At 42.7% G+C, this 70,804-nt stretch overlaps 6 protein-coding genes and 1 long non-coding RNA gene across 12 annotated transcripts; 4 read left to right on the forward strand and 3 right to left on the reverse strand.

Annotated features, from left to right (window-relative positions):
- The first annotated feature begins 10,731 nt into the window (after positions 1-10,731).
- On the forward strand, positions 10,732-14,131 carry LOC307079054. Its single transcript, XR_013812023.1, has 4 exons — positions 10,732-10,804; positions 12,446-12,770; positions 12,852-12,926; positions 13,013-14,131. It is a non-coding gene; the product is annotated as an uncharacterized lncRNA (long non-coding RNA).
- A 49-nt stretch (positions 14,132-14,180) lies between these two features.
- On the reverse strand, positions 14,181-16,396 carry LOC307079053 (THAP domain-containing protein 2-like). The gene is made up of 5 exons (XM_079741123.1): positions 16,023-16,396; positions 15,645-15,840; positions 15,326-15,445; positions 15,045-15,229; positions 14,181-14,953 (listed from the first exon to the last, which is right to left on the reverse strand). The coding sequence occupies exons 1-4, from the start codon at positions 16,100-16,102 to the stop codon at positions 15,071-15,073; spliced, it is 555 nt and encodes a 184-aa protein (XP_079597249.1). The 5' UTR covers positions 16,103-16,396; the 3' UTR covers positions 14,181-14,953; positions 15,045-15,070.
- A 6-nt stretch (positions 16,397-16,402) lies between these two features.
- znf740b (zinc finger protein 740b) lies at positions 16,403-20,481 on the forward strand. 2 transcript variants are annotated; one of them, XM_079741121.1, is made up of 7 exons: positions 16,403-16,577; positions 17,984-18,144; positions 18,301-18,525; positions 18,874-19,008; positions 19,099-19,225; positions 19,559-19,677; positions 20,109-20,481. In XM_079741121.1, exons 2-7 carry the CDS (start codon positions 18,100-18,102, stop codon positions 20,286-20,288), a joined length of 831 nt encoding a protein of 276 aa, XP_079597247.1. In that variant the 5' UTR covers positions 16,403-16,577; positions 17,984-18,099; the 3' UTR covers positions 20,289-20,481. The 2 variants fall into 2 exon arrangements, with proteins under 2 accessions (XP_079597247.1, XP_079597248.1); XM_079741122.1 differs by lacking the exon at positions 17,984-18,144.
- Positions 20,482-31,867: 11,386 nt separating this feature from the next.
- Positions 31,868-41,102, reverse strand: copz1 (COPI coat complex subunit zeta 1). Its single transcript, XM_079740982.1, has 9 exons — positions 40,804-41,102; positions 40,140-40,208; positions 39,936-40,017; positions 39,760-39,851; positions 39,270-39,325; positions 38,978-39,055; positions 33,275-33,326; positions 33,033-33,071; positions 31,868-32,425 (listed from the first exon to the last, which is right to left on the reverse strand). The coding sequence occupies exons 1-9, from the start codon at positions 40,819-40,821 to the stop codon at positions 32,378-32,380; spliced, it is 534 nt and encodes a 177-aa protein (XP_079597108.1). The 5' UTR covers positions 40,822-41,102; the 3' UTR covers positions 31,868-32,377.
- Positions 41,103-44,660: 3,558 nt separating this feature from the next.
- Positions 44,661-49,041, forward strand: nfe2 (nuclear factor, erythroid 2). 2 transcript variants are annotated; one of them, XM_079741699.1, is made up of 4 exons: positions 44,661-44,797; positions 45,931-46,006; positions 46,097-46,240; positions 46,962-49,041. In XM_079741699.1, exons 2-4 carry the CDS (start codon positions 45,959-45,961, stop codon positions 48,171-48,173), a joined length of 1,404 nt encoding a protein of 467 aa, XP_079597825.1. In that variant the 5' UTR covers positions 44,661-44,797; positions 45,931-45,958; the 3' UTR covers positions 48,174-49,041. The 2 variants fall into 2 exon arrangements, with proteins under 2 accessions (XP_079597825.1, XP_079597826.1); XM_079741700.1 differs by lacking the exon at positions 44,661-44,797 and having other exon boundaries at positions 45,928-46,006; positions 46,120-46,240.
- Positions 49,042-49,186: 145 nt separating this feature from the next.
- hnrnpa1b (heterogeneous nuclear ribonucleoprotein A1b) lies at positions 49,187-52,158 on the reverse strand. Of its 4 annotated transcripts, none has more exons than XM_079741703.1 (11): positions 52,079-52,158; positions 51,455-51,586; positions 51,211-51,357; positions 50,884-51,094; positions 50,702-50,785; positions 50,531-50,608; positions 50,357-50,428; positions 50,071-50,238; positions 49,812-50,006; positions 49,644-49,733; positions 49,187-49,456 (listed from the first exon to the last, which is right to left on the reverse strand). In XM_079741703.1, the coding sequence occupies exons 1-10, from the start codon at positions 52,088-52,090 to the stop codon at positions 49,654-49,656; spliced, it is 1,179 nt and encodes a 392-aa protein (XP_079597829.1). In that variant the 5' UTR covers positions 52,091-52,158; the 3' UTR covers positions 49,187-49,456; positions 49,644-49,653. The 4 variants fall into 4 exon arrangements, with proteins under 4 accessions (XP_079597829.1, XP_079597830.1, XP_079597828.1 ...); XM_079741704.1 differs by having other exon boundaries at positions 50,107-50,271; XM_079741702.1 differs by having other exon boundaries at positions 49,812-49,994; positions 50,071-50,271.
- An 808-nt stretch (positions 52,159-52,966) lies between these two features.
- Positions 52,967-59,529, forward strand: cbx5 (chromobox homolog 5 (HP1 alpha homolog, Drosophila)). Its single transcript, XM_079740699.1, has 5 exons — positions 52,967-53,076; positions 53,557-53,747; positions 53,842-54,070; positions 54,355-54,455; positions 57,469-59,529. Exons 2-5 carry the CDS (start codon positions 53,617-53,619, stop codon positions 57,608-57,610), a joined length of 603 nt encoding a protein of 200 aa, XP_079596825.1. The 5' UTR covers positions 52,967-53,076; positions 53,557-53,616; the 3' UTR covers positions 57,611-59,529.
- Positions 59,530-70,804: the final 11,275 nt, after the last annotated feature.

The following is a 70,804-nucleotide window of genomic DNA, read 5'->3' on the forward strand; positions in this document are numbered from 1 at the left end:
GACCATACTGAACCTTCAAGAGCTCCCTCCTCCTTAACGTCCCTAACCTTAACCCTTATCCTAACCCTAACCCTATCCCTTACCCTTACCATAACCCTAGCCCTAACCCTAACTCTCAGGCCCATGGTGGTTCCCCTACACACACATCAATTCACAATTGACAATGCATCCTGTACACAAATATAAACACTACACTTGGCATGAAATCCATTCAAGACACATTCAACAATAACCCAGACCAACTCAGACCAGACAACCACCACTAATGTCCTTCACCAACGATAACTTCACCTTTGACAAAAAATAATACTTACAAATACAGGGAACCGCCATGGGCCAAATTCTCACCCTCTTATGCACACATTTCCATGAGCGTGTGGGAGCAAGGAGCAGTCCCATAATGCACCCACCAACCACTCTTCTATTTCCACTTTCCTGACGACATCATAGGGGCCTGGACTCATGACATCTCACTCTTTTCAGAATGCATCCACAAACAAAAAATCATCACAAGACAATGAAGGTTAAATACACTCTATACACAACACCTTTTAGACACCTCAGCAAAACGAAGCTCAGGCAGCCTTAGCTCCACCCTACAATCAAGCCCATTGTTCGCATATGGTGATCGAAACTAGCTTGAACGACCATGGGCTAACAATAACAACAACAACAAAGTAGCACAACCAACTACAATGCTAAACACAAAAGTTCCTTATTTCTGTACTCACCAACAGCAGGATAACATGCATCAACCTTCTTAAAAACACAAAACCACAAAATAACTTCGCACACCATTGCAACACTACAAACTCATCAGTGCATTCAGGAAGAATAAAAATCTCAAAGAATTTCAAGTCATTTCCACATTTTCCCGCAAACCTTCACAACCGCCACCAACCATCAGGCTCCACTATCAACTACACAAATCCATCACCACTCCCCACACTCACACAACCTTACCCACCTTCTTTCCTCCTGGCCTTGACTCCCCTAACGTAGTGTACCTAATCACCTGTGCCTACTGGCACAAACGTCAGGGGAAACTAAACACACTATGCTCCGACATAAACAGCATCTCCGGAACATCATCCACCAGCACCTACAGACAGAACTAGACAGACCCTTTGCACTCCACTCCACCACCCACCTCACAACCACGGGACTGGAATCCAACCACAGATTGTCTTCATTACAACATAAACACACAGAGCACACATGGATCACTCGCTTGCAAAAATTCACACCAACTGGCCTTAACCACACCATGCACCCCATGCACACCCTTAATTACTACCACACCTACCTTTACAGACATATTCAATATACCTTCACTAAACATACCTCTTCATTACATACACCTTCATTAAACAGACTGCCTTTCTGTTTAACACACACCCCTTCTACCTAAACCTTATAAAACAGATCACCTTATCATACATACATTACACACACCTTTATTACACACATTTACTAGACATTTACATGTATTACACATATTAACTACACACTTTTATTACACACATATACACCCTTATTACACATACATTACACACACCTTTATTAGACACCCCTATTAAACAGACCACTTCATTACATACACCTTTATTTAACAGACCTCCTGATTTCATACACCTCTTCACATTTATTACCCACCAATACATGGACATCAGTCCAGGGCACCTGGGAAAACCTAGTCCACCCCCACCTTGACCCATCTCACCTTGACCCATCTCACCTCACCCTAACCCTAGCCCTTCTCTTGCCTCCCTGTGTCCACAGCCAAATACACCAGGTCAGGTGCCGTCTGCGAGGCTCGGTTTGCTCTCTGAGAGAAACAGCTCTCTGCTTTCAGGTCCAGTGTTATGGCGAGAGGAGGGGCTTTTTAGGCATCGCTGTGATACGGTTTAAAGTGCCGTTTGGAAAGCGTTACTATCTCCCATTTCTCCTATTTGGCAGCCTAAAGAACGGAACTAGAGCAGGCCAGAGCACACCGTGTTCCATTTGACAGTTAAAATAAAAATAAATACTTTCGCTTCCTCATTGAACCTTCACTTTCTGAAACTGCGTGTGTGTGTGTTTGTGTGTTTCTGTGTGTGTGATAACATATGTGTGTGTCTGGGTGAGTATATGTATTAGTGTGTGTCTGTGTCTGAGTCTGTGTGCATGTGTGTGTGTCTCTCCACTTGGCACAGCACACAGCAGCTTCAATATGCCTCTAGTTAGGAAGCTTCTACAGTTTGTACCAGAAGTGTGCGTAGAAAGTTCTGCCTCAAAGTGGGAACGAAAGAAAGGTATTTTAGATACTTTGTGGAGCGCTGAGCTGAAGAGCGAGCAAGAAGATGCACGCCTGCTGCACCGTTGCGATGCCAGAGAGAGTCTTATTATATATATATTAGTTTTCAACTCTGTCTCAAACATACTCAATGAGGTGATGTCCGCTGGGTACTTCGATTAAGGCCAAAGAAGGGAGCATGGGGAATGGGGGTACTTACTATACCTCCATGGGTGCTACCCGAGGCTGTGTGTCAACATGTGTGTTGGCGTGTGCACGGGGAAACACACACACTCTTACGGAGGCGTATCCAGGGGCAAAGGCGAGTTCAGAGCATTTTCATCTCCTCTGTAACTTCATTAGCGAAACACAAAATAGCAGCCATTAGGGCGAACACCTCCACCAGCCTCTCATTGAGAGATGCTTTTAGAACAATCAAAGTTTATGGCACTCTATCCACCCACGTGTTTACACACACGTACACACACACACACGCACACATACACACAAATACACACATACACACACAAACACACATACACACACACAAACCCAGGCATGTACATACAGGCACTCACACACACACACACACACACACAATATCAAATCAAATTTGGCTGTATGGGCACAGTGAGGATGTGCTGGCAGGAGATGAAAGTCATATGGGGGGGGGGGGGGGGGGAGCACACTTCCACTGTGATTGAGTGGCACCTCAAACATGGCCGTCTGTTCCCCCTGCCCTCTAATTAAACACTGAAAGGAGGGGGGGGGGGGGTTGACAGAGGGGAGAGACGGACAGAGAGACAGACAGAGAGAGAATGAGTCCAGATCAACAATTTTCCATCCGGTTTCACACGTCTGATTTCGACACATGAGATGGAGACCACCCACCACACACACTCACACACACATACGCCCACACACGCAGGCACAGCTCGATCTTTGCCCACTCCCTCCCTCTGTGTGTAAATGACTGGAGATTGGAGGATGAGAGGGAGGAATAGGAAGTCTTTCTCCATGTGTGCTTATTATTAGTATTGATCGGTGAGCCACTCAGCTGTTTCAATCTGATTTCCCCGTGTTTCCTCACCCCATCTCCCTTTCTCACTTTATTTCATTTATGACCCCCATCACGCAAACACACACACACACACACCCACAACACACACACACACACACACACACACACACACACACACACACACACACACACACACACACACACACACACACACAGACTTCTATCACCCATGCTTCTGAACCGCTGCTTAAGAGGGAATATTTTAAATAGTGATCTGTCTTCTGTATCTGATTGATTTACTGAACATGATGGCCCTAATGGCTATACACACACACACACACACACACACACACACACACACACACAAATCAGAGTTACTGAGTTACACTCATTTGTGATCTGACAGGAGAAATGAAGCCTGCGTTTTATTTACCAATATTTACTATCATTCATACATGCCAACACACACACACACACACACACACTCGGCCACATGGACGTACACACACACACACACACACACACACACACACACACACACACACACACACTCGGCCACACGGACGTCCACACACACACACACACACACATACACACACACACACACACACACACACACACACACACACACACACACACACACACACATACACAAAGGATAGCCCATTCTTATCTATTATGGATAAAAATACTACAGTTGTTTGTGCCGTTGACTGCGGTGCTGTCGTCTTCCCTCAGCAACTCCTCGTGACGGAGCTAAATGCTGCTTAGCGGCCGCGTGCGGTAAATAGACCAATGCTTCTGAAGAGGATGAGGCTGAGAAAGGAGTCAGTGGATTGGTTAATTGCTTGTTTTCATTTCAGAGACACATGAATAATAGGGTGAATAGTGTGGTGTAAACACAACAACAACAACAGTGTGTCAACACATGAAGACACGTACAGACACCGAAGATCCACACAGGCCAATATTGCATATTCATGTTGGTACAAGCTCCAAGGCATGCTCTGCGTTAGCTGCACAGTTCAATAATACAGGTAGACATAGTCATATATTATTCATAGTATTATGTCACTTCATTCCCAACAATGTACCTTGTCAACATTATTGTAACGCAAACCTGGGAGTCCATGCATGAGATAGTGTGTGTGCATGTGTGTGTGTGTGTACGCATATGTATGTTAGCTGTATTCCATAGACTGGCCCTGGATAATAGTGACCAGCACTCTACTAGTTGTATTTATGCCAGTGTGGCATTAATACAATTAATTTTGGTGACTTACTCCTGATTTAAAGGGCAAAGCAAGTATTGTCATCGTTTTGGCTAACTTCCTGTCCGTTTTGGCTAACTTCCTGTCCGTTCGCAGTTAGGTATATTCTTCTTCCTCCTCACGACACCAAATAAACAAGGGTCCTCGTGACTCCTGTCTCTCTTTCCTGGCAGATTTAATTTCTTTCTTTATTTATTCAAACCCTTTTTTCCCTTGGTGTGTTTAGTTGGCAGCTCCCTTAGTCCCAAACGTTCCTGGGAACGCTGTAATCTGTGACGTTGCCTGGTCTGCAGTCGTCAGCCAGCCCTGAAGTCGCTTACTGTCCGTGAACCAGCAGTGAAGACCCCCTCTTTGTGGACTTCCCTCTCCTAATTTGATCTAGTGGAAACGGGAAAGTGTTTTCTGTTGACTGCCGTGCGGAGGGACCAGGAGACCTATGATACCGACCAGTCACGCTATGTCAGTGATGGCTGTCAGAACATAGAGCTTTTAAAAATCGAAACAAATAAATATAGCTAACAGCGCCTTCAACCAAATTTACTATCCCACTCTCACCATATGTCTCCATCATTGCCATGTTAAGTCACAACACCCTTTAGTCCTAACTATGACCCTGCATCCTAAAAGAGACGGCTCATTAGCCACCAACAGACTTAAAACGTGGCTTGTGTGTGTGTGTCTGTCTGTCTGTCTGTCTGTCTGTCTGTCTGTCTGTCTGTCTGTCTGTCTGTGTGTGTGTGTGTGTGTGTGTGTGTGTGTGTGTGTGTGTGTGTGTGTGTGCGTGCGTGCGTGCGTTTGTGTGTCCCAGTTGCTCTCAGCTAATAGAGCCGGTGAAGAAGGCATGGTTTGGGTGGGTATCGGCTGTGGGGTATGGTGTGCAGAAGGTCAGGCAGCACAGCACAAGGAGAACAACAAGTAGAGTATGGATTCAATTAGCGGCACAGATCTTACGTTTGAATAATATGCATAAAGACATACTATTTGTCCATATATACATTGGTATACAGAGAATTTTCAGACAACATGAGAGTTAGAACCAGCTCATGTACTTACAGCTCAATACCCACACAATACCCCCCTCCACACACACAAACACACACTTATACACAAGGCCCAGAGTCCAATGTAATTATCAATATGCAGAGACACACAGCTACAAATCCACAAGCACCATCATGGTGGCTATATTTAGAGCATGTAAAACAGGGCCCGTGCATGCCATTATCTCTGCCACAGTTTCCTTCCAGTTTCGCCCAAGGAGTGATCACACCGACTAGGGGAACAGCCCCGCCTTCACAACACACACCCAGACACACAGCTCTTACCTGGTTCCCTTCTCCTGCCTCACGCACGCTTTCTTCCACTTATTGAATCAAGTGCCTCTCACTCACACACACACATACAAGTTCTTTCCCCATCTTATCCTCCATCTCTCTGTCTGCCGCCCTCCCTCTCCCTCTCTCCTTCAACCTCTGTGCCTCTCTCCCGCTCTCTCTCTGTCTCTCCTACGGTGGGCTGAATGATATTCAGCAGGGCGTTAATCCTCCCTGAATATTAATTACAGCCTCCATTAACTATTAATAAACTCTTCCCAGGTGGGCCGAGCCCGGTGTGAACCCAGAGCCTTATCAAATATTAGGTCTTTAATTGGCCCTTTTCCTCCAATGAATGGCTTTTTAATTAGAGTGCAGTTATCGTCGTCCACCAACCACAGCGCTGGTTTCCCCGTTCAGCGCACAGACACACTCACACATCGGACACACACACATTCACACTCACACTCACACACAAACACACATTCACACAGAGATCCTGTGCCAGCCTTGCTGAATTAGGGCATTTTAACGACCTGAGATGGCTACTCATTGGCTAGCACATCAATCCCCAGGACATCACGAGGAGCGGAGCCGCCGTCTGCTTTACACCACAGTGCTGTATTCCCTTCAAACGGAGCACAGAACACACTACGGCCAGAAATAGAGGGGGACAACTGATTTGCTGCCATATCTTTGCCATCACCAATCATTGAGAATGTACACACACACACACACACACATGCACACACGCACACACTAAGCTAAGCTAAGCTAAGCTATAGACAGGAAAAGAGTGAGGGATGTCACCACCACTTAAAATCCCAGAGAACAACAACAAATCATGATTCATTCCATCATTCCCCTCTGCTTTAATTAGTTAGTGTGCAGAATGCTGTTAAAATAAAATAAGATGGCAGTCACATACTGCACATCCTAAGGCGTCTCCTCCTCCTGTACCAATGTAGAGTGGGTTCAGTCAGGATGTTTAGAAGGTGTTTTTAATGAACCGTTCAGTCAAGTGCTGCAGAGCTGGCTACTGATTGTCTGCATTAGTCGTACAGCTCTGAAGCAAGGAAATTTGCTTGACACCAAAACAACTCAACCGGAAGTAAGATATACTTTCAAAGTATCATAGCTACTGTTGCTGTTTCTGAGTCTATATTTGTCTAAAGAGAACAGACATTATAATAAGGATTCCTTAACAATATGAGACAAAGATAAATGTTTTTGCTTCTCATTTTGTTCCACCTTGTGGGGCCTGTCTGTCAAAATTGCTACGTCAATGTGTTCCCTGTCTAATACTTAATATCATATATATATATATATATATATATATATATATATATATATATATATATATAATATATGCTTCCTGGAGACAAGGTCAGACAGGAAAGCTTTTTGTCTTTATACTCCTATATATGTTTTATATATATTATGTGGATATTATTATGTCTCCAAAATAGGAAATCTAATTATGATGTATACACATAGAATGAAGTGTGTGTGTTTGTGTGTGTGTGTGTGTGTGTGTGTGTGTGTGTGTGTGTGTGTGTGTGTGTGTGTGTGTGTGTGTGTGTGTGTGTGTGTGTGTGTGTATGAATCGTATTTATATAGCATCATGTGCATCATCAACAAGTACACACCATTGATATGTTTGGATAATGCAAGAACAATATTTGGAATTACATATACATGCATATATGTAATACATATTCATAATTGTGATTAATAAATGAGGGTGAGAGCTATCGTTTCGTGAGAGCCATCAAATCAGACTGACTTATGCATGAGAACATCTCCCTCTAGAGGCCAACTTCAGCCACAACGGACACAGTGGCCTCTGACCAGTTCACCCTCTTTCTCTCTCAGTCACAGTACAACAAATAGTTTGATGACCTCAAACTATGCTAGTGGTTATCAAATCCTGACATCAGATGACACCTAACCCTCGTGATGATGACATGATGATAATGATGAGGATGATGATGATGATGATGATGATGATGATGATGATGATGATGAGGATGAGGATGATGAGTGGCTGGGATAGGGGTAACCTATGGCTCCTCTACAGTCTTCTCTCTTGGCAACCATGTTGTCCATCTTCCCCTGACTTTGTGCCCTCTCTGCATGCCATGACTGCTCCACCACACCTTGCATCCATCAACCCTCACCCACACACCTTACTGTCGTGTTTGTATCCTTTTATATGGATCGAATAGAAAACAATCCATGTAAAGCTTTTTTGGTAAGAAAAATGGTTTGTCAGTGCATAAAGTTTGCACAAAGAAGTGTGCATGTTTTATAATGTGTAATATCACAGAAAATGTGCTTTTGGTCTGGGTAACATCCTCCGATTGACATCATAAAAATGTGATGATACATGTGAATATACATGCATAAGCTGTCCTCAAAAGTAAACATGTTCAAAAGTTAATAACCCTTGGCATTTCCGCTTGGACATTCACAAAGCCCCAGCCACACGCACATTGGGGAGACCCTGTAGCAGGTATGCTCTGCCAGGCTGATAAGCTACAGCCGGTGGCCGACCTCCCTGCCCTCCCTGTTACCAACCAGGTAACGAACCCAACGGGTCTCCCCTCACCACTCGGTCTTTCAAGTGTCTCTCTCTCGCTCTATGCTCTCTTTGTCATTATGTCTTTCACTCTACTGCCTAACCCCATATATTCTCTTTTCTCTCGCTCTCTACTCATTCACTTACTCTCTCTCTCTCTCTCTCTCTCTCTCTCTCTCTCTCTCTCTCTCTCTCTCTCTCTCTCTCTCTCTCTCTCTCTCTCTCTCTCCCTCTCACTCAGTCCTCTCGAGGCTCTTTGTCTGTTCGGGTCCCATTGCCACTCCTCAGTTACGTTCTTTCATATATAATGGATGCTTAACAAACAGAATGTCAGAGTCACTCAGGCATGATGTGTGTATATATACATATATACCTAATATATATATATATATATATATATATATATATATATATATATATATATATATATATATATATATATATATATATATATATATATATATATATATATATATATACATATATATATATATATATAGATATGTGTAAATAAATGATCTATAAAATAATAATGCATTGTAACATAAGCAAACACACACACAAACACCCACACTTGTATTCACCCCATTTGGTGGTTTAGGGTGAACACATGCTTTATATGTCAATCTTACAACAGCTGTCATATCACAGTTCAGGTCCAAGATCCCAATTTTCCAAGTGTGTCCAAAGGTATGTGGTTAAAAAGCCAGATCGTAGCTTTAGATCATAACAACAACTTGGTCATACACTTCAACACTCCATGAACCAGCTGGCTCCCCAAGGAGCTCCGTGACTAGTCGGATTCACTTATTACATTTGCATAAACCCTAATTAAAAGATCTTAATCAGATTAAAGCAATCATTCAAATAATAAATGTATGTAAACACTTTAGTTCGATTTGGTGACTTGAATCAGTCCCGTGAAGAACCGTCATGTGCTGAAGAACCGTCATGTGCATCATTCTGTTTAACAGTCTAGATAGTATGTTACTGTACATCTTCGTTATAGGTAATCAGTATGCCTTACTGAGAGTACAAGCTTTATTTGATGATTCAGTCTTTCAAATTCAAATAAGGTGTACACGTTAACGTACGTCTCATGGCTCTTCTATTGTTTTAATCGCAAAGCAATAGCACACATTAAAGAAGAGAGGGGGAAAGGGATGGAGAGAGAGAGCCAGAGAGAGAGAGAGAGAGAGGGGAGAGACAGAGATTGAGCGAGAGAGAGAGAGAGATAGTCATAGACAGAGACAGAACACGCAGTGCCTCAGAGCATCTACTGTTATTATGGATAAAACAGACTCAAGAGGCTTTTCCTTTCACTCAAAGCAAATATCCATCCTACAAAAGCTATTGATTTATAATTTCCCATAGATGGCATCAGTGTAAACAGGCCGTGTCTGCCATGTTGTAAGAGCAGTCTTTGATACTGGTTAGCTGGTATCAGACGTATAGCCCCTCCCTGAAAGAAACCACTTCACTTAGACACGATGTGTGAATATTTTGTAATGTGAAGCCTGCGCACCAATACTCATGCATGTACACACATGCAGAAGGAGCGCATGCACACACACGTCGCACACACAGGGAGATCTGCTATTTGGTATGCATGCGATGGCTCTGTTTGAACTCAAACCAAATGATCAAATATTCATTCTGGTGTTTACAGCATTCCTGCATGAACCCCATCTTTCATCAGCCTGGGTATGTTCTTGTTGGGAGGATGAGGGGGCCCTCTGGGCACAGAGGTTCATTTTACAGATGAGCTGTTTAAATGACTCAATGTTGAATTGACTATCGGGAGCAATGTTTGTCTCCAGGTTGAGTATGTGAAGCATCTCACTCACCGCATTACCAGGAACAGCATTCAATGTTGTGGAAGAGTTAGATATCATCACATCATTGAATGTTCTGGAAATGTAACTATTCTCTTGTCTTATTTCTTGGTAGACATTGCATAACAACACAAAACAAAAGTATAAGCCTACTGCCTTTAGGCTGGAATTGGTAATACAACTTTGTAATAACAGAGAATTTTTTAAAGTACACACACTTTGTATTATTAATTGTTAAGAGCAAATTTGTTTTCTTTGCCTCAAACAAATGTGTCAGTCGAAACATTTTAGTCGCTTAATAAATGTATCTTTTAACAATCCTTTTTTTATAAATAATGCCACAAGGTGTCACAGTTGCACAATGTGGAACTAAAATAATAACCAATTTCTCCACTATGTGGCAGTATACGTCTAAGATGTATCCTCCGCGAAGAAGAGCATACTCTGCCCTGGTTCGAAACTGAAACCTAAAGAAGATACATCGTTTGTCCCTGGATCAACAACATTAGTAAGAGCAACGATCAAAAAATACTAAAACGCATTTCAACCTAATTTGAATGAAGATGAGGGCACACAGTTTGTTAGTCTCCACTTGCTTTTATTAATGGATAATGTTTACTACGTGCTTTATTAATGTGATAGGCCACCTATCTTAGAGCACATCTTATGACCAAGTTGTTCTGCCCTTGGATTGATTTGAGTAAGCTAAAACTATAACTATATTGATAGAGAATATAGGGCAATATACATCAATATAGAGACTCACAATATGAGTTTACATTGAAGTCATCATTTACTTTTACTTTGTTTCCAATATGCGTGGCGCACAGAGCTCTGGTCTCTGTATGTGTAACATTTCCTCAATGGCTCGAAAGCAATGGCTTTATTTTGTTGTTGGTGTTATTTCGTAGTTTTTTACCTAGTTTTTTTTAATGGCAAATTGTTTACCAATGTTAACCTGTAATGGTTATTGATAAAATATTGTCCTTTGTAATCTGTTCTGTGTTATGCCATATATCCCCTAGTATGGGATTCATTCCAGCCCGTTTCATGTTCTAATACAGATGAAAAGCCGGAATAGCCGGAAAATCTAGGGAAGCCACCTCCTTCATTACATGTTCACACTTTACCGATGAACCTCGGGTCTCAATGAGAAGGTTCCCAGCATAATTTAGAGCCTGTATTCACTTTGGGCCACCCAATGTTCACACATATTGACCAGCTCACATGATGTCCCCCAGTATCAGAATCAATCCTGCCAGAATGGGTTTTTGTCCCACTCAGAACCGTTCTCGCAAAGATTTTTTGGGTAAAAACCCATCGGGCCAGATTGAATCCTATACTGAGGGATATATAGCATAACTCATAAAATATTACAAATTACAATGCACTGTTTTCGATCAAGAAACATGTCACAATACTATTGACATTCAGGGCATTTAGCAGACACTTTTATCTAAAGAGACCTAACCCTACATTTATCAGGAGAAAGTACCAGAGGTAACCAGTTGGCCATTAAAAACCTATTTGAAATAAACAACTTGTTTACTGGTCGCACATCACTAGCCTCGAATCGAGAGCACCTTCAGCTTTGCGTTAGTTTTTTCTCTGAAAGTTTATATAGTTATTTTTAAATTTTCATTAAATGCTAATACAGTAATTGTCAGCAAGCAATGCTGTAGCAGCATAATGCAGTAACTGCGTTGAGGTGTTCTGAGTATTTGTCATTCTTGTTTGTTAATTTTACTCTCAAGTTTTTCAGCTGTCATCTTAGACAATAAACCTGGCTCGTTAATTCAAGTTACTGTTAATACGTTAATGTATATAACGTAACAGTTAGCAAGAACAGTAAATATGCTATTAGACCTACTAAACACAAGACAATGTGATGGGACTGTGGATGGTCATTTGGATGGACTGTGCTGAATCAGTCCAGTACATTTTTGATAAATTAATATTAAAATGGTTAATTTGACCAACTTTCCACAAGTTGCCACTACCCCAAAAAAGTTATTAGATCCGGAAATACACATGAACCATCATTTGTATAACATTAGCTGTTGCATACAATGTTGAACAGATTTATACCATGACATGTGTCTTAAATTGCTACCAACAAAGTAAAACATTTTACGTTTCTACATTTCAGATGCCAGAGTAACATTCTGGCATGGATAAAGAATCAGAAACATCAAACCATCAGCTGCTGAGGTGCTTGAAACCAAAGTTGATTGACATCTTGAGTGCTGATCCCGAATTACTTCTGCAGCATGCATACTCTCGCAAGCTTGTGACAGAAAATGGGTACAAGAAGGTCAGAGCCCAACAGATTTCAACTGAGAAGGTGACAACTCTACTGGATCTGATATACGACGGCGGGCCTAAGGCCTCACACGGACTGCTGGAACTGCTGAAGGAAGATACCTTTCAAGAGAACTTCCCAAGACTGTCTATCCTGGTGAACCCAGATCCAGGTATAAATGTTTATATGTGTTGTTACATGTAGGTTACATACAGTATGTACTTTCATTGAGTGTAATCTATTTTTGCTATAGAAGAAGCATCAAGGAGGACCACTGAAGATTCAGCAGAAGAATCAAGATCTACAAATCAACCATGCATGAGTGGTGGTGGGTGATTGCACTTATATTCATGTCCAGTCAAAATCATCCCCATATTTCCCACTGACTGTCTTCTTCCCCGTTTTCATGCACAGTCTCTGAAATAGTGACACCGAAACAGCTGCTGAAGGTGGCTGGTGCGATGTCACGCACCTGGAAGGAAGTTGGAATAATGGTGCTGGATATTAGCAGCGAGAAGTTGGATGCGATTGAAGTGGAAAATAACACCCAAAAGATGCGAGCTTTTCGCATGTTGCAAACTTGGCGTTCTCGTAAAAAGGAAAATGCCACAGCAGCCAAGCTGCATTTCCTCCTCAGCCATGATGATTTGGGCCTTGACCCTGAGGTGTTAGAATCTCTACGTGAGAGCAGTTGAGTCAAGCACTATTCCTTTCATTATGTTTACATGCACACCGTACTACCACTATGTCTTATTCATCAGATTTGTAGACTAATCATGGCATTCACATGTTACAGGGCCCATCACGTGCCCTCAAAATGTTTTATTTCCCTCATTTGATCCAACATAAAAGATGCCTCCTCGTAAACGTTAAATACATCTTCGAAATGTATGGCAAAAACAAAGCACAACTCTTATTAGTAATTGTATACAATGCAATATTCTATACTACTTTCAAGTTGAATCATTTTTAATTTTATATAAAGCCTATATTTTACATTGCTGTGTAGCATTGATTTTAGGGGGAGCTAAAAGGGTCTAAAGAAATACAGGTATTTTCTATTTTGTTTTCTACAAGCATAACCACTTTTTTATCAATAAAAAGAAAGCAGACAGTTGTTGATGGCAGAAACTGACTTTACAAATGACTCAATAACTAATTAATAAAGAGGTGCTCTAGGTCTGATTTTGGAGCTAGGTTTTCAGTATAAAAAAAGTGAGATGTCATAGCCATTCATCCACTGTAAGTGATTGAAATGCTCTGAAATATCTGTTCCTCATCCGGCTCCATTCTGACCAATCAGGACATCTCTTCCTTGATTAGTTCAGGGAATCCATCATGCTTGTTTATCACAGGTGTTATTGCAACATTGCAGTTCTATTTATCACTGACATTGTGAACACAGAACCTTTAAGTTTGCCCTCTGGTCTTTACACCCAGAAGTGATGAGTTGGCCACCAAATCATTACTTTCTTCTCATAAAATGATAAGCATATTTTATTATTCTTTCAATAAAGAATGCCTGAACACTCATGGACATGAATAAGAGATATTTATGAATGCTACAGGTGTGAATAGTAAAAACATGTCAGAAGTTCCCATTTATTCCATCGGAGTCCTCTAGCATATATTGAACTTAAGCATATCTCATCTCTATTGGCCAGTTATTATACATTTACAATTACGTTTTTGTAAATTGCAAAATCAACTTTAAATCAGCTCAAACAGCTGCATATCACTGAAGTCTCAAAGTGAAGACAAAAATAAACAAACATTTTGATCCTGATTGACAGAGAGCTTCTACTTAAAAAAGAAAACGCGTACTATTAAAAGACAATTAAGACATTTTTAATGTCCCAAAGGATACATGGTTTGGACACAGCATCTACTGTATTGGACCTTCCATTCCAGACAAGACCAATTCCTCTTGGTAATGAAAATAACCGTCTGATGAAGCAATGGTTCCTCTATATTGTCCAAGTTTGAATATCCTTCAAATGTTTGTCAGACTGAACCATCCCACTTACCAACCAATGGATAAACTGCACTGATAGGCTGCTGATGCAGAACCGATACCTCCCCCCCATCTATTCGGCCACTCATTGACCTTCTAGACGTTAAACCCAGTCATACCCCCCACTCCTCCGAAGGGAGGGAGCAGTGGCCATCGCTCCGTTAGACGTCTTTGTGTTGAGGGGGCGTTTCGATGGCTCATGAGATTACATTAGGACGGGTGAGGGTCCTCCGGGTGTGTGTCGTCCATGTTGGGGATGTAACATCGTTAGCCTGCCGTTTGCTGAAGAAACCCAAGGACTGATCTCACCAGACAACAGGAAGACCAAGATGCCATTCAATCTGAATTGTAAAGATGAAGAAATATGTAAAGTTATGTGATGGATAAACAAATGACCACAATGGAAGTCAGTTGTGTATGTTTAAGTCTTACCCGATGGATGGAGTCATAGGGGCCCTCTACTCGATCTGGTTTGAAATCAGTGACTTCACGGTGAGTTTCAACCTTCTCTCGCGATCCTTCGCATTTCTAAGCTGCTTTTCCAGTTCATCTATCCTCTTTTGAGCCTTGATGACTTTGGATTTTACTTGAATGTGGTCAAGTGCATAGTGGTGATCCTGTAAAATAGTTCATTTTAAAATTCCTTTCCCTTCTTGTCGATGTGATGCTACAACACAAAACAACACAACGCTGTTGTACATTGCAATATTTACCGGGATACACTTAACAGCGGTTAATGGAGTGGTGCGTGTCACTCCAGGAACCACTACCGGAACAACACGCTCTTCAGCAGCTTTCATGGAGGTCCTGGTCAGTCTGGCTTTATGAGGCACCTGTGATGAATAAACAAGAGGAGAATTAACAAATACACAAAACATTTTCAAATAAACAAGACATAGCCAACAAGTGAGGTTATTTCCCATTCCAGGTTCATTATGAAAAGAGACTTTGGCTCCTTGGTGCAGCCCAAATAATGCACTCATCTTTTCAGAAAAATAACGCAGCAGCTTTAAATATAAAACAAGCACACACTTTTTTCAGATGTTCTCGGGTGGATGTAAAGACCGAAGGACTGACACAATCCTTCAAACGAATAGTTTGTCCAGTTCGGTCAAAATCATCTGTAGTGAAGTGGCTGCTGCAGAGTACTGTTGTGTTGTTAGGTTGAAAGTCCTTGCGCCTCATGGCAATAGTCCAGTCCTTTCTTCTGACTGGATCCTTGGGAAACCTGTGATAAATATATGCATGCATCCATTATGGCTGAATGAGTAGTCAAACTGGTAACTTTGTTTAATTTCCAGGTAAGTTTGCACTAAAGGCCTTCTATGAATTGATTCTTAAGTATTGGTGCAGCAGTAGGATGTTAAAACAACATTTTTGGAAAGTACACAAACCAAAATGACCACTTACTTGTGAAAGGTTATACCACGACACTTACTTGTGTCATTCCTCCGGTTGGAGCACCCAAATGCTGCACATGTTTGTGGCATTTGTTTTTTATTTTGTTTACCAACTTTAAGTTCCAAACAGGCACCCTAAGCAGAAGACGGTTACCGCCTCAAGATGGCGACCACGCAAGCGTATCAGTTACTGATTTTGCGCTTTCTCTTCTAATGGTCACCAACCTCGATACAATAACGGCATGGCTAAATGTCACGATGAATTTGGAAATGTGGCAATTTATGTTATTCCTCACAACCTGTAGTTCCTCCTAAATGCAGGCCCGACGGCGCAATTAAGTGGACGTCTTCTTGATGCTCCACGGGACCGAGGGAAGTTTATTACCTCACAACAATGGCCGCCGAATCGAGTCACTCAGGCTACGTCACATGACCACGAACCCGACCAATCGTGTCTTCCCTGCGGGAGCACTTCCGGTAGCGTTTCCTGTCAGTGTTTGTAAACTGAGGAAAAATTGGAAGTGCGACAAGATAAATTGGTCTCAGAAACTCTTAAGATCCAAAGGTAAGCGGCATTTACTTGCAGTGTTGTGTACACGATACATTTTTCATCTCATTGCGGTCCGAGTTCGGTTAAATTCTTGCCCGTATCCGTCCTGAGAGTACTGTTATTCGTAGTCGGCGCTCAAACTGCACGCCCTGCCTCGCTGTTGTGTTGTCTGGCGGGGGCTGGGGGGATGGGGGGCTGTGGGGGGTTGGGGGTTCGCAGACTCAGAGTTGTGGTACAGCTTTAGCTTAGCAAGCTAGCTAGCCTTTTCAATCTTGGTCAACATTTCCCCCCCAGTATTAACCCTCATCGGTTAATGTGGGTCACTTTGCTTGCCGTGGAAGTCGAACGAATTAACACGTCCCGATCGTTTTCTGCTGATGGTTGATGACTCGTCTGGTCGCTGTGTTAATGCTGAATTACGGCGATATAAAATAGATATCGTGGTTGAAAATTGTGAACGCATTTGACTCTCCTGATCGCATGTATAATGCACCTCGTACTGAAGACTCATTCACTAGAAATTAGTAGAGAACCTTAACCTGAACATTACCAATAACATTTTACAACTCCAACGGGAAGCAGCCAGACACATTTTACCCCCCATTTCACAAGTTTGAAAATAGTTTCAATCATTTTTAGCTTGAACGATTCGTTTAAGCATCACACCACTATTGGGCCGACAAAGTATCCTACTGTAAAGCTAGAAATGATTGACTCATTGAAAACATAGAGCCATGCGCCTTACAGGTAAATAGCCCACAGCTCGCATCCCCATGCCCTCATTTCTCCATGTTACAATTGGGAAGACGAGCAGGGTTAAATGGACAAATCAAGGCTGATAACATTATTAAACAATAGACTTGTATTTGAAGCAAAGTTTGATGGTTAAATAAATTCTTTAAATTGTTTGTCTTGCATTAAATTAGCATTGCTTTGATTGAAAATACAAAACATGTACGCAATCTCTTGGAAACACCATCGGATTTTTGCCCCTGTGGTCTTTTTAAATGTTATTGAGGTTATTTTATGTATTGCCTAAAATATGGACAGTGTCTTGGGCTGAAGTTATTTATGCTTTACTTCAAAACAGAAGCGCACACAAAAAATCGCTTTCTCTAAGTGTTTTGGCTTGTTATTGTTTATACTGGGCTAGAGTGATTACTTTTGTATCATCTGCATGTCAGCTCTCAAACATCGGCTTTCATTTTTGTTTTGTTTTTTCCACGTCCTTCTTGTACGACACTTGGCATGCACCAAACCATTGGGGGCTTGTTAAAGCCTGTCAAAACACTATCCTAAATTCTGCTCGTATCCAAAACAGTCTATGGATTTAATCGAAATTGAGGCCTGGCGTTCCAGGTTCTGATTTGACCATACGTGTAAATTCATAGCCTTCCTGTTTGTCGTACCTCTACTTGCAGGCTTGTGCCCCTGATGATTTTGGTGGGTGCGGTGTCTTCCGTCTCCCCTCACCCTGAGTGACGTCCTCTCTGTCCCTCCCCATCCCCTACTCCCCACACACATTCAAACTGCCAAGATGACACACCATTCCAACACTTCTGTTCGAGATCATATGAAATGGGTCAGTGTAAGAAAGCCTCATAAAAGCACATTGTTTTTGTTTTTGTCTGTGTTTCTACTCCTGTGAAGTCTGCATATTCACACATTCCCCTAGCCTGCCTACTTCATGGGGATTCCGCTCTCTGTATTGATAACCTAGCCCTCACTTGTCTGCTAGGCTGGACTTCTCGGCTGTGAGGCAGTGCTGTCCAGCATGGCACTGATGCAGGCAAACAGCATTCCAGGTCAGAAGAAGATGATGTCACCACTAGGCCAGGGCCAGAGGGACAACCCTGAGGGTCACCATTCCCATCACAGCCACGGGCATCAGCCTCACCACCACAGCCACCAGCTACATCACGGTCACATGGGCCATCCCTCTAATGGAAGCTGCCCGCCACTGGTGAGAGACACTGCAAAAAGCTGTCAGTGGACAGGCTGTCTCATTGTTAAACATTCATACGCAAATGTGGCCTCTAGAAATAATATTTTGCATTACTGAACAACATAAATATATTCTGGATAATCCCAAGAAAAATAGGTAAATAGGCAAAAAAAAATAGGCATGTGTGTACATAAATACATGGCTTTAGCTCCCGTTTAAGAAGAAGTAAAGGCCATATTAATAAACAAATAGTAATCTCTTTGAATGAGTGTGAATATCTAAAACAACCGAAAAACAACAGCCTAATTTCAAATTTAGTGTTCATGGTCATAAATCAAATACATATTATCCATTGTTTCCTCAAAGTTGATCAGAAAGGATGGTGATTATCATGCATCAAGAATGATGGATGAAAAGGGCATCCAGGCAAACCAGAATATGCAGCCCAAGAAAAAGCATAAAAAATCAGGGAACCCCAACAAAATGAAAGAGAAGATGGAGGTAAGGACCCCTACACTGACTCACTTTAGGGCTTTAATGGGTGTGCCGACGTTGGGTTAGGCCAGTAATGAACGTGTGATCCTTTGGTAGCCCATCATGCCGCCCATGGTCATGGAGGACGACTCACTGAAGGTGCAGAAGAACTTCATCTGTGACCACTGCTACGGGGCGTACCGGAGCAGCTACCACCTCAAGCGGCACATGCTCACTCACACAGGTTAGTTCCCCCTCTGCTGCGGTGCACCAACGGCTGGACATCCCTTTACTGATGAGCTTGCATGTACTTTGTGAATCCAAAGGGAAGTGTACATGGTAATGGGAATTCAAAAAATATATGCATTTTTTATTATAGTTAACAATGTATATGTAAAGCATATAGTTATACACAATGAATACAATCATTGTAAATAATAATAATGATTGTATAAAAAATAAATCACTTGAGGTTGAGAAGTAAGTGAAAGAGTTTGAGAAAGCCAAAGCCAAAACAGTGGTGGAAGTCAGAAAAGAAACCTGTCTCTTTTCTCTCTGTGCCTGGCACGGTTTCCAGGGGAGAAGCCGTATGCATGCGACTCGTGTGAAATGCGGTTCATCCAGCGCTACCACCTGGACAGACATAAGCGTGTGCACAGCGGAGAGAAACCATACCAGTGCGACCGGTGCCATCAGGTGAGAGGGACAGCTCGTCATGCCGCCGCACATAAGAAAACCAGACATGCATGCACACAAAATATAGTCTGTGCCTCATCACGTTCCCCAATATCACTGAAGAAGTCAAATAATTGATTTGAAATCATCCTATCTACAGCCAATTATGAAGATACAGTGAAATGTCACTAACTCATGAGATAAGTCAGAAACAGGCAGAAGTGTAATTTATGGCAATTAGATTCTGGTTGCGGAGGTTAGGTCTCCGCTGACCAACTCCTGACACAAGTTTACATGTAGGCTTTGTTCAATGGCTAGCATAACGATTCGGGCGATGATGGATGTCGTTCCGACTGAAAACACACGCCTGGTTAACCCCACATTATTTTTACACCCTGCAATGGATTGTATGTCTGACGACGGCCTCCTTCCATCTCTCTGTCTGTGTCCAGAACTTCTCGCGGACAGACCGGCTCCTAAGGCACCGGCGCCTGTGCACGGCGGGCGGCGTCAGCAAGGAGGAGATCCAGGCGTGTTGCGACAGCCGAGCGTCCGCCTACCCCCAGGACCCCCCCGGCCACACCGCCACCTGGAGCCCCCTACAGCCCTCCAACAACCGCCTGACTGTCTGACCCCTGCCCCCCGCTGAAGGGTGGAGGGAGAGGATGGAGAGGCCAGCCCTGTGGATGGTAGTGTAGCGATCCACAGCCCCGTAACACCACACCACGGAGCTAGGTGGTGCTGCAGTCTCAAGGCGGTTTGGCCCACGGCAACCCAACCTGCCTGGATTGCTCTCGCAAGCGGATGCTAAGCGCTGGGTGTACATTGTTCTCAACTTGTCTTTTTTTAATTTTTATTTTTGTGGGGGGGGGGGGGGGGGGGGGGGGTAGATACCTACTCTCATGGTATATGACTAATACAGGGTCAGTCGGTCTTGGTTAACGTCACTATGGCAATAATCAAACAACGCACACAGAGTAAGGCCTGTGCCAGGATGCAAGGGAAGACTATATTTTACTACATGTGCTGTGGAAAAGATCTTTTTTTTTTTTGTTCCATTTTATCTTTTTGTTCCTGTTTTAGTGGTACCACCACCAGGTAGAACCAGACACACTACTGAACTCGGTGCATCACCACATGTGCCAGACACCCGAGACAAGACTTTGTTTATAAAAAGTGGTGTTGGACAGTCTTTTCCTCCTGCTAATTGTGATTTACTTACCTCCCTGATTAGTTAGAGCTGCTTGGTTGAATTGTGTCCTTAACTGTACTGCCTTTGGGCAGTAGTAATCATATCTAACCAGTAGATGTACTTCTTTCCTTTTGCAACAAAAAGGGTTAACTTTTCAGTTTCTGCAATAGGGGGGGTTTGTGTTCTAGAATCAAGCTGGCTATCTTACATCCAGTTTGAATATAAACCTAAGTTAAATCAATCTTTCATTACGGATACAAGTCTTGTATTCAACTCACTATAACTTCACTCTTACTATGCAGGCTTGCCTTTGACCTAGCAGAGAAAATGCTTTTTAAAATGAATAATTAGCAGTTTAACCCCATCGAATTTCCAAAAAAAAAGTCACAGTTTACTAGACGAGGGCGTAATATTAGTTGAGAATATGTTTTTTCCATAGTAACCATTTGGCCTTAATTGGACTTGGTTAACAAACTTTGGCATAATATTGATATTCTCACATTTCTCACCATCATTTTCTGTACCGACGATGAATGATATAACTGTTACAGAGCACAGTTCACAAGAAAACTTCTGGTTGGAGTTTTGGTAAACTATTTACTAAAACAAGTATGATTATCTACATCTAGGGATGTCCAGCAAAAGTCCTAACGTGTGTATGATTCTGTTTTTGTTCAGAAAGGAGACTTGTGTAATAACAGTGAAACCCATTCAAATCATCTCATCTGTACGTCTTCCCTGTTTGAATCTGTTTCATTGCTATGATGGGCTGTCTCTCTGCGTTTCCACATGAAAAGCTGGCTCAACATGTTAGTGATTCACCTGAGATACAGAGAATTTGATTACCCGTAGCAGGGCCTCTTGAATGGTACCCGACTTCTAGTCTAGATGTTTTCAATCACAAAAAAAATATTATAGACAGATGGAAAATATATTTTCATTGAGATAGGCCGGCCATCAAAATCTCTGGGTTTTTATTGTATTGTATTTTTTTTCCCACACATGATTTATTTAAAGAAACTTCCAATATCCTTGTGTGTCTTATCTGTTTGGACTGTGAGCCAAAAGGTTTATAGACTGGCATGATCTGTGGGGTCTCCTGCAGCCTCTGGCCTCTTCAGTGAAGATGAGTAGATCATGAGTACATCACCTTCACGATCGTCTCGATGCCATGTGCCAATCTTTATAGCGCCACGATGACAACAGATCTGTACAAACTGGATTCTTACGGACGCTCAAAATGTGGTCAAAACATGACTCAACAGTTAAAAGAACTACAGACATTTAGTTTGCTACCTACCTATTATGGTAGGTAGTTTCATTGCTTTCGTGCTAATAGATGATGTGAAAGGCAAAGTTTTTTTCTTTTTTACTGCGTATGAAGTTAATATATATTATAAATTGTATTAGGAGCTGCCACTCGCGCCCCCCCCCCCCCCCCCATACTATTTTTAGTGTACTCATGGTTAGTCTGTTAATTTTCTTATAGGTGTTTTGTGATTCCCTTAATTAACAGCATTTCAAGGATTTTGTAAAGAGTAGGGGGGTAAGGAAAATGTTTTTTTTTATAAAATAAATGTTATTTGTCATCGTTGTCATTTCACATTTCAGCTAAGATCCATTTTGAACATAGAAAGACAAAATGTAAATCAGGGCCTCAAACTTGAATAAATGTGTACATTTTAAGCACCCTCTTCTTCTCCAACTATTACAAACATGTTTTCTTTGGTGGCTTGTAATGTTACTATTAAAAGTTATATCAGTACGATATTTACACCGGAACTTGTAACGTTCCTGTTGCACTGTGCGTCCGGTACGCAGTAAACGCTAGCCTTTCTGGCAGTAATTAAACCGGTACCGAGAAGCCAGTTATGGTAGATATTGTAATTTGCTCGTTGTTCCACCAGATGGCCCTCCAGAACATGTCTCCGTTATTAGTGATCGGAAGAGCATGTTTTAGTTGATTTCATTAGCGTTCAATTTATCAAATACATTACCAATAAGGTTACAGGTTATAAAGTTGTATTATATATTGTTTTTTTTTGTGTCTTACCTTAGCTCTTATATTTCTTACCACAAGGGACGGCTAATGGCTTCATACATTAGTCGATCATAAGTAAACAACTGCATACTTTTTCTGCTGTTTACGGATTTGAACAGCAAACAAAGCAACTGTAGCAATTGCTAAGGTAGAGGAATGCAATATACCTCCAGTACAGTACTTACCACCATGAAACAATCTATATTTGACTAGGTACTAGTGCTAGCCCTGCCTTATAGTGTGTGTGGTGAGCGTCATACAGCCGTACAACACCAGGTGTGGCCTAATATATGCTGATAGTGGATGAGGTGTGATATCCTCCAACACAAACGCACACACTCAAAGCAGTGTAAAGGGCTATTCAAATTAAAGGAATTATTAATTACCTATTCACATTTACACCTTTGCTGAGATTAGCGTAGGGTGCATCAATACAAGGTGAAGACATGTGAATAATGATTCCTATGTTGACAGATGTAAAATCAGCCAATTTTTGAGAAAACGTGACCATGTCCAGATATTTTGAAGAAAAAGTGGACCTACAACACAATGAATGCAACGCGCAACCCTCGCCCCCCTTATAATCCAGCTCCGTGTGTATCGGCACATCCGCCTGAACAGACAACGGATCACACCCTTAGCATCTCCCCTTTTCTCTCACTATTGACCAGTTCTTTAATTAAAGTGTCTGGATGAGCTCAGCCTGCAGGGTGCTGGCAGTGTGCGCCTCGCCCCATGGGACCCATCCTCTCTCTCTCCAGCCTGATTTACAGGACCCAGCGCCCCGTAGCACTTAACGCCGGAGCGCCTTAAGTGAGGGAGATGGGGAGCAGATCAGAGAGGGGAGACCACTCCATCTTTATGCATATAGGGCATATAGCATTTCACCTCCCGCCTCCAGATCTGGGCCACAGAGAGGAGGTCCGGAGCAAGAGACACAGAGGGAGAGAGGCACATATATATACCTTTAGTATATACCTACCTATATATTTATTTATATATACTTATTTTGTGCTCTAGCAATGTTACCGTATGTATTCCAAGCCAATACTCCCACACCTTTGAACCTGAATCCAAGAGAGAGAGAGAGAGAGAGAGAGAGAGAGAGAGAGAGAGAGAGAGAGAGAGAGAGAGAGAGAGAGAGAGAGAGAGAGAGAGAGAGAGAGAGAGAGAGAGAGAGAGAGGAGAGGCAGAGAGAGAGGGGGTGGGGTACTGACTTCTCCAATCTCTCCCACCCTTCATCAGGAGTGTGGGGGGGCAGGGGACACAGCTCTGCTCTCTATGAAGGCAGAAACCAACAGGACATCCAACCACAGATTCCCCCTGTGGCTACTAAATCTCAGACTGTAAAAATAAATAAAAATGAATGCCGCCCAAAATAAAAAACAACGGCAGAGCTGTCAGCAAACGACCGGGACGGAGGTTTACAAAAACAAAAGCCCTAGTCGGCAAAGCCCCCAGTCTCTCTACGAAGTGTTTGGATCGTCTCCCCCCCCACCCCCAACTCTGATCAAATACCTCTCAGGGTCAGGAGGATGATTGAAACCATCTCCACAACAATGGGTTCCTGCTATCTCCTCACTCCCGAAGTGTGGGAGTGCCGTTTCATCTGAGGCTTTTGATTAATAAAGGAACGGTCGACTGGCCTAGAGCGCCGCTGTGCCCCCCCCTAACATCCATCACGTGTGTGACAGCCCACCTCTCCGCGTTAATTAGCGGTGATATTTAAGCTGTCTGAGGTGGTCTTTGGCCGTCAGCACAGTGGCAGCGCTGCTCATCATTATGAATTCAATTCTGCCACCCCGGATACTCCTACCTCTACCCCCTTGCTGCACCACTGCACAGAGCACACACACTCATGTGCAAACACACACACACACACACACACACACACACACACACACACACACACACCCACAATTCAACCCAATATTATCAGCGGTCTTGCCAGCCCATGAGTATAATAGGTCAAATACAACCTTTCAAATATCAGGAATTCAAACATGTTACGACAGTCAAATCAATTCTGCGAGCAGTTACCCACTCCAATCATCAATCTGTCATCTTCTCAGTCGCTGGCAAGATGATTCTGTGTTTCAATAAAGCATGGGACATATATCTGTTGTTTCTTTTTCAGAACAGTCGGTTCTCGTGGTAACATTTGATGATTGCCAAATATTGCAAAACTCTACTATAGTATAAACCATTTTTATGAAATAAAGGATGGGTGGGAAGATGCAATGTAGATTAAGTTTCTAGGAGGGACACATGGGGGCCTCCATAGGAACGGCAGCCATCTTAATGATAGCTTGGAGCACAAACAAAATGGCCGCCAAATGAAATGAAGTGGAATTCTGTAGAGATGTGTGTGTGCCATTGAGACACCTTAGTCTCATCAGCCATGAAGAGAGCACAGGTATGGGAGGCGGGCGGGGGCTGCCCACCACATGACGCATAAAAACCTCAATATGAGGGGCCCCATTTCAATGTGACACATTCAGTTAACTGACACTAATTTCCTAATTAACTTATACTCAAGCAGATGAATTAATTTCAGCATTTCAGCCTCACGTCATGAACACATTCGTTTCATCATAAATTAGTTGGTTAAATGTAGTTATCGATGAGCCATTTACCAGCAACCACTGAGAGGGAGAGTTGATGTTATCTTAATGGTTTATCAGATTTATTGGTTATTTTTTATTAAGTGTGTGTTTGTGTGTTCATGCATGTGTATGACTCGTTGAAACGTTGCATATGTCATTGAATAGTACTACATGTGTATAGTACTATTTTTATTGTCACATTTTCTCTTGCATAAGAAGAGGTTAAAGTACAGCTACCAATAAAAATGGTGTCCAGAGAGATGGAAAATGTTTGGTTGTTGCTCTTGTTATGGAAGTTTGCTCACATGTAGAGTGCACTGCAGACCATTCAAGTATGGTAGCATGCAGTGTGTATGCACTGCAGACTAATCAAGTATGGTAGCATAAGTTGGAAGTTGTTGGCTTTACAATATTGGCAAAAACTATGTGGGAAAAGTCTTCTTAGCTATTTAGATTAGAATTGCTATGACGTCTTATCAGCACTATGAACCATTGATCATTTCTATTGGGAAAAATATCTTTGATTTGTAGAATATCTCCTTCCAACAAAACATAGCAGGGCAGGTGGGCATTGACAACCGAGGAGCATTTGACAGGGGAAGAAAAGAATGCAATCTTACCTGTGTCATTACCAATCATCAATTTTAGACCTACTAGTCTATGCAGATTCAATACTCTCGATGTAGATCCAAAGAAGCATTGCAGTACCTTATTTGTGGAGATTTATTTGACCCCAGAGTAGTCTCCATTCCATTGGACAGGAGGGATTCTCTGGCGCGGCGCCGGTTTAAAGATCCCTTTCCAATGGGGGCGCGTTCAGCCTGAGCAGATGCATTAACACGCCATGGCATTATGCCACCACATTAATCAATGGCTCTCTCCCACCGACACAGGGAGTCTCAACAACCTCTCCCGGGAACCCGTCACTTCAGACATGGACCTATGAGTAAGTGCCACTCTAGGTCTTAATTTTAAGGGCCTGTTTACCTGTGTAAAAAAAAAAAACTGATGGTGTTAATAGATATCAAACGGTTGGTGAAAGGAAATAGGTGGCCTCACATCAAAGCCCTGCCTCCGAACCCTCGCACACATTTGTAATACTTGAGTCGTTTGATTGTGGAAGGAGAGACTGCACTTGAAGCTTAGTTTAGCCGGGGCCAGTCCATAAGCGTAAACTGTGGGATAACATATAGGAGGCTGACGACATGACAGAGTAATAGTTGTGGGGGGCTCTTGACTGTGAGTGTACCGAGAGTGAACATTTCAGTCCAATAGGAACAATGTGTCAACCTGTGACCTGCTGCTGCATTGCTGTCAATACTCTTGAAAGCAGCCGATTGACAACAGCAAAGTGCCTGTCAGAAGCCAATTCCTCATGAGAAAATACTTAGGACATAGAGATGTAGTACATAGAAAGGGGCGTGTCTGACCCAGTGCATTCCCTGTACAGATATTCGTGAACTCAACTAGAAAACCACCAAGACATTCCATCATTCCTCAGAGAGGGGTCATAACTTCTACACACGGAAAGCCTGTTTTCTTTCTCATCAGTGACACATTGTCAGTAGGCGCTCTGTGTAACCCCATCCCCCATCTCAAAAGTTATCAAGCTCATGAGTCGGCGCCTCACGGAATTATGCAATCCAGCTTTGCAAGGATAGACCGGGGCCTGCCTCTGTCTCTTTATTCTCCAGCAATTTTCCACTTGAGCAGACGGCCCTAAGTGTAAAGTGAACGAGTAAGGAGAGGGATTTGATATAGACGGGAAATGGCGCATGAATTCAGGGGGTTGATAGGCGGCACAGGGGCAGCCTTGCCATTTACCCTTCTACAGCTCCATGGGTCATGGCCGTTACAGGGCCACATTCCTGCTCTTCCTGATCTCGGCAGGATAAATTGCCTGGCTGATGAAGAGATAGGCAGCAGATAGATGATGGTGCTGCACGAACAGTGCGCTGAACTAAGCAGATACACTAGGCAGATGTCAAAGTGACTTTGGCAGTTTGCTGCTGTTGATCAGCTATGCAATAGTGATTTACTCCCTGTCACTTAAGGTCCTCTAAACCATTTTGAGAGCCCACTGATCACAAGAGGAATGAGCCGATGGGAGCAGGGAAGATGGCTGCCGCGTTAAAAGGGGCAGGGTTATGGGGACAAGACAAAACAAGCATTGCAGACACAGACAGGCAGAACAACTCTGTGGTGAAGAGCTGATGCATATATAGTAAATAAATAAATACCATACCTCTGAAAAATAAAAGTAAAACATTAGCCTTGCTCGAGTTTTATTTAGTAAGCAGTTTAGCACTTGGTTTTGTCATCTCTTTCTGACAGACATCCAGCCATAGGTTTTCCTTTTTGTCTGATATTTGTTATTTTTCGGTCTCTGCTCTCCGGAAGGTCTCTCCTACTCTTATGACGTCAGGACAATTATACACCAGCACCACCTCCCTTCGGGGATAAGATTTTACGATTGCAACCTGACACCCTTTCTGTGTCCTATAAGCGACAGAGCTGTAACTCACTTCAAAGGCACCCGGCATCAAATCACAGAGCACCCATAAATTAACCTGTCATGGCTCGGCCAATGAGAAGTCGGCATTAAATCTGGGCTGTCACGCTCGCGGCCAATGGAAAGAAGATGGCAGTAAATCTGTCAGGGGTGCGCCTGTTAACGGCATTGTGGTGTGGTTGGGGAATCCATGGAGAGGGAGGGAAGGTGGGAGGGAGGAGAGAAAGTGAAGAGAGAGAAAAGGGAGAGATGGAAGATGGAGGAGGGGAAGACAGGGAGGTTTCTGAGGCATGCCACAGAATAAATACTGCTTCACCTTATTTTTGGGGGGTTTCTGGAGAGGATGGGATGTCGGGGTGGGGGGAGGTGAGGCAGAGACGCATGTACACACAATTTAGTAAAACCGTGGATACCATGTGAGCAATTTTGTTTAGGAACCCAATAACACTGAACACTGGCCGCAACAGAAGAGGAACAAGTGGTCCCCCGGGGGGCTGCGGCAGGAATCCAAACAACAGCGGGAAAAGCGCTCATAAAGCTTAACAGCCTGCGCGACTGTGCCTGATGTGGACGGTCTACAGTAAGAATGGCAGATTATTTTTAATTTAGCACCCTCTCGCATCCACACTCACAGTCCAACCATTCTTCAGCCTTGTCGGTTTGATACCGGCGGGTCCTCGGACCCAGCCCACGTTGGTGCTCAGCTCAGCGGGACTCAAACCTGCACATGCACATGTATTCAATTGTGAGGGCTCCTAGGAGGAACAAGGTTGACAGTGCTGCACAGTAGGACCCGGCTTTGGTTCAGGAAGGAGTGGATTGCTTAGATCACAGGGAAGACAGTTTAATTCCCACATATGGATTACATCAGGAACTGTGCTATAAAGCATTCTCTCTGTGGCAGCAGGGATGTAGGCTGCAGCACAGCTAGTTTTGCAGAGGATAGCATCATAACATGAGGAAAAGCAGGTAGAATATATTATAGATTTTAACCATGCCCTTGGCAAGGCAATTTCACTATCATATCAAAGTGGGACATTTTCATGAAATAAATCTTATGGGTGCCATAAAAAAATAACGGGATTCTGCAAACGCAATGATATTTCGAATTCCGCTGCAAAAAAAACAAGAACTTTCCCTAGACTTAGTCCACCAATTTCCTCACCAAACTGTTATGACACCCAATAAACCAGGCCTTGTTCAGGGTGACATTTTTATCTTATATCAACCGCCAAAAAAAAAGTAAACCTTAACACCAGAATTGTAAAGCCATCTAAGGTGATAACCACTTGTATTTTTTCCGGTGCTCTTCACAAACATAAACAACGTGCTGAGTTACGGCAGGGGGCCGAGGGGCGCCGGTGGAGGTGTTGGTTTTGGCTGGCGTTTCCTCCAGCAACCATGATTCTCTGTTTCGATGGGAATCCATAAACAGGCCCAGCGAGGGCCAGCCATGGCCATAAAGCAAGTCAGGCTAGAGCCAGGCTCCTCTGTGGCAGGAGGGCCGGCCCCGGGGGCCCCCCTCGTACCACCACTCTCCCCTTTCACATGTGCAGCCACATGCATTCTCTGCAGCATATAATGACCCATTCGGAGTAGAATCCATGCATTTGTTTTTCATATATTGAGTTGTTGCACAGGCGTGTAATATTCAAATGTGAACCCGGTGCTATGGGTGTGCCCGTTAATGCTAATTCAGTAGGTCATAAAATATCACGCGGGTCCTGCCCTTTGTCTCAGTCGTCCTGTTATTACGACGCTAGGCTTAATGTGTGTGCCTTACCGACTCTAATACAGTGTCATTGCTTTTTTCCTGGTGTTGTTTCCCTTTCGGAGGTCAGGCCATTCCATGGATGCTAAGGCGCATTGGCTATGACATAAACACTCTGTAAGCGTGCTGCTGATAATTTATTGACTGTTACACACACACACCGAATGCACAGGCACACAACTTGCAACACCGCCAAGAGTAAAAGAGAGGGAGAAAGAGATATAGACCTCTTTCATGATGGACAGAGAGGGAGAGGGAGATGGAGGGAGGGAGGGAAGTGTGTGAGAGAGAGAGAGAGAGAGAGAGAGACCTCTTTCATGATATGCATCGATCAATTACAGGGCTCTAAACCGTGTGTGTATGACAATTTTACTGCATGTTATGTACAGCGTGTCAAGTAATGGCATTTGAGACTATTATACTCATTCCTGTATAATTAATATAAATTACCTCTGCTTTTTTACGACGGTGCAACTGTAATGAGCCCATGAGAGCGAGTCGTTGAGGGTCTGATGGTGCCGCGGGGCTGGGGATTAAAAGTAAAGCTGGACCAGACCCACGGCTGGGGATAGCTGATCCTATACAACAACACCCTGTCCTCACACATTGTTTCCCCTCTTTGGGATCCTATCAAATTGACTCCTACATCCACTTCTGTGAACTGTCCACACACTGAGAATCACAGTACACACACACGTGTGTACCAGGTAGTTTAGCAGCTGACTGACCCAAAATACAACATAGACAGTAATCTCACTGTTGGGTGATTGGGTTCTGTCGAGATTACGCTGCATTCCCAAATATTATTAGTCTTCATTCATGCTGTACATGGTGAGACACTTTCATATTCCCATTGTAATTGGAATAATGCCAAAAGACATAAAATCCATAGTATAAGTATCTGTGTATAATTAAAACACCCATACATAAACGGTCACACTCTTACTGCAGTCATCTAGCCAATAATAAGCAGTTTTTGGTTGTGTCATTTATCTCACATTAAGAGTGAGCATGATTGACCTGATCCTCGCTTTCTTTATGAGCCCTCCTCGTTAGCCGTGGAACTCCACACATTATCCATGCATGGATATAAAGACATACCACCAAGGAATATTTTTGAAGTTTGTAAGGGCTAGAGTTTAAACCAAGCTTCTTCAAAAAATGTGTGTGTGTTTGTGTGTGTGTGTTGCTCTGTCTGTGTGTGATTCTGTGTATGTGTGTGTTTCTTTCTCTTTTTGTGTTTCTCTGTGTGTCTGTGCTCTAACAAGGAGCTCCAGACCTAGGCAGAAACCTGGTCCGATGCGTGCTCTTGACCACCAAGGCCAACGGACAAGCCAGAAGAGGAGGGAGGGTTGGGGCGGTGAGGACCCCAACTCGTACCCAATGTGGTTTTCATTAAGCATTCTCCATGTGTGAGTGTGTGTGCGCGTTCTGCAAAAAAGCACAAATCTAGGCTCGCTACAAATTCCTTCCAGAGGTCAACGAGAGAGCAGAGGTAGGACTATGTAGAGGACCTCCTGCTTTGTAATATGCACGTGGTACCTCCGTGATCTAGAGCTAATCCCTTAGTCCTGGTCTCTCTGGGGGCGGACAGGGCAGAGGCGGAGGTGGGGTCACCTAATTTCCATCAATGTGCTTGGGTTGAGGTATTCATGTCTGCGTGGGGTTCATGGGCGTAGCTACGTGGACGTACAAAATTAATGACAGAGTCATGGGCTTCTGGCTGAATATTAATTATGAACCTCTCCCCCTGCTTTTCACCTTTGTAAGTGGTGCAATCTAAGCATCGACAGACCTTGAAACGGATGTCTACAAGGGGTCTGTTGGCGCCGCCCTGCCTCTACCAGGAGATGGCGCCCTTGTTCTAGTTGGCCCTGGATACTGGTGCAGTCTCGGAGGGACAAAGAGCACAAGGCATGGTACAGGAGAGCAGCTCTGGGAAGAGGAGACAAGACTTGGCTTTAGAACTTGGGACGTGTTGCTACGTCACTTGGGATACGGGTCAAGAGGCCAACAATAACTGAATCTCTTATTATTGAAACACAGCAATTGAAAACAGGAGAAACAGGATGTGCTAATTGCTCCAGCCTTAAGTCAAGAAAGTGTATTTATTATAAGAAACTGATGAGGATGGGCCCAAATTTAAACCAGCCTTTACCTTCTCCATGTGTATACATACAGTACTTGGTGCACTTTTCATCAGAGCATTTGCTATAGCAGAATAAACAAAACCATCAATGTCTTAAATGACCCATTTGAATCAGGGAGAAAAAGACTGCGCTCTAATCAATACAACCTTGTTTTTGTGTATCAACAAAATAGTGGAATGTTATTACAGGACACTACAGTACATCGTCTTAACATGATGATGCTCTGCACTGAGAGGGAAAAACAACACCAAACAGTTGGAATATTTCACCACAACTTCAACGTTGTGGTGACGACATACAAAAGAAGCCTGTGTTGAAATGGGACTGAGGGATTCCTTGGAGTGCAACTGGATGGGGCGCCGGACTCTTCACAGCTTCAATTGGAGGAGAGGAGAGGAAATCAGAGCAGAGGAAGAGGTCCACAACGGTGGGCGTTGTAATAGACGGTTCTATCGTAGAAGGGACCATTTGATCTGTTCTTTGGCAGACTGCAGAACCTGTGAGGGGAACAAAAATGTATTCAGTAAAATAAAATGACAACACTGAAAAAACACTAAAAACACTGAAAATATTTTACCCATTTAGTCCAAAAAATATTTGAAGAAACTTTCTGCAAGAAGAAACTACCGCATTCATTTGAAAAGGTCATTTAAAACAATATTGATAAATATAATTAACGCTTTACAGATGAACAATGAGGGGTGATAAAGAGTGATGTTCACGCAGAGGAAATTTCCAGATTTAATTAATCATCTTAATTTGCTGAATAAAAGAAAAACCATAACCATAAAGCGGGGGGAAGAGGAGCAGCCATAAATCAGGGCCAGATGAGGCTGTGCGGTAGACTGCCCGCTTAAATGGGACATTAATCAGCAGCACACACGTACAGAAGGAGAACCAGAACTCACACGCATGCATCACCACGGATGGCAAACCTCACCATCGAGAATCATTTGGAACCATGCACACAGGCAGAATAGATTGCGATGCAGGTTCCAACAGAGGTTATTGAGACAATAGCTTTTACTGGCTATACTGCGTGATATGCACCGACGGATTAAAAAGGACAATTCACACTTAAACCACAACTGGGAAGTTTCTTACCTGAGTGACAGTCTGCTCTGTCAAAGGCACGTCATCACCCTAAAGCAGGCAAAAGATGGTTTTACATTGTTCTGATAGGACATCTACAACTCGTTGGAATACATTGCTTTTTCTTAACTATGTGTGTGCGTGAGTAGGGTGGCATGATAGAACATTTACAACTTGTCGCAATACATTTGATACAAGATAGTTTGATACAACATTATACAAGATTGAGCATGATAATAATATGGAGCGCTTACCCTGAGGGCCACACGGTGAACAACTTGCTGCGGGTCGCTCTCCAAGATCACCCTGTTGGCCGCAATGAGAGGACACATGCTAATTTAGGAGCTACCTTCAAAAGGACAGATGAGATTAGGTTGTCTAGCAACAGTGTATGTATGTATGTATGTATGTATGTATGTATGTATGTATGTATGTATGTATGTATGTATGTATGTATGTATGTATGTATGTATGTATGTATATATATATACACACATACACACACACACACAGTGGGGCAAAAAAGTATTTAGTCAGTCACCAATTGTGCAAGTTCTCCCACTTAAAAAGACGAGAGAGGCCTGTAATTTTCATCATAGGTAAACCTCAGCTATGAGAGACAAAATGAAAAAAAAAATCCAGAAAATCACATTGTCTAATTTTTTAAGAATTTATTTGCAAATTATGGTGGAAAATAAGTATTTGGTCACCTACAAACCAGCAAGATTTCTGGCTGTCACAGACCTGTAACTTCTTCTTTAAGAGGCTCCTCTGTCCTCCACTGGACACCTGTATTAATGGCACCTGTTTGAACTCCTTATCAGTATAAAAGACACCTGTCCACTACCTCAAACAGTCACACTCCAAACTCCACTATGACCAAGACCAAAGAGCTGTCAAAGGACACCAGAAACACAATTGTAGACCTGCACCAGGCTGGGAAGTCTGAATCTGCAATAGGTAAGCAGCTTGGTGTGAAGAAATCAACTGTGGGAGCAATTATTAGGAAATGGAATACATACAAGACCACTGATAATCTCCCTCGATCTGGGGCTCCACGCAAGATCTCACCCTGTGGGGTCAAAATGATCACAAGAACGGTGAACAAAAATCCCAGAACCACACGGGGGGACCTAGTAAATGACCTCCAGAGAGCTGGGACCAAAGCAACAAAGGCTACCATCACTAACACACTACGCCGCCAGGGACTCAAATCCTGCAGTGCCAGACGTGTCCCCCTGCTAAAGCCAGTGCATGTCCGGGCCCGTTTGAAGTTTGCTAGAGAGCATTTGGATGATCCAGAACAGGATTGGGAGAATGTCATATGGTCAGATGAAACCAAAATATAACTTTTTGGTAAAAACTCAACTCGTTGTGTTTGGAGGAGAAAGAATGCTGAGTTGCATCCAAAGAACACCATACCTACAGTGAAGCGTGGGGGGTGGAAACATCATGCTTTGGGGTTGTTTTTCTGCCAAGGGACCAGGACGTCTGATCCGTATGACGGAAAGAATGAATGGGGCCATGTATCGTGAGATTTTGAGTGAAAACCTCCTTCCATCAGCAAGGGCACTGAAGATGAAACGTGGCTGGGTCTTTCAGCATGACAATGACCCCAAACACACCGCCCGGGCAACGAAGGAGTGGCTTCGTAAGAAGCATTTCAAGGTCCTGGAGTGGCCTAGCCAGTCTCCAGATCTCAACCCCATAGAAAATCTTTGGAGGGAGTTGAAAGTCCGTGTGGCCCAAAAACATCACTGCTCTAGAGGAGATCTGCATGGAGGAATGGGCCAAAATACCAGCAGCAGTTGTGTGAAAACCTTGTACAGACTTACAGAAAACGTTTGACCTCTGTCATTGCCAAAAAAGGGCATGTAACAAAGTATTGAGATGACCTTTTGTTATTGACCAAATACTTATTTTCCACCATAATTTGCAAATAAATTCTTTAAAAATCAGACAATGTGATTTTCTAGATTTTTTTTTTTCATTTTGTCTCTCATAGCTGAGGTATACCTATGGTGAAAATTACAGGCCTCTCTCATCTTTTTAAGTGGGAGAACTTGCACAATTGGAGGCTGACTAAATACTTTTTTGCCCCACTGTATATATATAGGCTGGGCAAGTTAACGCAATCTTGTTTTAACGCGATTAAAGGTCCCATGGCATGCTACTTTATGGATGCTTTAATATAGATATTAGTGGGCCCCTAAAGTTCGAAATTCATCCATGGTGCAGAATTACAGCCACTACGAGCCAGTCGCACATTGAGCTTTCCCCAAATGCGCCGTTTCGAAGTCTGTAGCTTTAATGCAAATGAGGAGAGGGGCGGCTCAAGGAGGAGGGTGGGGGTGTGGCCCTGAGCAGCTTGCTGCCACGGTACCATCCGCTCTGTTTACAGTGGATGTATAGCAATGGCGAGGCGCACACAGCATTTGGCCGTGTTCTGTAAATATTCTATAACACTCCGGGTGCTCCGGCGGGAGTCCTGGAGCTCTTTATCTAAATTATATCATATTATACATTAGGGGTGTAACGGTACACAAAAGTCACAGTTTGGTACGTACCTCGGTTTTTTAGTCACGGTACAGTACGGTAAAGTTAATAGTTAAGGGGGAAATTTAAAAAACGGCTTGGTTCTCAACCCGTAGATAAGCATCAATGAAAACACCAATAAACGTGGTTATGGCATTTGCATTTCTGAATTCCCAGACAGGGGTTGTTGAAATGGTGTTGTGAGCTGGGTTTGCACAGCTCGTTTTTTTTTTCACAGCAACGGTGATAGTAACACCTGGATGGTGCCTTTCAAATGCGTGTGCATGTTAAAGTGCTGTAAGTAGACACGGAGAGCCCTCTACATAGCCGGAGAGCCTAGCTTAAGTGCGCATCCAATATTTTTTATTATCCGTCGACGCCATGGACCTATTGGTCGATGCAACGGAGACGGCATGGGCTGTGATTGGTCCTCTAACAAAATCATTTCCTGAATCACTTCTACGGTTTGACTTTGCAGCTTAATAACTTTGTACATTGTTTACTTTGCACCTTAAGGACCAATAAAACGCCAAATAAGATTTGAAAAGCTTTGGAAGTTAATTTACAACACTGCTTACATGGTTTGTAGTCAACATATAAGATAGATCGGGCGGCGAATTTCATTGCGTATCCGACATCCCGACGGAGAACTGCTGAGCGGATTACGGAGTCGGAGTAGTATACTTTGGCTAAACGGTCCGGGTGGAACTCCGACTTCAAGTTTTAAATTCTGCATCGCAAAACAAGCTTTTACATTCGCCATATTAACGCTATGTACGCCACATTTACAAACCGCGGTACACCTCTGTAACCGCACCGAAGTGCCTGTGCCGTGACCGTTCGGTACAAATACGTGTGCCTTTACACCCCTATTATACATAGATATCTGTATCATATAATATATATTATCACGGCCAAAATCTGTGTGCGCCTCCAGACGATATTATGAATCTCAAACGACTGCGTCGGGTTCTCCGACGTCTCTGGTTCTTCCATGTCCACATCAATCTGAAGTAGACTGAACCACGACATGGAGGCGAAAGGGATTGTTGCCTGCGATTGACTCCCGCCGGAGCCTCGCTGCCGAAGGACCACCACCTCGGCAGCGGGCAGCGCCGAGGCGGTGGTCCCTCGGCAGTGGGCAGTGGGAAGCGGGGCGCTCAAGCGGGAGACAATCGTGGGCAACAATACCTTTCTCCTCCATGCCGTTGTACTTCAGGGTGTCAAAGCCAAAGTTCCTTTCCCCCAATTCCTTCTCAACCATGGCTGAGATAACCCCCACTACGAGTCTCATTGTGGAAATACCAGAGACGAAAGTCCGACGTGTCATGCGCCAACACCAACAGCAGAACGGTTATCCAAATAACAAAGAGTGTACAACACTTGCGCTACAGTCCTGTAGCTCTATATCTAAATAATATCATATAATACATAGATATCTATATCATATAATACATATTATCATGGTCAAAAGCTGTGTGCGCCTCCAGACAATATTATGAATCACAAACGACTGCGTCAGGTTCTCCGACATCTCTGGTTCTTCCACTACCACATCAACCTGAAGTAGACTGAACCACGCACTGCCCGCTGCCGGCTGCACCTCGCGGCAGTGTCGTCAGGCAGCGGGCGTCGGGCAGCATGTCGCAGTTCATGTACTTCAGGGAGTCAAAGCCAAAGTTCCTTTCCCCCAATTCCTTCTCAAACATGGCTGAGATAACCCCAACTACAGTCTGGTTGTGGAAATACCAGAGACTTCAAAGAACCGACATGTTATGCGTCATAACACTAACATAACACAACTGAACGGTTATCCAAATAACAAAGAAGTGTACAACACTTGCTTTACAGTGTGTGTAATCTCACACACACACACATGTGGCGCTTGCACAGTCGTAGCTCATTGTCTCATTGGCGGGCCAAATTCTCTGGGCGGGCAAGGCAGAGAAAGGGGCTGAACTTGGCCCCTTATGACGACATATGGGGCCACATTCCAAATCAGCACGCTTGTGCTTCCATTTTTTCCCAAAGGCGAGCAGGATACCTAGTGCTCGTTTTACACCGAACGCAAGTTTTAGCCACTTGGGGTCGAAAGGCAGGCTAGGGGAACTCATATTAATGTTAGAAAACCTCATTAAGTGATATTTTCATGCCATGGGATCTTTAATACAAATTGAAGCATTAACACACTTTTTTTTTTAAAGTTTTTGCCCACAGAATGCCAACACTTTACATGGGACAGATAGATCGGATTAAGCCTTATACCGATTTCGCTACTCGAACGGACCGTGTCAATTATCCGAACGTACATGGCCTTTAAGAGATCGGATAATGGCCGGAGCATGGCTGAATCCGCTACCCTAGGTGGCGCTGTAGCCCTTTCAGAAAAAACGTTTATTTTGACAGATGTGCCCGAAGTTGCTACTTTACAACCTCCTTGATGGAAAACATGTACTTTTAATTCAGCCTTGGGTTGAATCGAGGCGTAGAGTGTACTGAATGCATGTTGATGATAGGGGGTTTCACTTAATAGGGTGTAATGGCATGACACCGGCATCCTCCATCTTCTGCGTCACCTTTTTAAATAAATCGCTGTTTCTCGGTTTCCGACAACGATAACCATAAACATATAAAGAAATAATTTAATATTTATATTTATAAAGAAATACGAATTGTTTATATCTCTATGGCGACAATAACACGTCCCCCGGCCGCAAGATCTCGAGCATGTGCAGAACGCAAAATCTGACGCGGGTTTACATGCAGGTAGAAACCGGACTATGATCGAGTTATCTAGGTGTTCTTATCCGATCTCGCTTGTCTGTTCATGTACCGATTTTGGCCCGAAGTAGATCAGGTAAAGGTGTTTACATGCATTTTAAAAGTCTGGTTGAGGTCTTAATCGTTTCTTTATCAGATAATGACCCTGCATGTAAATGCACTGATTCATATCAGAAATCATTTTTGTTTTTACCTCCACTTACTTTACATTCAATTACACATGCAGTAAGTGACTGCCTGATTACAATTGCAGTAAGTAACAGCCTGTTTCCAATTCCCAAATCTGTGGCGCTACTTATTTGAATTTAACTACACTTAACTGTTGGTTTACAATTGTACTTATTAACTGCCTGTTTAAAATTCCCAAATCTGTGGTGTTCTGTAAGTTTTATATTCAACCCACGATGAGTGAGCCAATAAAACTCCCTAAAGATCCCTTGGCCTAGTTTTTGCTCATTAAGTACATTTGGTATGAATGATAATGTGTCATTCCATTTGATAATGTCCTTTAACTTAAATTGGAGTGGATTTAAAATATAATTTTAAAACTGCAATTAATCGTGAGTTAACTCTCCATACTATGCGATTAAAACTTTAAATCGTGGCTAACCCAAATATATATAAATAAATAAATAACTTACCCCCCATCCACAATTTCATCCACAGCCAGGAAAAGCCCCTCCATATTCTCCAACAATGCTCTCCTCTCAACGTTCTTCCTGCAATTTGTCCCAAAAAAAAAGGTTTATAGCATGATCAATGTTTTAAACAATTAAAGATTGTAGATTTGGAGAGCACAATAGTAAACATCAAAGGAAAACCGATAATTTGGGCTTTAAGGGACTAATGTGAGTCCCTAAAAACCAATATGATTAGTTTAGAGTGTCCAGGTTGAAAAATCCAAGAGTTCTCCGTTAAGGTAAGACAACTCACCTCAACATCTGGCTGAGGGAATCAAACAGGCAGTTTAACACCGCCATCAACATAAGCTGGAGAGAATACAAATAATGAGAATAAGAAATCACTCACATCCAGATGCCATTACTCCAACACAATATTATCAGGCATGCACCGATTTATCGGTCGTATATCATTATCGGCCGATATTCGCCTTTTTGTCTGCAATCTGTCTATAATCTGCAAATGCCATTCCCCGATGGCAGTGACTGATGTTTTCTGCTGTGTTCAATTAATCTTGAAACAGTTAATTTTAAGAAAATGATCATTGTCATGTGAAAGAAGGTTATACAATATTGGATAAATAATATCCCTTATTTATTAAACACAATGACGGAATATCCCCATGTACATCAGCGCATTGCTTTAAACGGCTTAAGATTCAAAACACAAAATAAGGTTTCCAAAAACATAGACCTACTGTTCAGCTATTGCATATCCGGACCTGCAGAGCTGAACGTCTTACCTCGTTTTCATGCGAGCTGCCAATCACATAGAAGAAGAGGTCTATGTTGCTCTTGTAAACAACTGTGAGACCCTCAAGCAATGCAATTTCACCTTAAAGAAAGAAAGTAAATAAAAAACAAAACTTAACACTAAGTAAATAAGTTTTAATTAAATAATTGTTATGCTTCCTCTTACTGTCAGTCCGGTGCGTTTTGTTGAAAATATTCTTTTCAAATGCTTTCTGCTCCTTCACAGTGGGATATGTGTCATCATAATACTGTAATTAGAACACATTAAGATACAGGTTATAACAAAAACGACTATGGTGACTTGCAAAATAGTTCATAACGACTAATAGAGAAACAATATTGTTCCATTGTTTTCTTTCCAACAGCCTACCTTGGCATACAACCTGTCTCCATCGTTGTCTAGGATGAGGACAGCCTTGACAGTGTACAGGGAAGGCTCCTGTCGGTGGACGGCAACTTAATTAATGGCTTCATATAAATCCATACAAAAGTAAAGCGAAACCCAACAGCCAACGTTGGCTGTTGGGTAATATAAAACAATGTATTTTTATTTATCTTCATTTAGTTTATCTTGTATCGATGCTGCTATGTGGCTGTTGAGGAACCAAGCCTTTTAATCTTGTGTTTTTGTACAATTAGATGTAATCAAATGAATTCTGATTCAGACAATGTAATGTCCCATTGTAATGGGACACTGCATTGTTTTATATAACTCCCATACACTTTAATGTCAACCAGTTGACAACATTAAACTCAGAACCAGTGCTACCAGTGCCATGCAATCAAAACTACGAAGGGAGAGAGTTAACCCGGAGAAGAAGCAAGTACTTTGACCGGTCGTCACTATGATAAGAATAATAGATTTAACAGTGAGGTTAAGAATGTACTAAGCTAGCTAGGTTAGCCCCCCTACTGTAGCTTTAAACATCCGGTACCGTGGACCCCACAGTTTGGGAATCCACATCCGTGTATGAAACACTGACGTTCATGAGCATATCATATAAAGCCGTCTAAAATGAAACTATTTTATTTACCAGGATGAGAGAATCCATGATGATCCGAGTCAACAAACAGCTGGGAGCTAGAAGGCTAACTGTCTGTGCTTGATACGTGTTCCAAACGCAGCTCTCCTATTGGTCGGCTTGTCCAGGAAGCAGAATTGGGCTGACACATACATTGTAGCGTTATCCCTTCTTTAATAGCTCCATGCGTTATCCCCGTCTAACGCCATTTACGGTCTTTAACTTCCTTGTAGCCAATCCCCGACCCAAGAATAATTAAACCATTTCAATAAGAAAAACAGCTACTAGGATAATAAAAAATTAATTGTCTGATCAAGCAATTGATCTGAAACATGTAAGGGAAACGAAACGAATATCCCTCTATAAGAAGTCCCACCCCCTCTCTCTAGGCTCTCGCCACAATACCCAGTTGTAACCGGAAGCCCCGCCTCTCGTTCATAACGCTTTTGTGGATCATCCCTCCCATGCGTTCCGCCGTTACAGGAGAACGCTTGCGAACGAGGTCCCGCCTTCACAGCTCTACAGTTTGTGGTTAAAATATACAATACCGAGTATACATTTTTTTTCCAAGATGAAGGTCTGTAGTTCTTTGGTAACCTCACTAGTCACTAGAAAAATCTGAGAGAACATTATAGTTTTGAAAGGTTCAAGCGCTTCAGTTTCAGTTACAAGCAAGATCATCATTCCAGCTGTTTCTCGATTAAAAGACTGAAATAAGACTCAATAAAGCAAATACAGTGGATGCCGAGCAGTGGCCAATAGTCTTAATAACCTGTCCAGCATGTTCTCATTAACAAACATGCAAAGTGTTTATCAATTGAATTACTAATTATGCAATCAATTGCAATTTGTTGAATAATTTCGTATTCACATGAATACATTTTTTTGCTCCATTTCCATTTAAGCGCATGAAATCATTTTTATGCAATTTTCCCTCCCAATTAAACATTGATATGACCCTAGTCCGTATTTGTACTAACAGCTGTAGCAAACATTGTGGCCCAATGCAACAGCATGAACTGCAGAAACCACAGCAGTTAGAGGCTTTCTTCATTAGATCCCCCATTGGCTTTATCAGCACCCAGCAAGACTTCCTCCACCAAACATCCTCCTTTCACGCTGCCATCCTCCCCGTTGAGGCCGCTGACCCCGAAACCAATGTTGTACATGTGGGGTGTACCATTTTAATATCTTCTTCTACACATGCTCACTATCCCCACATGAGGAAAAATAGATGATACATATTTGGCCATTTTGCTGTCATTGTGTGGATTGTCATTGAGACCATCGTTAAACAAGAGCGCAATACTAATGTATTGTCTGTGAGGCTTGTTTGTAGATTGGTCTGTGGAAACATATCATATATCAGTCAAAAATATCTTTATGATTTTGAAATACATACAGTTATTGCGACATTGTCTTGCATATCTATATCTGTAAATCTTTGTAAAGCCCTATGAAGAAATTCAGAATGATCATGCAGATCCAGGTTCCCCATTTGGTCTTTTTCAAGCATCTTGCTAGATAGAAAAATAGAAAAAAATTAGGTAAGTAAGAAACAAAAATAATTAAGAATTATTTCATTAATTAATTTTCCCTTGTTTTTAATTAAGCATACATATTGTGCCACCCTACAGTTATCAGGACATGAAGTCAACGATGATCTTCATCATCGTGATTTAAGATATATATTTTCGTTTTAAGTAATAATCAGAAGTATGTTTGACACACAATCTTGGTTCAAATAAAACCTCATACCTCATCAAGCATTAGTTTAGTCAATATTCTGAATAAAGAAAGAAGAACACGTGATCACTAACTCTTTCCCAGCATGTTTCCCAGCAGCTGATTCTTAAAATATCCCCTTCCTGATGCCACAACCAGAGGAATACACTCATTTTTGTTCAGCGGTGAGGCCGTTTTTCCACTAATGTCTCACACAGCAGACTTTGGTTTGCTTAAACAAGACCTCAGTTGCCACATACCTCCATGTTTAATGACAGAAATGTTAAGACCACACCAATTGAGAGAAGAAACGATAAGCTTCCTAATTATGTCATCTTAATATGAACACAGCAAATGCAAGCTCCAAACAAAAAAAGCAACAATGCCTGATTCAAACAAAACTGAACTCTTTAAGGACATTTAAGGTTCTATCCTATTTGTGGAGATGAGACGGACATGACAGCTATGAGTGGCACAGAATGTATAGGATAATGCATGGAGGATCCTTTTGATGCCAGGGAAGGCCTAGGAGCAAAGAGGAGAAGAGATGTCAAAGACCTAATTGAAGCAAACAAACACAAACAGGGGATAGGGCGTGGAGCTGTGTCCAGATTCAAAACCACTGTGGTTGAAGTAATAACAGGCTTCTCTTTGGCAGGCTTAGGCGGTGGGTAGGGGGCTGGGTGCAAGGAGCTCCAGTTGGGAAGTCCCTTCTCTGATTCCTGGTAGATATCCACCTTTCTTGATTCTGTCAGCCACCTACTCTTTCCAACGTAGAACAATAACACACACAAAAAAACTTGATTCTAGGCAATTTGGCTGGTTAATATAACAAAATGTCATGTTATGATGCGTGAATACATTTGATGATTATATTAAAACTAATATGTACTGTGGGCCTAAACCCAAATTGTGCCAGAACACTTTTTCGATGTTCAGATGTTTTCTGTTTGGCTGTTTCAAGTTGATAACAACCGACGGCAACATTCAAATGATATTCATGGCTCCATTAAACTTTTTTTCAGTTTATTAATGATATCACTTCTATTCATTATTTACTCAGTTATTTTAAACGTAGCGTATTCCTAGAAGTAGCTTATGTCAAAGTTTGTTTTTGCCACATTCTGGCCAGAAATATATATTTTTCCATGATTTAGGAGGATTTCTGGCAGAAAAAAACCTAATAGAGGATAATGTAATGTATATCTTTGAGGATTACCAAAAAAAATGCAATGTTCAACCAGTTAAATTAAATAGTAACTAATCTTGTTTATTATAGTATCTGAAATTCTAATGTCCAATAGAGGGCCCTGAAATAATCATATTTAAATTGTCTTGTGAATCTTCATTGAGTGATTAATGAACACTATTTCCACATTATTCATCCAACAAAATGCTAGTTTTACCTAACACATTGCCTTTGTTTGCACTTGCGGCTCACAAAGATTCAGATCAGGTCCATGAAGGGATTTTTTTGTTAAGGATTTTAATGGTCACTTGCTATGTAAGACACGCTCCTTTCCATTCTCCCCCTGCTCCTCTCTCTCCCTTGGCGGTTGCTTTGCCAGATATAGGAACAATGTAGTCTTTCTTACCTGCTGGAGGTGTACATTCTTTCTCTCCTAAACTAAGTCTCAATCCAGCCTACGACCCACCCCCGCTAGGACAGAGCTATCTCTGCAAGATACATTCTAGTTCCAGGTGCTCTGCATCAAACATTTCATACACCGTTCATTTGTACCATCATTGTTCTTGTTTAGTTTGCACATGACAGATATAACCATTGTTAGCGTAATGTTAATGAGATATGGAATACAATTCATCATCCAAAATAATAATTATTTAAGTTAACTGGATGTCATGCCAAGTTTCTAGCAGTTTGTAAATGGCTACCTTTTTTGGTAATACTTCAGACTGATTGTTATTTTGAATGCCAGACTGTTGGTTTGTGGTTTGTCATGTGGGGAAACGGGAAATTTTGGGGTTCAGGGATAAGTTTACTACTAGAGCGGTGTGGGTGCTTTACAGGAAGTTTGCGTGGTTCTTGTAGGCCCATCCCATTTATGCCAGTGGCTGTATCTGTAGCTGTGCGGGGTTAAGACAGACAGAGTGAATAGGATAGCAAGTAAGAGCAAACAGCTTTTATATAAGGAGGGGGTCATCGACAAAAGATACATCCAAGAAAAGTGACATTCAGTTCTAATATACAAGGATTATGTTTCACAGCTGAACCACCACTCTCCGTCCATTTCACCTGTTGAAGGCAGGTTATGTCATACAGGTATGCTATTTTACTTAACAACTACATACTTTCAACACAAGGTCTCATGTAAATGAACGTAAACACAGTTTAAACCAGTTCACTACTACAAGTATGATCTAATTCCATTAATGTTCCATTATTGTAAAATGTATAGGAAATTCAGCTAATGCTCAAACAATTCTGTTTTACCAAGAGAAATTGTACGTATTATGGGCAGTAGAAGAAATTAACATGGCATATCAAGAGTTATAATATATATATATATATATATATATATATATATAAATATATATATATATATATATATATATAGACTATAGATATTGACCTATTATAGCCCATTGTGTTATTACCAAATACACGCACTTAACTCCAAGCCCAAATGTTAATATATCTTTTAAAATATATAAGACATGACCCTATATTGTAGGCTTATATGTATCAGTATAGTAAGCCTAAATAGACAGTGTCTTTGTACATTTGTATTAATTATTCTTATTAAATAATAAAAGTTATTACTATCCTTAGTTATACTAATGATTCAACTTTGTAATTACTATACTATATTACATTATCAAAGAGATTAATGGTGGCTGGAGTTTATCCATAGAGTAATCTCATTTTATTAATTGGATGCCTATGGACGGGACATTTTTCCCACATCCTGGCGTAAACACATCAAAGTTAGTTTACTATTAAATGTAAGGGCGTCAGCTTGTCTCAGAGGCACATCTACCTTTTGCAATCCAAAACCTTGATAGTAATCATGGTAATACTGACAAAATGGATGAACCGAAGTCCTTGGCTAACAATCTAAGACATATAATTTCAATAATAAAACCCCAGGTGCAATTGAGAATAAGAAGACAAATTACTGCTGAACTCCAAACCTAGTACTCTGGGTTTCTAGAGTCTACTGTCATCCAGCAGATTGTCTTATCAGGCCCAAGCCTTGTTGAACTTCAGCTGATGGGAGGAGCCGACCCAACGGAACTGCAATGCTCATGTGTCTAAATGTGATCACTTGTATCTCAGTGGTTGTAAAGTAACATTAAACGTGCATTGGACTTATGGTTTAAGAGAAATGTGTGTTTAATATTTACACAGTATAACCTCACTATTCATCAATTTATACCTTTCATTTTCTCCAGGGTGACTCTCTGTTAAAAAGCGTTGTGAATGTGTTCAACAGCCAACTATGGTCTCCCACTAAGAAAAACTTGTGAGGTGAGTCTAGTTCAAAGCCATTGCACGAGAAACCCTGGCAGAGATGTACTTTTTGTTTGAATGTAAACACTTATTTGTTATTATGCAAAGTCTTTGGGGGCCCCGGGGAGAAGGTACGGGAGCGCATCCATGACCTCCAGCTTCCAGGGAGGGCGGCCTCATGGGATTGCAGAGGACATGGGCCAGGACATGGATTTGGCCTGGCAGGAGCTGATGACCATCACGGATCTACAGGTAAAATATGGATTACAAATCCATTTGATGCTTGGATGACATCATAGAAGAAGGCCATGACGAAACAAGTACTTTGGAGATCAGTTTATTGTCTATGTTCACACTCACATTAAAGATATATCCTAAATGCCAAGTTTCACCCTATGGCTGCATTAGAAAGTGTTTTTGTTATTTTAATGATGAAGCTGTATTTTAATAATACGTTCTTAAGTCATAATTACATTTGCTCATAAGTTTATTACAACTAATATTCTATTCATTATTACATATCACACATTACGTAATTTGACAACAATTATATAATCATAGGGTATAACATTTTTGCTTGATGATTGTTGACCACAGTCAGATGGGTAATAACAAATGATTGAGTGATGGTAGGAAGGGTGTAGAACTGTAGGTTAGTAGCAGCACTACCTGCTACCCATAAAACCAACGATAGCACAATGGCCATCTGTTTCCATGTGAAACCTGATCATACATAAGAAAGAAGTAAAGAAGCTTTGGGTGGCTGCTGCACTGAGGGATGTTCTATGGCGGGGCAGGTGCCTTTTGATTCAGAGGAATAACAATACAGATCAACAATTACCATGAACAAACCACTTTTTTTCATGTTTCATATACATTAAATATTTGTATGTGTTGCAATGCCAGTATAACAATTTTTTTTAATGAAGTTAGTTACTTAAGTCAAACCATTTACATATACCTTTCTTTACAGGAGTTCGATGTCCCAGCTGAGAGCTCCTATGAACCATCACCGTACAATTCTGTCGTTCCCCTGGTCCCCATAGGGGACTACAGCATGACCCAGTCCCGTTCTGCAGCATGTGAACCCAACACTGCTCAATATGAGGAACCCTACTCAGAGGTGGGGCAAGCCTGCCATCATCTGGGCTCCACTGCAGAGGCAATGTTTGCTCTCAATATTACTCATCCCAGCCCCAGAATGCTGCCTTCCTCGGCTTCAACCCATCATTTGGAAGGGAAAGAGCAGATGAAAATGGGCTGTATCACTAACAGGAGAACAAATATGCCATGGACTACTCACAGATCAAACATGCATCATAGTTCTGTAGATGACCTTGAGTCCGACTCTGGCCTGTCTTTGGGTTCTAGTCCTCCCCTAACCTCCCCAGATGATGCCCAGAATGCCTCCACATCATACCCAAACACAGATGTACGCATCACTTTTAGCAATGGAGAGAGTCATGGTCTACAACCCAAAAGGCCTCTGTCACATTTCCCTGTGGAGCATCAGCTGCACCCTCATTTGTATTCTCACCCAGCCCAGTCTTCTTACCTCCCCTCTCAACCTTACTTTAATCATGAACCCAACTCTATGACCCCTCTACCCAAGCATTACCAAGGAAATACTTTGAACAACCAGATAGATGGCGCTGAGTTGGCCAGCAGAGGGTGCTCTCATGAAAGCATGTATGTGAAGCAACAAGATATCCACACCAACCCAGCACCACTAAGCAGAGATGAGAGACGCGCACTGTCCCTGAAAATCCCCTTTACTGTGGAAAAGATCATCAACCTGCCAGTAGACGACTTCAATGAGCTCTTGACACAGCACACACTGGCTGATTCTCAGCTGGCTCTGGTCAGGGATATAAGACGGCGAGGGAAGAACAAGGTCGCTGCCCAGAACTGCAGAAAGAGGAAGCTAGAGAATATTGTTCACCTTGAAGCAGAACTGGACCAGCTACACGCACACCAAGAGCTGCTGGCTCAGCAGAGAATTAAGTTTCAACACAGCCTTGCTATTGTAAAGTGCCATCTCACAGACCTTTACAGTAAAGTGTTTAGCTACTTAAAGGATGAACATGGTCAGCCATATTCAATAGACGAATACTGCCTACAGCAGACACCTGATGAAAAAGTCTACCTGGTGCCGCAAACTATGCAAGGAAGGCAGCAACGTTGAGTGATTTCATAATGTATATCATTGCCTCAGCTCATTTCATTTAAATTTTCCGTGGTTGGCGAGCTTAGCACATGCATTTTTGTAACATCAATAAACATTTGGTCTTGAGAAATACTTTGTTAAAAATACAAAGACATCGTTTTGTAAAAATATTTTATTAGAAAAGTTAAAAAGACCGCACAGCAGCCATGCAATTTGTTGAAGCATATCAGCCTCAAACGCCATCTGTCCATGAAACCTATGGTGGCAAACAGGGAACAAGGTTAGAACACAGTCAATGTGCTCGTATTGTAACTACACCACCCTTTAAACAAACCTTAATAAAGTGCCTGATCCACCGTCATTCATTCAATGTTGCAGCAGCGCAATGCCAATTTCCTGTGAAATGAGATACCAAGTGTGAGGAAGGCTTTTATCTATAAAATGGTATATTAGGATTTAGCATGCATAACATTTGCAAAGGATAACAGCCAGTTCTCAGGCGCTATAAGGAAATAAATCATGTTATCAAAGTTAAATTACTCTGCCACGTAACTTACTACCAACTACAGAACACAGTATGTAAACAAACTAACGGGAGTGGAGAAGTCTTGTCTTACCTACACAGCCTTAAAGCTCTTTGGTAGCTGCTGCATGCTAGCCTCAGCACTGTTCTCACTCCCCTGCTTCACTGCTCCTGGGGTCGGTTTTGCTACTTCCCTCCCTCAGCTGGCTTCCACGGCTAGGCTCAAGACTGGCATGTACGCTAGCCTCCTCCGGATGTTTTCTTCCCCTCCAACATCTGTCCCCAGTATGCCCGTGAGGCTTTTTGATTGTACTTGTGCACCACTGTGGTCAACTTAGTGTGTGGCAGGTTTATAGCAAGATCATTTGCCACTATTGAATTTTTCATAAATCCCATTCACCCAGGTCATATCTAACACTGATGGTTTCATTCCCATGAGCCATCTCACCAACTGACACAAGTGTTCCCTCCCTCTCCCAAACCCTCAAAGAGGCTAACAAGACAACGGTTTAAAAAAAACTGAAAGGTGTTTTATTTCAACTTGATTAGATGCAGATACACAAATAAAACCATCACTTAAAAGAAATCTACATAAACCCCATTGGAATGCCTTTCCAGAAACATAAAATAATCCTGGACACATTTGTTTAAAAATGAAGCTCCATGATTCTCCTAATGTACATCACTGAGCAGTACATCTCTTTGGCTGAGCAGATCTAGGAGGTAAACCTGCCCTTCCCTGTCGCTTGCTCTGCTCTCCTCTCCTAAGTACTCAGTCCTGTTGAACAATACGGAACAACATAGTTAAACTGTGAACTTCACTTCCAATGACCTGACATCCAGAGAGATTTGTACTAGAGATGAGATGTTTAATACTTGGGAGCTACATGTATAGATAATCTCCACTACTTTAACATGAACTTGGTTTTAGAGTGAATTTTACTTGGTCAAGCAAAAGTCCTTACCTTGTCGATGTTAAAACCGCCTGCCAGATCCTCCGCCACCACCACCATATCCGCCGCCACCGCCTCCGCCAGTGCTACCCCCATAGCCACCTAAGAGCATAACACAGAATTAAGCACCAAATACCAACCGCTCATAGAGCACGTCTAATCAATACTGCAGTTACTTACCACCATAAGGCCCACTGTTCCGTCCTCCACCTCCTCCTCCTCCACTGCCACCACCGCCTCCACCTCCAAAGTTAGTTCCTTTCATGGGGCCGTAGTTAGACGACTGGTTGTTGTAGTTCCCAAAATCATTGTAGCCGTTGCCTCCACTGCTGCCACCGCCTCCTCCTCCACTCCCGTAGTTACCTATAGAGGAATCTGTTGATTAGACAACGCCTTAGAAAACAGTTGCATTATGGGGAGAGGAGAATGATGAACTCACCTCCACCACCACCGCCGTAGTTCCCATTTCCATTACCGTTGTTGTAGCCATCGTAGCCGTTTCCACCATAACCGCCTCCGCCACCTCCACCCTGGTTGCCATAGCCTTGTCCGCCTCCATAGCCACGGTTCCCACCGCCACCACCTCCGTATCCACCACCTCCATAACCTGCAACAGATGTATTGAGTACATCAGCAGCGCCTAAGGGGAATTTTTTGTGTTAATATTCGAGTGGTTAACCATGCATCATTTATAGTAGTAGTAGTTCTAAGATAAAGACGCCAACCTAGGTTATCACCATCTCCCCCGCCGTAGCCATTGTTGTAATTGTCACCACCGTATCCTCCACCTCTTCCACCTTCAAAGACAACAGTTGGAATCACTTAGTCTCAAAAAAAAAAAAAAAGTAGTAAGAAATTCAAAAAGTATTATCAAATTTGGTGGCGCTTCCACCACATACCACGGTCACCGAAGTATCCATCGCGGCCAAAATCATTACCTCCATAACCACCCCCTCTGTTGAAGTTACCGGGGCGACCTAAGAGTGAACAAGGGCTGTGTCAAGTTCTGGGACATAATAAATAAAATTATAATAACGCATTGATGTATAGTGCTGAAATAAGTCTCATACTCATGCCCGTATTCTGCATCTCTTGCTTCGAGAGGGCCTTCCTCACCTCACAATTGTGGCAGTTGACTGTGTGGTATTTCTGAACTGCAAATAAAAATGTATGCATGTTTTAAAAATGTATAAAACATGAATAAACCACCTACAAGTAAGTCACATATCCAATTTATTTGCCGATTACTTACTGACAATCCTGTCCACGGAATCGTGGTCATCAAACGTAACGAATGCAAAGCCTCGCCTCTTGCCCGTGTTGCGGTCGGTCATAATTTCAACCAAGTCAATCTTTCCAAACTGACTGAAGTAGTCTCGCAACTGGGCTTCCTCTGTGTCTTCTTTGATGCCACCAACGAAAATCTTCTTCACCGTTACATGGGCACCGGGTTTATTAGAGTCCTGAAGTAAGAAGACAATGAGAAAACACATCATTCCACAACACAGAATACAATTCATTCAAGCAAATCGTTTTACTACAATAGTGAATGTAAAAAATAAATCAAAATAAAATAAACCTCTCTGGAAACCGCTCTCTTGGGCTCTACCATCCTGCCATCAACCTTATGAGGCCGTGCATCCATGGCAGCATCCACTTCTTCTACAGTAGAGTAGGTCACAAAGCCGAATCCCCTGGACCTTTTGCTGCCAGTATCTCTCATCACCTTGAAAACACAATTCCATTCACATTAATTAAAAATCCCCCATTACTGACAAAGGACCTTACATAAACAAGGCTAAAGCCATGAACACCATACTAACCACGCAGTCGGTGAGTGTTCCCCATTGTTCAAAATGGGCTCGCAAGCTCTCGTCTGTCGTCTCAAAACTCAGTCCTCCGATGAAGAGCTTGCGGAGCTGCTCCGGTTCCCGTGCGCCTTGATCATGAGAACACTGAAAAAAACAAAAAGCATGATTAAACTCTTAATTCAGTCGCTTCATAACAAAGCTGAAGAGTCTGCCATTGCTAGGCTAACGAATAGTTTCCAGTCGCAAGGCCCTTCACGTTACACAAGAGGGTGGAGGAGGGTGGACGCTGCGCCGCCATTACTGGATAAAAATTAAATTTTTAAGATTCAATAAGACATATTTTTGAAACGCACGACACTGGCTGGCCGGGGACCATGCCGTAATATCGGCGTCGTTACCAATTTACCCAATTGATAAAAGAGACCATTTAATTCACAATAAAAAAAATTGAACAATAGGCCATGCGGCCTACTTTTTGTAAGATGGCGGCTTTATAATGAAAAAAAAAACGGTACTGCGCCATTTACCATAAGGAGATACTACATTTTTCCTTCTATACACACCACCATAACAAATTCATCTTCAGATATAGTTGTAATACGCATACCGGCAAAGTTGTGAATAAAAAATACTTACTTCTTTCGACATCTTGCTGCAGTGCACTTGAAGACTGCGCGATAGTGGCGAATGGAGAATGTGCGTACGAACCAAGATGGTCCAGTAGGCTCATAAATACACAAGACCCGCCCCTCACCCTCACCGATTGGTGGACGTTTCCCGCTTTCCTCCGTCATCGTGTACGGAAACATGTAGTGGACGAAAATGATTTCAATCAAAGCTTGCGACTAATAGCATTTTTTTTGGAATCAAAAGGCCTATGACCCCGGCCCAGAAAAGGAACGATAAGGCTAACGTTAAATATCGTGACAAATATTTATCAATCAATCAACTAAGTCAACGGAATATCTCAAGAAACGCCATTATCCCTGTGAAGTGGTTAATTGTATATCATCGTTCTTTTCATGAAAGCCGTCCTTTTTGCTTAATCACATTGTTCCCATGTGTAATTTCATTTGAAAAAACGTGCACGTTACAGGTGTGATGAAACACATACATACTTATTTTGTATAATTTACTTCTCTCTCGTATGTACAAATCCTAGTATGTGCAATCTTACCTGGCAATACGTGTGTGTGTGTGTGTGTGTGTGTGTGTGTGTGTGTGTGTGTGTGTGTGTGTGTGTGTGTGTGTGTGTGTGTGTGTGAAAGCTAACATACATGGTACATGCATACTTATTTTGTGCATTTTAATTTCCTCTAGTATGTGCGAACTTACCTGGCATACCTGTGTGTGTGCGTGCGTGTGTGCGTGTGTGCGTGTGTGTGTGTGTGTGTGTGTGTGTGATTGTAAAATTGACAACGGTAGATATCGGGTAGATAATGCCCCAGGCAGAGTGGTAGACACCTAGTCTGAGAGGCCCCATCAGCTGACGGAGGGGCGTGGCTTCCCTGTGCTCTTCAACCCGCGCTTTTCCGTCCGGCCTTAGACTCCAGTTATCCATGCCAGAGGTTACCCCGGAGTGACCAGGACAGCTGTACCCCCCACAGTCGTGCACGTCAACCTGCGTTTATAAGGTCAGTTCCACATGTCATCTTACACATACAAATATAATATTTTGAAGTGTCCTAGCTGGGGCCCTTTATGAACTCGCTCCATTTTTAGATCAACGAGCTAAGTGCTAATGCTACCGGCTTTAGCAGTGTCTTCCTCTCAGAGCAGAGCAGCTAGCCAGCAATCCGATGACTAAATGTCCTATTTACGACTCTCACCTCTTGCTGTTGTTATGCAGTGTGTTGTTGAACATCACTTCACTTGTCGTTGTGTGTGAATAGTGTATAATAAAAACGAATTACTGTCTTGCAAACGTCTGATTATCCGTCTGATAGCATAATGCATTAAGGAAGCTAGTGGCTAATGTTATCGTATGTGTGCTAACAGACATTCATGTAACATGTTGGACTGTATTTCATATTATTATTGATAGTTCTCGATTATTAAATAGACATCTGACTTGGCATTCATTTATTTACGCATGTCTTTTCTATACACGCCAGGGTGAAGTGTTTCTCCCTTTACAAGACATTTTTTAAGGGTCAATTAACGAACTGGTTGCAATGGGCAAGAAATCTCGCGAAGACGATTCCTCCTCCTCCCAAGAGGAAGAGTATGTTGTTGAGAAAGTGCTGGACAGAAGAGTAGTGAAAAGCAGAGTGGAATTCTTCCTTAAATGGAAGGGATATTCAGAGTAAGTTTGATGTTGCATTTTATTCAATGTTTACTGTTGGGCTCGAAGGGGTTTATAAACAACCTTCGCTGATTTTCGTTGTTGTATTGTACAGGAAGCACAACACCTGGGAACCAGAGAAAAATCTTGACTGTCCCGAGTTGATTTCTGAGTTCATGAAGACCTACAAGAAGAGCAGCAGCACTAGTGGAAGCTCTACGCCTAGCAGTGCGAGCAAATCCTGCACAAATGTGTCACGCTCCAAAGAAAAAGAAACAAGTGGCTCAAAGAAAAAACACTCTGATGATGAGGAAGGTGGTAGTAAGCCCAAGAAGAAGAAGGAAGTAAGTATCTCATGGCCAGTGTTACAAAGAGGAAGCAAACAAGTCACTGCCTATGATTTCATTTGAAGATGGGAACTTAATGCTTGTTACAATTTGCTGGCCTAGGTAAGTGGGATAAAAATCTCATACTGGAATAAACATGGATCGCTCGCATAATTATACAAGAGAGAGATGATGTTCATGCTTATTCAGGAACTGTTGGAAGATGGCTACAAATTCTTGAATCAGCTGCTTCACTATGACAATAAGAGGGACTATAAAGAGTTATTGTATGTGTCTTTCAGGATGAAGTTCTTGTTGCGCGTGGCTTTGAGAGAGGACTGGAACCAGAGAAGATCATTGGAGCTACAGATTCATGTGGGGACTTGATGTTCCTCATGAAGTGGTGGGTCTTTGGCTTTTATGATTAATGCAAGATAGTTCATAGTTATCGCTCTAACGAATATTCTAAAGAGCTAAAATCTTTGGGGAATCTTTGCTTAGCTTATGCAATGATACAAATTTTTACCGGTTAAACGGTGCCTTGTGGGTCTGCCCTCATTGATCATGTATTAAAATAACCTCATTTGAGGGTGGCCACTAGTCGTGTTTTATACGCAAAGTCCGATTTTGAAGCCCTCTTTTGTCCGATGGCAATGTTTCTCATACTGCTGCCGTATTCTTTCCCAATCAATCAATTGTTCACATTGGTATCTAAAGGTTTTGGTTCACAAAGTATTTGACTAATTAAGATCACTCATTTTATTCTCTAAACCCAAGTGTCACAGCCAAACAAAACATATTAGGCGGTCTATATTCTACAGATTCAGTTTGTTATGGGCCTGCCGCACATGCAGTGCTTTCAACAGGGTGTTGCACTGCTGGGTAAATATACCATAACTTGGGCTAATGAAAACCCTAATTTTACCAGTCTTGCGTGAGAAACTATGTAGCAGTGTCCTAAACCACAATGTCTTTACATAATGATGAGTCCTTTCGCGATTTTTTTTTTTTTAATGAACAATGACCAAAAAACATTACTGCCAACACATTCACAGACATTCAAATGCCCTTTGCTATGAGAATGGCGGCGGCCATTGGGATGTGTCTTCAAGATGTTGAAGCCCTTCTCCTTTATTTTATTTTTTTATTAAGCAAAATGTCTGGCGTTTAATTGATAACGTTAAATTAATCATATCTCAAATTGTAGTTTTATGGTCTATCTATTTACAAATATATGTTGGATACTGAATAGATATTCACACACCCGAGTTACAATGATTTGAAGTGGAGAACCAAAGAATTTATCACCAGTATGAGTACAGGGGTGCATATCTGCCGAGGAGACTTGTCTATACTATCTATTCAGCAATCATTTCTACACGCCAAAGTACCCTGCCTCAAACAAAAGCCTGACTTGAATGCAACTAACTTGGTGTGAATCTCATTTCAAAAGGTTCTCAATGGCTATAACATCAAATCCCTGTTTAGAAGTGTACCCACTCTATAGCCGTAAAAGGCAGGTAAGAAAAACAGTCGTCAGTGGCTCTCTGCTGTGGGTGTTACGCACCTAGACTGTATATAAAATATGGGTTAAAGTGACATTAGATATGTGTACATTGGTGGAAACCATCAAATGATTAAAACGGGTACCAAGAAAAGTACTCGTTACGATTTTGAATGTGTTTATTCAGTTGGTATCTCTTGCATCCCTATTTCGGGATTTATTTGGTTGTAATTAAGGACGTAGCGATTGCCACTGTTCAAGTTGCTAATACCATTTGAGTTCAGTGGGGAGAACAGCTCTACAGAGTCCTATAGTATAATTGATAGTTCATGACATTCTGAACCAGCGGCCGAAATAAATTTGTGGGCCATGGATGCAAAAGGCCTCTAAGGGAAGCCCTTATAGCCCTTATTACAATGTGCTAATATCCTCTAACTCTTGTCTGTAAGGAATGCCCTTACAGGCAAGAGTTACAGGATATTTGCATAGTGTAATTCTTTTTAGGTGGTAATAATAATTTAATGAGGAGGATGATGACAATTTTTCTTTTAGTGTTGCATTTGATAAACTTAATTCCGGTGACGTCTGTAATACATATAATCCGCATCAGACCAAGACTCTGAGTAGTTAATGGACGGAAAAAGCATTGAGACCAATATTGCACATGCAATACGATTAAGCTACACCAGAAATTATGCTTGCAGTACAATATCCCTGTTCCTGAGAATTCTACAATTATTGTATATTTCTTCATGCTTTACATTTGTTGACCATGGCACAACTATGTCCACAGTGTTTCCCATTAGGGAAACAATGATCCGCAAAGGTAGGGCAAATGAAGGTCCTTGCACATAATGGCTGAAAGAAATAGTGAGGGAAATATCTGACCAACAAAATCGCACCAACTATGTATCACAGTGCAAATAAAGAATCACGGCAGTGAAGATGACAAATGTATCCAATCTGCATTAGAGTGAATAGGAATGTATGCTCAGTACTTTCATAAAAAAATATGCGTTAAGATTAAATTATGATAGTTTTATGTAAATCCAAGTGTAAATAGTGGAGCAAAGGGAAGTTTGCGGGTGAGGGGATTATTATAAGTGGGGGTGCAATCGTTACTACATCCAGCTTATGAGACTTTAGTTTTAAGGTTGTTTCCCTGTTTGATAACTAAATGAAGGCTGTCCCTCTTTTGGAGGAAGTTTGTATCCATAACAAGACTGTTGCGATACAATTGCATACAACTGTTTTATCGAAAGCAACCTATGTTCATGTTCCATAGTAAACATCGGATTGTAGCGCAGACTACAGTATGATCAATATTTATAACGTCTAGCCATAATAAGAGGTCCATTGATGTTGTTGACCGCTATGGATGTAGGAACTATCAGCCATGCTATTGAATCCTGATCGTGTGGTCACGTCTGGTTTAAACATTTCAGACTTCACTTTCTTCTCCAAGCTGGGGGCAAGAAAAGGTTAGGCGGTGGAGGTGGGCCTGATGTAGGAGGTCTGCCGCTAGACCCTTTTCCACCATTGGGGGGGGGAGGGGGAAATAATGTCCTAGGAACTTAATTAATACCCTGGTTCCTGCGTTGGTAAAGTACCACGTTACTAGTTCCAAGGTAGGGTTCTCCAGGGAGGCCTTCTAATGCAACTCAATCTACAAGTGGTCTTTGGATTTGGTATATATTTTTCATCACCATGCATATCTGTACATGTGTTTACGATATAATTGTCTACTAGAGAACTGCTCTCTAGTGCAGCAGATTGATGAATTTAATATAAAATGTAAAAGAAAAAGTACATTTTCTTCTGGCCCCCCCAGAGGGTCTGAGGGGCTAGTCCAACCATGGTCCCGTTAGTCCTTTTGCATTGAACTGATCGCCTTCTTTCTGGTGTCGTGTAGGAAAGACTCGGATGAGGCGGATCTTGTGCTCGCTAAGGAAGCCAATCACAAGTGCCCTCAGATCGTCATCACCTTCTATGAGGAGCGCCTCACCTGGCACGAAGATGGTGACAAGAAGGAGAAGGATGCTGTGAGTGTGTGAGCACAGCGCCTGCTGTGGAAATAGAGACCCTCTGATGCAGGGACAAATTTGACATTTTCAGAACCTCATCTTTTCCATAATGATGGCAAGTAACCTTGGCAAATGGAGGACCCTCACCCCCTAACGCTGCGTTCACACTGCACACGTTCGTTGACGGATCTCATTGACTTTGCATGTGCTCTCAAAATGCATTGTGGGTCCGTCCGTTCTGTCCGCTCCGTTGTTGGCGTCAAAAGGTTTAGAAATGTTAAACTTTTCAGGCAGCGACGGATCCGTCGGCCAATCAGTTCGCGTCCCCCATACGTCAGACATGCCCTCCGTCATCCGTTGACGGACGTGTACAGTGTAAATGCGGCATAACACACTGACACTCTGCTATACCTCCAGCGATGGCCCATGTATCGGTCATCACAGAGCGGCCCCACATGGCTGAAAATGATCAAAGAGGACCCAGAGAAGGTGGTAGACATCCTGCTGGAGGGAGTTATTGCATTGTACCTTTTTTTTTTTTTTTTCTTTCTTTTTTTTTTTTTTTTTTTCTCATTTTGATGTGTTTGTAGTTTTAATGTGAAAAGACATGACCTGACTCCGTTTTTATTCTTTGGCATTTGCATGGACATGTAGGCATTCAGTCCACTTGAGATGTAGCTGTGCTTTGGTTCTGTGAAATGTTCCCTCCATGTTCCAGTGACTTTTTGTCTTTTTCAAGTCTGGTCTGCCTCTGTAGCTGCAACTTCCTGAATGTTTAACTACAGATTTCAATTTGGAGACAAGTCTGTTTCATTTGTTGGTTTTTCTTTTTGTACATTTTAACGTTGTATTAAATATTGCCAAAATACCACCCTCTTCTGACGATGTTGGCAATATTCAACATTTTTCGTAAACCTTATTGCATCCTGTGCACTTTTACTTTCTGTTGACGGTTTTAAAAATGGACTCCACACTAATCCATTTTATGTTATAGCCTGATGGCTCTCCAGATATTTAATGAGGTGCGGTAGGGGTAATATTGGTGTTTGTAAAGGCAATCCTCTTGCTGATGGGCATCAGATTTCTTGATGCTTTTTTTTGTGGTTGACTTTTCCGGATTTGTACATTTGTTATGCACTTGTATAAAGAGTTCAAATAAAACGATTCTTTGTTCCTTTCAATTATAAATATGTTGAATCCAGGCGCATCATAACGGCACCCTCGTACCCCTTAATGTTGTGAATTCCCAGACAATCTCCATACAGAACCAGCATTCCTCAGTCATTTCAGTCTGCCACCTTGTGGAGAAAAGTATTTTTAGATGGCTTTTCTTTTTATTTTCTTCAGGCAACCATCGTCCATTTATAAGGCCCTGTAATTGTGATTGTACTTAATTTCATTCGACGACACCAGAAGTGTAACCTCCATGTTTAGGGGACTTGTCTTTGATACTCTTGTAACCATACAGGACATGCGCCTGAAGTGTTCATATACTTGGTTTATTGTAACATGTGATTTTTGAATATTGTAGTAAACCTGTGTTCCTTTGTCCAACTGCAGTATCCTCTATTCCAATAGGGCATTCAGGTTTTTATTTTCATCTAAAAGAAAAGGACCAAATTCAATTGTCTTTATAGTGGTGTGCTTTTTTTTTTTCTTCCTAAACTGTTTAAGGCAATGAGCATGCAGTGTGATTCTATTGTCGATGCTTAGTTGTTGCTTTTTGAAATGGGATGTATGCCTTCTGTGTTATTGAGCCAGTGTAACCAACCAACTGTAAATAATTTATCTGGATCAAATTTATAACTTAAAACATGTAATTTAAACTTAAGGATTTTTGTTTGCTATAATTGACTTTCAATTCAGCTTTTCAACATATTTTAGCCATTGCTTGAAGACATCTTTAACCAATCTTGTCTGAATTTTAACAGTTGGCTCCCGATTCTATAGTATCAATCTTTAATAAACAATTCCAGTGTTTTGCAATGGAAGTTTATTATTTAACGGTTTAATTGCGTGTTTTTACTTTATATTTGTCAATCGCATTCTTAATTGTGTGCAAACACGGATAGCATTAGTGACGGACTTTGGCTGTAATCCAAAGGGGTTTATTTATTGAATAATTTTGTAACGTTGGCTAGATTCTTCCAGCAGGGGACGTTGTTTGGCATAAAATGAGATATAACCACACGTCCTTAATACAAACCATTTACAAGACAAACACTTCATGTTGGCCATAAAACACTGAAACTCATAAAAAGGATCATTCCACAGAGCCCCTAATAGATTTAATGTTATGAATCCATTTTAACGGATGAGCATTCATGTTTAGATTTGTACTTGCACAATCCAAATGTAATTTAGTTATGTCTTATAATGCTAAATCTGTTCTGCATTAATATCAACTCACACTTTTGATTTGTGAATTTTTTGGGGGTTCATTTGAGCATTTAGTAAAAAGAGTGCCTCCTAAGCCCGACACTGCACACACGTCTATTTATCTGCACTGTGAATGTGTGTGTCCTTTATTAATCTTCCCCGCCAAATAAATGGGCTCTGGATGTGATCTTTACATACACACACATACACTATGTGCACGGACCAACAGAGCGGTGCATCGCTCCACCTCTAAGGCGATGGAATTTTCCTAGCAGAAAAAAAAGGGCTGTTCCACTCCAAATGGAATTCAAAGGTCACTAGTAAACGCTCAGCCCCTGGGACCATTAAGTCTGGCTAAGGGCTCGAGCAGCATGCTATTTTATGGCGCCGAGAGCTCTGCTGACAAACCTGGCCCAATGGGTTTGGACGGGGGAGATTCGGGGGCGGACCTATACTGTGCTGCCTGTAACCCGCAATCTACGGAATTTGGTTTCGGTGCATGGTTACATTGCAAAAAGCGATGTGAGAAAAATATATACGTGATAAACGTACGTAAACAAACTTAATGGGAAATATAAAAAATGTGTATATACTCAGGTCTAGAATTTTGATGTTTATACTGTTCCTTGGCTGATAAGATGCCTCGCTAGACAGACAAATTCGATACACCCTTACTATAACTTCTATTGAAAAGTGAATTAATGCTCGTAGATTAGTGTACGCGTACAAGAGTTGGGGTAAGGTTGTTTTCGCTGCATTAAACCATGTCCCTGTAACCTTACAGGGTATCCAACTCCGGTGTTAATTTGCCATTGGCCGCTGACATTGGCAGAGGTTGGCCGTCCTGCAGCCAACTGTGAGCGTCACAGGAGCTGAAGTCCAGCGTTGGCAAGGAGTCGTGGGAAGGGAAGCCATTGTGGCCATGGGGCTCGGCCTCGCATAGTTCGAGCAGCTTCTTCACCGACGCCAGAGAACAACAAACACAACCTTTGAAAACATTCAGCACAAAAGTAAAACATCCCTGAGTCCTTCTCCTAATAAAGCCTGTGGCATGTTGGTCAGCCCGGGGAAGGCAGCCGTCCGCTGCGTTCAGAGGTCCGCAGTGAGGACCCAGCCCACTGTCCCATTCACTGCCCATCCGTGGGAAGGTGATTGCGGCGTGATGTCCTTATTTGGGTGCCCATCACACTCCCTCTGCATCACACCGAGCTCCGCAGCCAGGGGCGCCTTCATTCCAGGCCTCCAACACCCCCAACACCCTCACCCAACCCCCACCCTTCCCCACTGCGCCATACCACCAGTATCCTTGTGTAGCTCTCGTCCAAATCCCCCACACCACACACACACACACACACACACACACACACACACACACACACACACACACACACACACACACACACACACTTGCGTTCTCTCTCTCTATCCTTCTCTCTCTCTCTCTCTCTCTCTCTCTCTCTCTCTCTCTCTCTCTCTCGTCTCCCCCTTCATCTGCTCTCCCCACCAGGGGAAAGAGTTATAGCTGCCATAAAAGGCAGGTAATGCATTGTTAACTAATTCTGTCTGCTCAGAACTGATATATTCCCTCCTCTAAATCTCTGTGCCTCCAATAAAATGCAAATGGTAATGCTTGCCCTCCATGAGCTGATATCATTTTTAACTGCCCAGAGGTAAATGCTGTAGGAGGGTACGACACGTTGAGCCACCAGTCGATGTCCCCTGCAGGTCCAGACCTCATGTTGGTAGGTCCCTAGTTTGTATGCATGGTCTGCCAAAGCCTTGATGGCTTACATTTGGGTGCACGGTTCAGTATATATTGTATATGTGGGTGTGTGTTTGTGTGTGAGTTGCGGGGAGGAGGTGATGTGTTGATGTGTTCATTTTTTCCACATATTATTTGGACATGATTTCAGGTGACCTGGCAGTGATTTTGGCTTGTTAACCCGCGCTCCTTTTTTAATGTTCTAATTAAGGAAAGTCCTCCCCAAACTCAGGGACTTCCTTCCCTAGCAACAATCAAATACTAGCAGGGAACGCACCTGCAGAGACAACGCGTCATAAGTCCTTACTAATAGTATGGTCCCCTTAGCTTTGGGCTACTGAATATTGATTCAATTGGAATTTTTCAATAATCTTGAGCCGTTTTTTCTGCCAAGGACCAGTGATTTGCGTTCTCTCATAACTGGAGACCTGTCCTGTAATCAAACCATAAATTAATTTACAGAACAGAGGGCGAGGGAAACACATACAAAATGTTAAGCCATTTCATGTTTGAACATTTAAACCATAATCACCCACTGACAATGTTTGAATCAAGCCACTAAGATGATCTAATGTACCAAACATGTATTTGTTTCTTTGTGTGTGTCGTACGGTGGTTTATTTGAGAGAACTGACATATTGTTTTCATTCAAGACAATTTGAAGTCACTTTTTTGAAAATAATAATCTTTTATATCAATCAAAGTCGCTGTAGCAAGAAAACACTGAAGGAAATGCATTCAAAGATGCAGAATGGTTTTAAAGCACAGAAGAGTCTTTTGACTCACAGCAGTACAACTACATCTCAATCGGGTTCTTATTTACAGGCCCAAGTGGAAGCTTTTAAACGGTAAATGAATACTGATTGATTTTAAATTGGGATTATTCTCCCTTGTAAGATTAGCTCTGAGTCCCCCACTGCTAAACTACAAGTGGTGATTGTGATTGCGACTGCAAAATCTAAGAGTTACTTCTGCAGTTCCCTCCGCCATGTGGCAAGACACATTAGACAAGCCTGAGTTGGCTCCTCACAGCAATTTGGATGGAAACGACGCCCAAAATGGGCTGCTGTTGTGGCGGAAAATGCGAGCTCAGCAGGGTATGAGTTTAAAGCACTGAATACGTTAAAAACACGCCATGGGCTTAAAAGTAGTAAAGGCTTAACTTAGTAAAGGCTGAGCCTAGTGTCACTGGCACAGCATCGGCTGCCCGGCTTCTCATGTTAGTGTGTGCATGATTTCACGGTCGGCCGCACTGTACGTGATTAGTGTGAATGGCTGGCCGCCATGGTACCTGCTGCACATGATACCAAGGGGTGTTGCTTGAGTGAGGCCACAGCTGCTGGGACACACTGATCATGATCTGGCCTGGCCAAGGAGAGGCTGGTCCAGCCATGCCTCCCCCCCCCCCCCCCCCCTCGCCTCGCTCCCTACCCACCAGCCAGGGCCTCGTGGGGTGGGGGGGGGGACCGCTAACCCTCTCCGCATTAATGATAGCAACTTTTAGTCGCCCTCTTACTGTTAAAAGTCATCTTGGGTTTCCGCAGTGGAGCTAGATGTGTGGCTGCGTTAATCCATTCCTATTCGCTGGAGACACGTACTGTAGGCTGCCTTACAGTCAGCCTCTGGGTAGTCTGTATGGCCCGCACTGACCACGACATGCTCTGGCCTGGAGCCCCCATGACAGCCTTGATACCTCACCATTAACTGTATAAGGTTACACCGTCAATGAATGAGAGGTATTATGTGCCTGTAGATCCATAACACGATGCCCATTACCAAGTGAGAAACCCCCAGCTGTGACAGACATATTCTGCCAGACGCAGCGAGGAGGGCGGGAGGAACATCTGTCTATTACAGAGCTCCCCCTGTCCTGAGTTTCAATTCTAAAATGTCAAATAAACATAATGTTTCAGGACGGCCATTCCTGTGAAGGATTAGAGTTCAGAGAGTGCATGAAATCCCCGGGATTTTCTCTGGCCGTATTTATTTCAACAGGAGATGTTGAGGTCCATATTAATTGATCCACCAGGACTAGTTCTGGCATAACGGTAATTTTAAAGGGCTGCCCAAAAAGGCCCTGGCTTCGAGCACAAAAGCTCTCTGCCCAACATAAAGCATCAGCCATAGCCTTCAACTGAACTACAACTTTAATGGCTCACAAAGGCTTGATAAATTCTTCAATAAAGCGGCAATGCATAACAAATCGTTCACATAAAAAAAAAGGATGCATGATCTATGGCGCTAGCGAGCAGGCCTCATGAAAGGTTCATGAAAACTTTTTATACCTCAATAGTATAAACGCTGTCCTTATAAGGGCTCCTGTCGTCCCCCGAGGCCTGCAGGATATATACATTAAACACACATTCGAGTGCTCACAGACTAGTCCATTACGGTCATTAGTGGTAAACAAGTTTGTAATAAAACTTGGTAGAATGGGCTGAGATGGCCGGCTGGCTGATTCATGATAGCACATGGGTGAAATATTATCCATGGTTGGTGTCGTACTTCTGAGGGTGCCAGGGTGATGAGGGGCTTTGATGCAGGATATCTAACACATACAGGGCGATTCATCTAAACAGCTCATGTCCAAACATTGAGTCTTTCATCTCATCTGTTGGCCTAAAATAAGCTTTGGCATACGCAGTGTGGCAAAAATCCAGGAAAAGCGAGAGAATCTAGGAAGCAGAGTAGACCAAACAGATGTCGCCCCACAACATGGACACCCCCAGCTTCTTCTCCACCTCCTCCGTGCTGTCTAGTAGCCTCCATTTTCTGTCTTTATGGCTCTGATCTCTCTCTTCCCTTCTCTCCCTCCCCCCCCCACCCGTCTACCTCACATCCATTCCTATTTTAACCCTCTTCCTTCCCTTTTAATTTCAATTGTTTTTCTTTGTTTTTTTTCCTTTCTATATCTTCATTCCAAATCGAGTTCCACAAACCTGAGAGTTCCCACTAAGTGATTATTTGTGCACATATTCTATTTCCTCCAGCTTTTGGTTATGAGATCAACAGAAGAGACAGAATATCAGAAGAAAGAGAAGAAGAAGAAGAAGAAGAAGAAGAAGAAGAAGAAGAAGAAGAAGAAGAAGAAGAAGAAGAAGAAGAAGAAGAAGAAGAAGAAGAAGAAGAAATAGTGTGTCATGTGTTTCCACTTTTGACCTCTCCTCATGGCATGTCCACACCTGGTTTGTTTTAGAATGCTGCTGCAGCAGAATTGCTCTCGGCAAACCAGTTTGCAGACAAATCTTGGCATGGTCTAAATGTTTATGCCGCAGTGAAGTAACGCACACAAAGAGAAGTTTATGTGTCATTCTTGACTAAGAGAGAGTTGTAGTAATGTCAGCGTTGTGATGCAGAAATAAACAGCTAGAACAGTGGGCCTGTGGCGAAGATACAACTTATGAAGGGAAGAAAGAAAGAAGGAAAGAAAGAAAGAAAGAAAAAAAGAAAGAAAGAGAGAGAGAGAGAGAGAGAGAGAGAGAGAGAGAGAGAGAGAGAGAGAGAGAGAGAGAGAGAGAGATCGAATAGTAAAAAAAACGGAATACAATAAAATAAATAGAATGTCAGGGAGGTTGGCGGACAAACAGACTGATGGACAGATTGACATTAATGTAGATACCCATGGTTGTGTTCCAACAACACTTGTTAATTGTCATAAACTCATGTGTTTCGCCTCAACACAACATGTGACAATTTGGTCCAAGCTACGTGAAAATGTCTTTCAGATGTGTTGCCGTGGCGATGGGACAGGCACTGCGGGGTCTAGGTGCTCATCTGTTTCCTCTTTTAGGGGAATGACTCAGGCCAGAGCAGCAGCAGGCAGAGAGAGGCATGCGAGGAGGAGAGAGGGCACAGCAAACAACGCGGGGCCAAGCAGAAACAGAAATCCCAGTGACTCTGAACAAACCGGGCTAGCCCAGCTAAAGACCCTTTCAGCCAGGCCGTTGGGCTGGCAGTCTCCAACACCTGCTTATCCTCTCCTCCACTATAAATTCGGGTGCTCCTGAATGGGGCTCTCTGTCTCCAGGAGCCGCGGGGAGCCAGCGGGGGGGAGAAGGCCGCCAGGGCGCCAGTGCTCCTGGAACAGCACAGCGTTGCCTCCCTGCTTGCTGTGTCATGGAAAATACTACAGCTAAATTGAATATGCCAGTAAAAGCAGAGCGTTGGGTGTTTCCATCTTCCCCTGTCTGCTCAAACCCTTACTTATAGTCAAATAATTTATATGGTTTTATAAGTAAAAGAAACTCCACTATTTAATGAAAATCCATGATGTATTGATTATGGCTCGTTTCCTGTCTTTCTGATATCTGTATGGCCGAGTGGACTCAGCCCTTTCGGGCTCCTCACTGCCCCCTGGCATTATGAATAGGCGCTGCAATCGGTGATAAACCTTAGAAATCATTCTTGACTCCAGCCGGAGGTCTTTACAGTACCTCCAGCGCTCCCTGGTGATGGATTAATGCACTGTTGTTGTCATTTTATTGCCATTTTATTGCCTTGGTGCAATTTACCAGGCTTTATGTGCCTGTGCTATCCAGCGAAGCAATGCGCAAGCGCCTTGGCTGGGGGTATCCACGCTTCGCCTGCTCCCGGCTCAGACAAAGGATCTTTCTAAACAATCACTGCGCGTGCGCATACACGTAGAATTTCCACACGCATCAGAGTTTCCCTGCAGAACGATGGGTGTGTTTTATAAGAACAGGTCGTAACACCAAACAACAATGCACTAGGACACGCACACGCATACAAACAGCAAGAGGTAATTGCATTGTATCACCAGACGACTATAACGTCTGGTCTTCAATGGTCAACACTGCAGGGCTGGGCTGTTCACCACTAGGGGGCGCCCGTCACTGGCCTCCCCCTGCCTGCTGCTGCACATACACATGCATGCGCATACACGCACACACTAGATGTCCATCAGGCACGCAGACACACATCCATCCATTCCTTGGCGATGTCTTTGGTGGTGTACTGTTCTGTTTCATTACCCCCAGGCTCTCATAACCTATTGACTGTTAACTTACAAATACACGGAGTTGTAATTCTTGGGGAATTAATTAACAACTTGGCTCATGTTTGTCGTTTTGAACTTGCTCTCTTCGCATGCCAGAATCGCCCACTTTCTTTCCAAACCTTTAATAACTATGATATATTCCTGCGTTGGAGTTACGCTCCTCTACTATTAATCTTTGTAATATCCCCATGTATGCGATAAACAAAGACGGATGACAATATACACACAAAAAAACACTATTCGTCTAATTTGCCAAGTACATTTTCCCACGCGCGCACACACAAACACACACACGCGCGCGCACACGCATGCACGCACGCACACACACACACACACATGCACACACACACACACACACACACACACACATAAACACACACAGAACTGTTCGGACATGCGTCTATGTGGGTATTTTGCCAAGTCTGACTTCTCTAATGAACAGCCAACCACACACAGCCTTCTATGTTAAAAACATGAACATATAAAGGATCAATTGGAATGTACAGGTAAATATTGTTATCAATGTATATCTCTCCGTCTCATAATTTCTTATCTCATTTAATTTATCTAATTAAGCGTAAAATGAATGTGGAATTATATGGAAGACTAGCTGGAATGACCTTTTGACAAAATGTATGTGAATGAACTTGCATAATTAAATTAAATTCCAAAATTTGTATTCATCAATATTTCATATTACTTAATTTCCGTTCATAAATTACTTAGTATTTCGGAAATTCTGAAGAAAAATATCGAATAGCCGATCTTTATCTTTCAAAATCGCATAGCTGAGAACCACCACCAGAGGGAGCACAGATTCTGTGAAAATAAAATAAAAGCGGTTACATATGATAGCAAAGCTAACACTTACTGAAAACCGTAAAGTCAAATACAACATTTCAGACATGTTTTGCAAACCATTATCATTATAGATATGTTTCCACCTGTTTGAAATTGGTTCAAACGCAGATGAGTCCTTTGCCTGTTAGTCTGTATATGTCTGGAAATATTTTTCTATCGATGATGAATGTTTAGCATGGGATTCCTTTGTGCGTGTGGTTTCTGTGTCCATGGCCGTGAATGAATGTATGTATATGCCTTTCACGTTTTCAGTGTTAAGTACAATCTTTGGAAGGACCCGTAACCTCGGAGTGTCTTATGGCCTAAGAGCTGCATATCCATCACTCTTAATGGAAGAGTGTAAGTTTCAGCCATTGAAAGAGAGAAGACACCAGGGCTGGGCGATTTATGGCGCAGGCAGAAGTGGAACTGCCGCCTCTGATCTGATCTCAGTGGGCTGGGGCTATAGGCAGGGCTGGGCTGTGCCCCGGGCTAGGGCTATTCCAACAGGCATGGGCATGCACACACACACACACACACACACACACACACACACACACACACACACACACACACAGACACACACACACACACACACACACACACACACACACACACACACACACACACGGACAGACGCACACCACACAGACAAACACATGCACAAACAAACGCGCACACACACACTGACGGACAGACGCACATACACACACACACACACACGCACGCATGCACGAATGCACCCACGCAAACACACACACACACACACGCACACACACACACATACACACACACACACACACACACACACACACACACACACACACACACACACACACACAGGCATAGAACTAATGTGTATGGAGTATCAGACTGGGCCCTCATCTCTAAATCCACACCCCTCTCTATGCTTTTGATGTTGCGCTCCCTACTTCGTCTCATCCGGCGTTTGCACGTCTGTCTTGCCCAGAGAGTGGTGGGCGCCGGGTGGTGAAATATGGAGTGCAGACCCGTTACATGTTATCTTAGGAGATAGGGCAGGTGTAAATTACGTGGGAGGCTCTGGTCACTTTTATTTATGAGAGGCCTGTCAGGTGTTTAGGTGTTGGAGTGAGATGTGCAGCTTAAATAGTTTACTTTGCTGTAAATCAGGCCATGCAGACCACATTAATCTTGACGGTCTGTGCTTATGCCTGTATTTAAGACCATGTTGTTAGTACGAGATAACTGCAGGGCTCCTTTTACCATTATCGTAAAGCCAATGGGTGGATATTTGAAAAGTATTATACTCATCTTTGTGTGTGTGTGTGTCTTTCTGTGTATGTGTGTGTGTCTGTCTGTCTGTGTGTGTGTCTGTGTGTGTGTGTGTGTGTGTGTGTGTGTGTGTGTGTGTGTGTGTGTGTGTGTGTGCGTGACTATGAATTATAGGCTTGGTGTAATTAACTCCTGCCAATCATTCATTTGTTTGTTTTGCCTAACTCTGAAGCCTGATTTGACGACTGCACCGCTTTGTGAGTAAACACCAGCCAAACCACCTGGAGGGCCTGAATCCAATCACTGGTCTCGCTTTCCTCCCATCCCATGCAGAGGAGCGAGGGATTGGGGAATATAGGTCACCTGAGAACATGGCACGTCACTCAGCGGTTAGTTAGACCTGTCACAGCATGATGCATGCTCGCTCCGAGAGAGAGCAGCAGCAGCAAACCGCTCACAGGCTCCATGTTGCCCTTTGCTGCGTCTACAAGGTGGCTGCTCAGAGCTGAGAGCATCGTCTCCCTGTACGGCGGCTCCATTGTCAGAGCGCACTGCCCCTGGCCTGCTCTTAGCTCTGACACCACATTGCACTAGGCTGGGCTGGGATGGAGTTTGTTTTCAAGTGTGTGTTGAGAGGGAGGGAGATAGTTTCATGTTGTTTTTGTAGTGTGGTTGGAATGGGCAGATGATACAGAGAAAGGGTGGAAGGATTGAAAGAGAGGAGGATGGGAGAGGTCAGGGAGAAGCATGTAGAGGGACGGAGGTGATGTGATCCAGGCCGCGATCTGCACTCTCTCCAGGAACAGCACAGCCCTGCCTGAAGTACCTATCCCCATTCCAACAGCAATCGCTGGCAGATTTATGACTCCCTCTTTGTGTGGGTGTCTGTGTGTATTTGTGTGTGTGTGTATGTGCTTACGTCATACAGCCAGAACCACAACAAGTATTGATAAGGAGTGTGAAGTTTCAACACAACAACGAACAAGAAACAGGGGTGTTGCAAAAGAGGCAAGTGGAGGCAAAAAGCTGTTGGCAAGAGGCGGCCATGTGGCATTCCAGTACCACCACCCTCTATCCCCCACCACAACCACCCTACCACCACCACCACCAATCACCACCCATACCCTCAATCCCAACCCCACCACCACCGTCACCCACCACCCTCCCTCCACCCCACTTTCATCCAAATCTCATCCAATATTTCCCTCCCTCTCCTTTTCTTCCTTCATCCCTACCTGCCACCCTCCCCCGACCTGCACACTACACACACACACACACACACACACACACACACACACACACACACACACACACAACCACACTCAGACAAACACACACAAACCCCAAACTCCCCCACCCCCTCTCCTCTACCCCCCTACTCTCTGTGTCTCATCACCCTTCTCTCAGGCCCTCCATTCCTGCGCCGGGTCCCAGGCAGTAAAGGCCTCTCAGAGGGGAGGGTGTAAATCTTGTCTCCCCGTCTCTGGAGATTTCCTGGGGCTCTGCAGACTCAACAAACCCAGCCAGGGTGGAGGGACAAATGTTCATCACACACACACAGACACACACACACACACACTCATGCATGCTCACACAAACACACACACACACACACACACACACACACACACACACACACACACACACACACACACACACACACACACACACACACACACGTACACACATACACAAACCCTCATATAATGAAACACACAGGCATGCGCGCACACACACATTCTAACTCACACACACACTCATATAATGAAACACACAGGCATGCGCGCACACACACATTCACACATTCTAACACCCGCATACAGACATGTAGCAAGCACACACACATCCAAACAAAGGAGGGTGTATGCTCTTAACATTAATGTCCTTTGTCTTTACCGTCGCCGCGTTAATATAAATCTCTGTCCTATATTGTTGATGGGCAAAATATGTAAACAGAGGAATATCAAATTAC

The sequence above is a fragment of the Pollachius pollachius genome (assembly GCF_949987615.1).
Source record: "Pollachius pollachius genome assembly, chromosome: 8".
Lineage (NCBI taxonomy): Eukaryota > Metazoa > Chordata > Actinopteri > Gadiformes > Gadidae > Pollachius > Pollachius pollachius.

Excerpts from the sequence above, each read along its gene's own strand:
- LOC307079053 (XM_079741123.1), bottom strand. The coding sequence starts at position 16,102 with ATGCCACAAACATGTGCAGCATTTGGGTGCTCCAACCGGAGGAATGAC. Across the intron at positions 15,841-16,022 it reads CGTGGTATAACCTTTCACAA|GTTTCCCAAGGATCCAGTCA; the intron begins GTAAGTGGTCAT and ends TATTTATCACAG. Across the intron at positions 15,446-15,644 it reads CCCGAGAACATCTGAAAAAA|GTGCCTCATAAAGCCAGACT; the intron begins GTGTGTGCTTGT and ends TATTCATCACAG.
- znf740b (XM_079741121.1), top strand. The coding sequence starts at position 18,100 with ATGACACACCATTCCAACACTTCTGTTCGAGATCATATGAAATGG. Across the intron at positions 18,145-18,300 it reads TTCGAGATCATATGAAATGG|GCTGGACTTCTCGGCTGTGA; the intron begins GTCAGTGTAAGA and ends CTTGTCTGCTAG. Across the intron at positions 19,009-19,098 it reads AAATGAAAGAGAAGATGGAG|CCCATCATGCCGCCCATGGT; the intron begins GTAAGGACCCCT and ends ATCCTTTGGTAG.
- copz1 (XM_079740982.1), bottom strand. Across the intron at positions 40,018-40,139 it reads GAGACAGGTTGTATGCCAAG|TATTATGATGACACATATCC; the intron begins GTAGGCTGTTGG and ends TTCTAATTACAG. Across the intron at positions 33,327-38,977 it reads GATGAAATTGTGGATGGGGG|GGTGATCTTGGAGAGCGACC; the intron begins GTAAGTTATTTA and ends TGCGGCCAACAG.
- nfe2 (XM_079741699.1), top strand. The coding sequence starts at position 45,959 with ATGTGTTCAACAGCCAACTATGGTCTCCCACTAAGAAAAACTTGTGAG. Across the intron at positions 46,007-46,096 it reads CACTAAGAAAAACTTGTGAG|TCTTTGGGGGCCCCGGGGAG; the intron begins GTGAGTCTAGTT and ends TATTATGCAAAG. Across the intron at positions 46,241-46,961 it reads TGACCATCACGGATCTACAG|GAGTTCGATGTCCCAGCTGA; the intron begins GTAAAATATGGA and ends CTTTCTTTACAG.
- hnrnpa1b (XM_079741701.1), bottom strand. Across the intron at positions 50,786-50,883 it reads TTCCGTGGACAGGATTGTCA|TTCAGAAATACCACACAGTC; the intron begins GTAAGTAATCGG and ends TTTTATTTGCAG. Across the intron at positions 50,609-50,701 it reads GATGCAGAATACGGGCATGA|GTCGCCCCGGTAACTTCAAC; the intron begins GTATGAGACTTA and ends GTTCACTCTTAG.
- cbx5 (XM_079740699.1), top strand. The coding sequence starts at position 53,617 with ATGGGCAAGAAATCTCGCGAAGACGATTCCTCCTCCTCCCAAGAGGAA. Across the intron at positions 54,071-54,354 it reads AGCCCAAGAAGAAGAAGGAA|GATGAAGTTCTTGTTGCGCG; the intron begins GTAAGTATCTCA and ends TGTGTCTTTCAG. Across the intron at positions 54,456-57,468 it reads TTGATGTTCCTCATGAAGTG|GAAAGACTCGGATGAGGCGG; the intron begins GTGGGTCTTTGG and ends GGTGTCGTGTAG.